The sequence below is a fragment of the Homarus americanus genome, unplaced genomic scaffold (assembly GCF_018991925.1).
Source record: "Homarus americanus isolate GMGI-L3 unplaced genomic scaffold, GMGI_Hamer_2.0 scaffold44060, whole genome shotgun sequence".
In the NCBI taxonomy this organism is placed as follows: Eukaryota; Metazoa; Arthropoda; class Malacostraca; order Decapoda; family Nephropidae; genus Homarus; species Homarus americanus.
This window is the reverse complement of record NW_024756871.1, coordinates 3,391,824-3,463,912: the sequence shown is the minus strand read 5'-3', so window position 1 is coordinate 3,463,912 and position 72,089 is coordinate 3,391,824. Positions and strand designations below refer to the sequence as shown.

The 72,089-nt window shown below is 41.7% G+C and overlaps 1 protein-coding gene across 1 annotated transcript; it reads right to left on the bottom strand.

The window, feature by feature from the left end:
* Positions 1–13,639: 13,639 nt before the first annotated feature.
* Positions 13,640–42,478, bottom strand: LOC121857014 (pyrokinin-1 receptor-like). The gene is made up of 5 exons (XM_042352822.1): positions 41,522–42,478; positions 37,781–37,986; positions 31,203–31,248; positions 19,397–19,712; positions 13,640–17,586 (listed from the first exon to the last, which is right to left on the bottom strand). The coding sequence occupies exons 1-4, from the start codon at positions 42,465–42,467 to the stop codon at positions 19,402–19,404; spliced, it is 1,509 nt and encodes a 502-aa protein (XP_042208756.1). The 5' UTR covers positions 42,468–42,478; the 3' UTR covers positions 13,640–17,586; positions 19,397–19,401.
* Between the last annotated feature and the right edge of the window lie 29,611 nt (positions 42,479–72,089).

Sequence of the window (72,089 nt, the reverse complement as noted above, 5' to 3'; positions counted from 1 at the left end):
AAGCCCCAGTGAGGACTGTCTGGTCCCCTTGATTAGGAAACACTGCTGGTGTCCTGAAGGGTAATGGTGGAAGGAGGGCAGGGAGGAGTGAAACAGTTGTGTGGTAGAATGAGGGAGAGTTAAGAAGGATTATGGAATAGAATAAAAGGTGGGTGTGATGTGGGATATTGTGTACAGTGAGTGAGGGAGGTGGAGGAAAGATTACTGTAGTGTGATGTGGGCTATTGTGTACAGTGAGTGAGGGAGGTGGAGGAAAGATTACTGTAGTGTGATGTGGGCTATTGTGTACAGTGAGTGAGGGAGGTGGAGGAAAGATTACTGTAGTGTGATGGGGCTATTGTGTACAGTGAGTGAGGGAGGTGGAGGAAAGATTACTGTAGTGTGATGTGGGCTATTGTGCACAGTGAGTGAGGGAGGTGAAGGAAAGATTACTGAAGTGTGATGTGGGCTATTGTGTACAGTGAGTGAGGGAGGTGGAGGAAAGATTACTGTAGTGTGATGTGGCCAGGTACAGTGAGTGAGGGAGGTGGAGGAAAGATTACTGTGTGATGTGGGCTATTGTGTACAGTGAGTGAGGGAGGTGGAGGAAAGATTACTGTAGTGTGATGTGGGCTATTGTGTACAGTGAGTGAGGGAGGTGGAGGAAAGATTACTGTAGTGTGATGTGGGCTATTGTGTACAGTGAGTGAGGGAGGGAGGAAAGATTACTGTAGTGTGATGTGGGTTGTGTACAGTGAGTGAGGGAGGTGGAGGAAAGATTACTGTAGTGTGATGTGGGCTATTGTGTACAGTGAGTGAGGGAGGTGGAGGAAAAGATTACTGTAGTGTGATGTGGGCTATTGTGTACAGTGAGTGAGGGAGGTGAAGGAAAGATTACTGTAGTGTGATGGGCTATTGTGTACAGTGAGTGAGGGAGGTGAAGGAAAGATTACTGTAGTGTGGTGGGCTATTGTGTACAGTGAGTGAGGGAGGTGAAGGAAAGATTACTGTGTGATGTGGGCTATCAGGCAGTGAGTGAGGAGGTGGAGGAAAGATTGTAGAGTGATGTGGGCTATTGTGTACAGTGAGTGAGGGAGGTGAAGGAAAGATTACTGTAGTGTGATGTGGGCTATTGTGTACAGTGAGTGAGGGAGGTGAAGAAAGATTACTGTAGTGTGATGTGGGCTATTGTGTACAGTGAGTGAGGGAGGTGGAGGAAAGATTACTGTAGTGTGATGTGGGCTATTGTGTACAGTGAGTGAGGGAGGTGAAGGAAAGATTACTGTAGTGTGATGTGGGCTATTGTTGTACAGTGAGTGAGGGAGGTGAAGGAAAGATTACTGTAGTGTGATGTGGGCTATTGTGTACAGTGAGAGTGAGGGAGGTGGAGGAAAGATTACTGTAGTGTGATGTGGGCTATTGTGTACAGGAGGAGGAGGTGGAGGAAAGATTACTGTAGTGTGATGGCTATTGTGTACAGTGAGTGAGGGAGGTGGAGGAAAGATTACTGTAGTGTGATGCAGTGTGTGGCAGTGGTGAGGGAGGTGGAGGAAGATTACTGTAGTGTGATGTGGGCTGTGTGGACTGATGGTGGGGAGAGTGAGGAAAGGATTACTGAGTGTGATGTGACTGTGTGTACAGTGGTGAGAGGAGGTGAGGAAAGATTACTGTAGTGTGATGTGGACTGTGTGTACAGTAGGAAGTGGGGAAAGGAAAGACTACTGTAGTGGACAGACCTGAACAACTCTCAGAAGCTCGTGAGTGACAGTGATGTATTCATAAGAGACGGAGGATTATGGATGACAGATGTAAGAGATTGATAAGATGGTGACTAGTAAAGGGGGGAGAGGATGATAAAGACTGGAGAGTGCAGACGACTTGAATACAGTACAAGAACAATGAGCAGGAGAGAGAAGGTGAGAGTACAGGTGAATAATTAAAGGCTTCAGTATAGTAACATGAGGCAGTGGAGTGTTGAAGCTACTGAGGTGAAGGTGATAAATATTGTGGAAGGAAGGACCAGGTGGAAAGATGGGACGAATGATAAGGTAGAAAAGAGAGAGTGAGGTTTGTGAAGGATGATGGTTTGTAAAGAGACAAGAGGTAAATATTTTGGGCCGTGTTGTGGAAGGAAGAACTTGAACAGAACATATCTAGTCCAGCAGTGTTGAATGATGACAAATGACTAATGAATGAGGTAAGCTCTTGCCACTCTGTATTTTACCTGGAATAAAACATTATTATGGCTAATTATTCATTATTTTGGTAGCATCAGAAACTACAAGATCAGGGGATGACGACCACAACTTGGTGTCCAGATGATGAAGCACCAAGACGCCGGAGAAGACGAACAAATATACTGAAGAAGTTGGATCTGCCAGACGTGACGGGAAGTTGTGTTGTGTAGAAGTAAGTGTTGGTTAGATACGTCCACATAAATTATATACTGAAGCAGATTATAACAGTGAAGTGACAGATTATTTAACAACGGGGAGTGAGGGAAGGACTTGGTGTGTGGTGTAGGAGTGAGGGAAGGACTTGGTGAGTGGTGTAGGAATGAAGGAAGGACTTGGTGTGTGGTGTAGGAGTGAGGGAAGGACTTGGTGTGTGGTGTGGGAGTGAGGGAAGGACTTGGTGTGTGTGGTGTAGGGGTGGGGAAGGACTTGGTGTGGTGTAGGGTGGGGAAGGACTTGGTGTGTGTGTGGGTGGGGAAGGACTTGGTGTGTGGTGTGGAGTGGGGGAAGGACTTGGTGTGTGGTGTAGGGTGGGGGAAGGACTTGGTGAGTGGTGTAGGTGAAGGAAGGACTTGGTGTAGGGTGGGGAGGATGGTGTGATGTGGGGTGGGGAAGGACTTGGTGTGTAGGGGAGTGTGGGAAGGACTTGGTGTGGTGTAGGAGTGTGGGAAGGACTTGGTGTGGTGTAGGAGTGAGGGAAGGACTTGGTGTGTGGTGTGGAGTGACTTGGTATGTGGTATAGGGTGGGGAAGGACTTGGTGTGTGGTGTAGGGTGGGGAAGGACTTGGTGAAGGAGTGGGGAAGGACTTGGTGTGGTGTAGGGTGTAGGAAGGACTTTGTGTGGTGTAGAAGTGTGGGAAGGACTTGTTGTGGTATAGAATGAGGACAGGTATGTGGTGTAGGGTGACAGTGTGTGGTATAGGGTGAGGAAGGACTTGGTGCAGGTGAGGAAGGACTTGGTGTAAGGAGTGGGGAAGGACTTGGTGTAGGGTGAGAGGTCTTGTGTGTTATAGGTGTGAGGAAGGATGTGTGTGGTGTAGGAATTGAGAGGACTTGGTGTGGTGTAGGAGTGGGGGAGGACTTGGTGTAGGGTGTGGGAAGGACTTGGTGTGGTGTAGAGGTAGGCAGGTGTGTGGTATAGGGTGGGGAAGGACTTGGTGTGTGGTGTAGGGTGGGGGGAAGGACTTGGTGTGGTGTAGGAGTGAGGGAAGGACTTGGTGTGTGGTGTAGGAGTGAGGGAAGGACTTAGTGTCGGTATGGGGTGAGGGAAGGACTTGGTGTGTGGTGTAGGGTGGGGAAGGACTTGGGTGTAGGAGTGAGGACTTGGTGTAGGAGTGGAAGGACTTGGTTGGGATGGGGAAGGACTTGGTGTGGGGTGGGGGGGAAGGACTTGGGTGTAGGGAGTGGGGAAGGACTTGGTGTGTGGTGTGGGGTGGGGAAGGACTTGGTGTGTGTGGGGTGGGGAAGGACTTGGTGTGTGTTGGGAGGGGAAGGACTTGGTGTGGTATGGGAATGGGGAAGGACTTGGTGTGGTGTAGGGGTGGGGAAGGACTTGGGTGGAGTGTAGGAGTGAGGGGAAGGACTGGTGTGTGGTGTAGGGTGAGGGAAGGACTTGGTGAGTGGTGTAGGAGTGAAGGATGGACTTGGTGTAGATGAGGAAGGACTTGGGTGTGATGTGGTGGGGACTTGGTGTGGGTGGGTGTGGGAGGACTTGGTGGGTGTGGGTGGGGAAGGACGTGTGGTATGGGGTGAGGGACTTGGTGTGTGGTGTAGGGTGGGAAGGACTTGGTGTGGGGTGGGGAAGGACTGGTGTGGTGTAGGAGTGAGGGAAGGACTTGGTGTGTGGTGTAGAGTGTGGGGAAGGACTTGGTGTGTGGTATGGAGTGGGGGAAGGACTTGTTGTATGGAGTGACGTGGTGGTATAGGGAGTGGGGAAGGACTGGTGCAGGAGTCTGGGGGAGGACTTGGTGTAGGAGTGAGGAAGGACTGGTGTAGGGTGGGGAGGATCTTGTGTGGTATAGGTGTGGGGAAGGACTTGGTGTGTGGTGTAGGGTGGGGAGGACTTGGTGTAGGGTGAGGGGAAGGACTTGGTGTAGGAGTGTGGGAGGACTTGGTGTGGTGTGGGGAATGACTTGGTGTGTGGGTATAGAATTGGGGAAGGACTTGGTGTGTGGTGTAGGGAGTGGGGAAGGACTTGGTGTGTGGTGGGGTGGGGAAGGACTTGGTGTGGTGTAGGGAGTGGAGGGAAGGACTTGGTGTGTGAGTATAGGGTGGGGGAAGGACTTGGTGTGTGGTGTAGGAGTGAGGAAGGACTTGGTGTGGGGTGGGGGGGAAGGACTTGGTGTAGGAGTGGGGAAGGACTTGGTGTAGGATGAGGGAAGGACTTGGTGTGGAGTGGGGAGGACTTGGTGTAGGAGTGAGGGAAGGACTGGTGTAGGAGTGGGGAAGGACTTGGTATAGAGTGGGGGAAGGACTTGGTGTGGTGTAGGATGACGTGTTGGTATAGGAGTGAGGAAGGACTTGGGTGTGGTGTAGGGTGAGGGAAGGACTTGGTGTGTAGTGTAGGGTGGGGAAGGACTTGGGTGGGAGTGAGGGAAGGACTTGGTGTGTGGTTGGGACTAATATGTGCCCCTATAGATGGTCTTGTAGGTTAGTTCTTTATAATTCACTGTTATAATCTTGTGTGGACGTTATCGCCAGGTTTCTCATGAACGAATAAGGTTATTCTGTTAAGTTTATTATTTGTCTTAATTCAACCATTGTAAAGTGAAGTGCTTCAGTCCCACCAATGGGGTACACTGCTGACGTCATTGTTTTGTAGTCTATTCCACCAATGGAGTAAACTGCTGGCGGTGACGTCACTGCTGTGTTCCACCAATAGTGATCCTCAGGTGACTTTAGCCCACTCAGAGAACATGTAACATTGGCTATAAGCAAGTTGTACAGATGTACTAATGTCAGCAATTCCTTGATATTTGGTACTTTAAAGCCTGGAAGAGGTCAATGATATATATTGTTATAGAGATTATTGTAATCTTTTTGAGCTGAGACAAGTGATGTATGTTTTATCTCGCTATCTTTACAACAACTAGCAGTTAAACACAAGATAAAACATTACAGGATACACCATTTGTCTCGGCTCAAAGATTGTGTAAGCTTTAACAATATATATCAATCTTCCAGGCATTAAAGTACCAAATAATCGTAAACAATTGCTACATTTATTAAGTCAATATTAGTACTCCTGCACAACTTGCTTATGTATATAACGAGTTTTTATATGGACAAGTTTTTATAACTGTATGAAAAATGTTGTATATGTTGAGAACCTTTTAAAAAAAATGTTGTTTTTGTAAAAAATAAATTTCTCTTTAGTATGTAAAGTGTTTTACTTAGATTTTAGGAAAAAAGTTCGACGTGTAAACTGGACACTTCAAACAAGGCAATCGAGATAGTCTATAAACGGGCAAAAAAAATGGACTTTTTTTTGAAGAAAATTTTGAAAATTTCTAAAAATTCAAGTTATTTTTTATAATTTAATTAAAATAAATTAGTTAATATATATTTATTATAAGTTAATCAAAATATAAAATAAATATTTTATAAATTAAATGTTATATTTAAGTTATTAAGAAATAAGTGTTTTAAATGCTTTTTAAAAACATTTGTTTTTGCTGGATTTTCGATTTTTAGTACTGAATATCGAAAAGTGTTTTCGATATTCAGCAAAAAGTGGTTTTCTATAGTGATTACTGAATATCGAAAACTGTTTTCGATGTTCAGTAAAAGTTATTCAAGTGTTGATCCATCACACTAGGAGTTACTAGAACGTCAGATGAGAGTGTTAAGTCAGGTCTATGAAAACTGTGCGACTTATTAACATTTATTATTGATATTAAATACAAAGTTATTATGTGGCTTGGAGAGTAGAGGTCACTGCTGGAGGTCACTCAATATATGCTTGGAGCCAGAGGTCAGGTCACAGTGCTGTAGGTCACACATGTTCTGAGACAATCCACCACACACACCGCCACATGTTGCTTGGAGAGGACAAGTCACTGCTGGAGGTCACTCAATATTGCTTGGAGCCAGAGGTCAGGTCACAGTGCTGTAGGTCACGCCACGTTGCTTGGAGAGGACAAGTCACTGCTGGAGGTCACTCAATATATGCTTAGAGCCAGAGGTCAGGTCACAGTGCTGTGGGTCACTCCACATGTTGTAGACAGGTCACAGTAATTGTTGAAGGCTTCAAGTCACTCTGGGACGACCGTCTCACCTGTAGGGAATAAAGAATAAGTTTATTTTATGGACAAGTCTGGGTCAAGATCTTACATGCCCACAAATAATTATTTTGATAATATATTAACAATTAGTTAACTTTAAAATGCCATTATTAAATTATCCACAAAACTCTACTAACAATATATGAATAAACTGCGTATATTTAACATTAATATCTACAATAAAACTTTGTCTAAAATGCCAGAAACTCTTGAAGAATGGATCTCTTAACAAAGTCCAATAACTTAGGACAATTATATTAAGGTAAAAACTAAAATACTTAAGAATACTACAAATTACCTCAATGGAAATAATTCTGTGAAATGGTTCCTTTGACCTCACCGAGTTTAATGTAATACAGTGTTACGGGTATGATGCCCTCCGGAGGTATATAGTGGTAGGTACTGAGGGTGAACCGTGGGTATGATGATGCCCTCGGAAGGTATGGTGGTACCGAGAGGTAGACCGAGGTGATGCCCTCCGGAGGGTAAAGGTGGTAGGGTCACTGAGGTAGACCGTGGGTATGATGCCCTGTGAAGGGTATATGGATTGACCGAAGAATAGAGTGGGTATGATGCCCTGTGAAGGGTATATAGGGTGTACCAAGGTATGATGCCTGTAAGTGTATATGGTGGTACGAGGTATGATGCCCTGTGAAGGTATATGGTGGTCCGAGGGTATGATGCCCTGAAAGGGTATATGGTGTACCGAGGTGTGATGCCTGAAGGGTATATGGTGGTACCGAGGGTGTGTAAATGGTAGGTCATCCCGAGGTGGGCATCAGTTCTCATACATCCTCCATTATAAACAAGGCGCCAGTAACGCTACGTTAACCCAAGATGGTGACTTAACCCAAGATGGTGACGTAACCTACACGATTATGACAGTTAATCCAAGATGGTGACGTAACCTACACTGAAAATGACAATTGAATGGTGAACGCATAACCTACACTGATTATAATAGTACTACGATGGTGACGTAACCTACACACGATTATGACAGTTAACCCAAGATGGTGACATAACCTACACTGAATTGCAGTTATTGCAAGATGGTGACGTAACCTACACTGATTATGACAGTTAATCCAAGATGGTGACGTAACCTACACTGATTATGACAGTTAACCCAAGATGGTGACGTAACCTACACTGATTATGACAGTTAATCCAAGATGGGCGACAACCTACACCGATTATGACAGTTAATCCAAGATGGTGACGTAACCTACACTGATTATAACAGTTACCAAGATGGTGACGTAACCTACACTGATTATGACAGTTTACTCAAGATAGGTGACGTAACCTACACTGATTATGACAGTTAGCAAGATGGTGACGTAACCTACACTGATTATGACAGATTACCCAAGATGGTGACGTAACCTACACGATTATGACAGTTAGCCAAGATGGTGACGTAACCTACAATTATGACAGTTAAAAGATGGTGACGTAACACCAGTTATGACAGTAAACCCAAGATGGTGACGTAACCTACACTGATTATGACAGTCTAACCAGATGGTGACGTAACCTACACTGATTATGACAGTTAATCCAAGATGGTGACGTAACCTACACTGATTATGACAGTTAACCCAAGATGGTGACGTAACCTACACTGATTATGACAGTTAATCCAAGATGGTGACGTAACCTACACTGATTATGACAGTTAATCCAAGATGGTGACGTACCTACTGATTATAACAGTTAACCCAAGATGGTGACGTAAACCTACACTGATTATGACAGTTACCAAGATGGTGACGTAACCTACACTGATTATGACAGTTAATCCAAGATGGTGACGTAACCTACACCATTATGACAGTTAACCCAAGATGGTAAACCTACACCAATTATGACAGTTAACCCAAGATGGTGACGTAACCTACACGATTATGACAGTTAACCCAAGATGGTGACGTAACCTACACTGATTATGACAGTTAACCCAAGATGGTGACGTAACCTACACTGATTATGACAGTTAACCCAAGATGGTGACGTAACCTACACTGATTATGACAGTTAACCCAAGATGGTGACGTAACCTACACTGATTATGACAGTTAATCCAAGATGGTGACGTAACCTACACTGATTATGACAGTTAATCCAAGATGGTGACGTAACCTACACTGATTATAACAGTTAACCCAAGATGGTGACGTAACCTACACTGATTATGACAGTTAACCCAAGATGGTGACGTAACCTACACTGATTATGACAGTTAACCCAAGATGGTGACGTAACCTACACTGATTATGACAGTTAACCCAAGATGGTGACGTAACCTACACTGATTATGACAGTTAACTCAAGATGGTGACGTAACCTACACTGATTATAACAGTTAACCCAAGATGGTGACGTAACCTACACTGAATATGACAGTTAACCGAAGATGGTGACGTAACCCATCTCTCAGGTTAAAGTATAATATAACATTCCTCGTTCCTTTAAGTGGTATAGATTATGTATTAAAAGTTTACCATAAAACCTCCCGTAAACCAGGTGCGCGGGGTGACAAGTTTACCCTTGGGGAGTAAACTACAAGTATTAAATTAATCAACAAACTCGTAGGTCAACTAACTCCGTCCTGGACACCTGTGTAACCTTCTACACAACTGATGACGTAACAGCAAGGTAAACTAACGCCCACTAAGTACACAGGTAATATACGGCAATACCTGTACACTAATGAGTAACACTACCACCCGTCACCCAGGGAACACCCGTCACCCAAGGAACAACACCACCCGTCACCCAGGGACCACCCGTCACCCAAGGACCACCCACCACCCAGGGAACACCCGTCACCCAGGGAACACCCGTCACCCAGGGAACACCCGTCACCCAGGGAACAACACCACCCGTCACCTGACAATAGCAGTAGCGTCTGTAAAAGCAGCGGTTCGTAATCAACAGCCGTCAGCAGGACACAGACACCAGGCGGGCAGCAGCACTCGGGCAGCAGTAAACAGCGGAAGCAGTACAGTGAAACTAACAGACGCTGGGTGTGTCAGGTCCACTGTCACCTCTATCACCAGTTCACTGTGAGTCTCGGAGACGTGTGAATGAAGCCTCGACTCTCCCAAACTGAACCATCAAACATCTGAATCCCAGTTTACTAACGAAGATATGAGCACTTTTACTAAACCACCGCAGAGAAAATAACCTTTAGTAAATAATAATAATGAATTAATTAACACAATAAAGCTTAATTACTCACATAATTACTTTAATCATTGAGGGAAGTGACTCAATGTTCGAGGACTGATTCGGTGTGTTGTGGTCCTGGCAATGACGTCATCAGTGGGCGGGGTTAGTAAACGAGGTGTTTGGACGATCTGTTAGTTGTTGCGCTGGTTTATAATTGTTGTTTACAGTATATGACAACAGACGAATATGATAAATAAACAATATATTCTTGACTTATCATCGTTTCTTGTAAAGTACACACACACACACACACACGCACACACACAGACGTGATCGACTGCTCAAGCGGCTAACAGACCGATCAGTGACGAACAGGTTAAGTAAAGTAAAGGATAACCCAAGAAAGACGTTAATAGCTTCTTATATCCACTTGTATTAACAGTATGTATTAACCTGTAATATCGTGCGTCACAGTTTAACAGTTCATGTGTGCATAAACTTGTAAGTGTGTAGGTTGTATAAATTAAAATAGTTTCCCCACCTCCAGCATCGTTTTCTCTGATTTGTAAATTATAAAGTCTACGGGAATTGCATGTATGTTTTCAGAAATTGTCAGCTGGAGATCGTAATAAAATTGACCTTAACTCTTCACCATAATCGTAAATTCCTTAGACAGTGAGTGTACCGAGCACAAGAGATCCCCAGTGACTTAAGATTAGCGTAGTGAGTAAAGTAGAGTATTATACACACACACGCACGCACATACACAGACGTGATCGACTGCTCAAGCGGCTAACAGACCGATCAGTGACGAACAGGTTAAGTAAAGTAAAGGATAACCCAAGAAAGACGTTAATAGCTTCTTATATCCACTTGTATTAACAGTATGTATTAACCTGTAATATCGGACGTCAGAATTTAACAGTTCATGTGTATAAAAATTTGTAGTTATGGAAGTCGTGTAAATTAGGATAGTTTCCCCACCACCATTATTGTTTTCTCTGGTTCCGTATATTTTAAAGTCTACGGGAACTGCATGTATTTTTTCGGGATTTGTTAACTGGAGATCGTAATAAAATTGACCTTAACTCTTCACCATGATCGTATATTCCTTAGACAATGAGTGTACCGAGCACAAAATATCCCCAGTGACTGGAGATTAGCGTAGTGAGTAAAGTAGAGTATTATACGCGATGACATGATGGAAAATCTACCACGGAACAACCTTGTGAAGGAATGCAAGCACGGATTTATACCTTGACGCTCCTAGTTGATACAGTTATTGGAGGCGCTGGATGTGTGGACACAAATGCTATAACATGGTGATAACATTAACAATATATTGTACACCCTGACGTTGCCAAATCATTTGACAGTGCACCTCACGAAAGGCTGGAAATGAAATTGGAAGAATACTTGATTTGGGGGAATGGCCTGGCATGGATTGGAGGATATTGCAGACGACGCTAAGCTATTTTGGGAAATTACTGACAAAACAGACTGTGAAACACTATTGCAAGATCTCCATCGACTTCAGGAGGGGTCAAAGGAATGGATTCAGAGATTCATCGTTGCGAGATGCAAGAAGATGCACCTTAGGTACCAACAGCAGGGAAGCGTATCACATGTCTTATTGGTGAATTGTCGCTGGGTTTGTGATCTCATCCTTAGTCCAGGACAAGAGAGTGAGAGGGGAGGGCGGGGAGTGAGGGCCATCAGTGTATCGTGGGGATTACTAACACTCAATATAAATTGCAAAATATTTATTACGTGTGACACTTATTTCCGTAGTCCATACATTAACACGACGCTCTTCTTCGTAAAAGCTACAGAATGCATTTTGAGGGTTAGTAGAGTAAATAACATATACATTTATAATTATTCACTTATAGTTATTACAACATTAGAGGATTTAAATCTTATTATCAGTAATGCCAACGTCAAAATGATCTTGTTGAAGGCAAAAGGCAAAGGTGAGGGGGACTATTTCGACATTGAAAAGTGTACAGGAATTGGTTATAGTTGCGTTTAGCATAGATTTGATCATACGCCTGGCAGTCCTTATTGGGTGGGAGGCGGGAAAAGGTTATCTTAGTGGGTCAGTCAGCTTAGGCGTTTATATGGTTGGCTAAACGCATCAATAAAACACACACAGAGGTGAGACGAAGGTGAGATCCATGGTTATGATACAGAGTAATGAGAGAAAAATGAGGGAGATGAGGGAGAAAATGAGAGAGGTGGTAGGGAAATGCGAGAGATGAGTAAGAATGAGAAATATGAAAGGATATGAGAAATAATCTAAGGCAAGTGGGATAGATTATTATAGATAATTAGTTAAAGGTCAAATTAATATCAACATAAGAGAGTATTTAACATCACATTAAACTTATCTGAAACAAAAAGTTACAAACACACGTCATTAACAGCTGACGTACTATCCTGGCAAAAAAAGTTGACCCAAAAAATCCTTGATTGTCAATACGTACATAATTATAGGTAAAAACAATGGTGTTTTTTTCACAGGATTTTGTTTTCATTAACTCCTATAATATCCTATGATTAAAAACCACTTAAATTGTTCTAAATAGCCGTGGTTTGTGTTTTTAGTTTATCATATTTCCTTATAAATACAGTATTACGGTCTACTGTTGGGGAAAATGGGGAAACTTGAAAGAAAGTCAATGTCACTGATTTGATTTTATACTACAGGAAAAAAAAGAAACTCCCTTGTGTTTTTTTCCCAGGTGTAGGGGGGAGGGAGGGCTTCTAATGACTGTTTAGTGACGCACAAGAGTAACACAGAGGAAGAGAGGTGGGATTAAGGGAAAGAGACAATGAGGAATGGTCCCGGTTAGGAATGTGCTGATTAATATATTGGGTATGATAAATAGTAATAATAATGAATATAACACAAGAGGAAGGGGAGTTAATTGTTACACTTCCGTTTATATAACACACTGTACTGTAGTGATGATCAAAGTATAAGATAACTTGTGTAGATAATAACGAAGATAATGCATTATATATGTTTTGGGGGTGTTGTAGAGAGACCCCACACTACACAAGTGTTGTAGGGAGACCCCACACTACACAGGTGTTGTAGGGAGACCCCACACTACACAGGTGTTGTAGGGAGACCCCACACTACACAGGTGTTGTAGGGAGACCCCACACTACACAGGTGTTGTAGGGAGACCCCACACTACACAGGTGGTGTAGGGAGACCCCACACTACACAGGTGTTGTGGGGACCCCACACTACACAGGTGTTGTAGGGAGACCCCACACTACACAGGTGTTGTAGGGAGACCCCACACTACACAGGTGTTGTAGGGACACACTACACAGGTGTTGTAGGGAGACCCCACACTACACAGGTGTTGTAGGGAGACCCCACACTACACAGGTGTTGTGGGGAGACCCCACACTACACAGGTGTTGTAGGGAGACCCCACACTACACAGGTGTTGTGGGGAGACCCCACACTACACAGGTGTTGTGGGGAGACCCCACACTACACAGGTGTTGTGGGGAGACCCCACACTACACAGGTGTTGTAGGGAGACCCCACACTACACAGGTGTTGTAGGGAGACCCCACACTACACAGGTGTTGTGGGGAGACCCCACACTATACAGGTGTTGTGGGGAGACCCCACACTACACAGGTGTTGTGGGAGACCCCACACTACACAGGTGTTGTTACACAGGTGTGGGGAGACCCCACACTACACAGGTTGTGGGGAGACCCCACACTACACAGGTGTTGGGGAGACCCCACACTACACAGGTGTTGTGGGGACATGTGGGGAGACCCACTACACAGGTGTTGTGTGGGGAGACCCCACTACACAGGTGTTGTGGGGAGACCCACACTACACGGTGTTGTGGGAGACCCCACACTACACAGGTGTTGTGGGGAGACCCCACACTACACCACACCCACTACACAGGTGTTGTACACAGGTGTTGTAGGGAGACCCCACACTACACAGGTGTTGTGGGGAGACCCCACACTACACAGGTGTTGTGGGGAGACCCCACACTACACAGGTGTTGTGGGGAGACCCCACACTACACAGGTGTTGTAGGGAGACCCCACACTACACAAGTGTTGTAGGGAGACCCCACACTACACAGGTGTTGTGGGGAGACCCCACACTATACAGGTGTTGTGGGGAGACCCCACACTACACAGATGTTGTAAGGAGACCACACACTATACAGGTGTTGTGGGGAGACCCCACACTACACAGTCAGACCTGTCATGTCAACACTCTTAATTTAAACAACTTTATTTACACGGATCGTGTGGAGGGTGACTGGGCCTCGGTCAGTATAAGGACACACTAGTAGAGGAGCCCTGTACTGGTCCGTAGTCCTAAGCGGCCTCACACCTATTGGACCTTAATCACTAGCAGCCCCAACCCTAATAGTTCACACTTCTATCTATCCCCAATCTTAGGACCCCAAGTCGTAATGGACCCCAGTCCCAAGGATTAAGTAATGTTAGGTTGGGGGCCTAGTAGGACTGAAACAAACCTATAACTGGGCCCTATTGATCTGCAACGGTTGCATTAGTAATTCAAGTTGCATGAAACACAAATTTAGTAAGGTGTGGACGAACCTGTGAGTGAGGGAGTAAATACTGTGGACTAAATAGAGAACCATGTGTTAGTTGTCCACTGGAGGCGACTGAATTATGTAAACAAAAATGGATTACGAGTCTAAAACATTATTATTATTGATATCTGGTTTAAATAAGGATTACAGGTCTAAAAATATTATTGTTTATGTTATTCTTAAACCACTATAATATAAGCTTAGTTAGTTCTTGTCGATTACTGAAGTGTTATGAAATATTTTAGCGCCTTATTCATCAGAGTATAAACATAAGCTGCGTAACACTACATTTATCGTGTGTGTGTGTGTGTGTGTCTATGTGTGTGTGTGTGTTTTATATTTAGGTAGAGAGGCCGTGTCACTTGGTTCTGTCATATGACATTCTTAGTCTAATTATTATAAGGATATTTACCGTCACCACTGTCATACTATCAACCCTATCACTTCCTCACTGTCAACTATCACTATCAACTCTGTCTCCTCTTCACTGTCACCTCGACTTACATTGTCTATCTATATGTAATGTTATCAACTTCCTGTCTAAACACTATCCTCTACACCCCTTCAACTCTAACATACTCTAACTTTATCAACTGTCTCAAATCAATATTACCGTCAATCGTATCACATCTATAACACTCTGTCTACCGTCAATCGTATCACATCTATAACACTCTGTCTACCGTCAATCTATCATCTCCTAATCCCACTAAACAAGACTTTATTGTTAATATTAAATCACGTTTGTGTATCTTATATATTTACTGAACGACACTTGAGCATTAAACTAATAAAGACAAAAATTGACTTCAGTTTATCTAAGCTATAAGGAGTCACAGATACGTTGAATTCCTTCTGGTTACCTTACGAGTTTGTGAATGGTCAACTATGGTGATTTACTTTGTGTAGTTATCTTAGCAGTAGTATAAAGTGTATATATATATATATATTCCCCTTTTTGGTTGATGCTTAATTGTTTGTTTTTAATGCATCAAGACATACAAGACAATACAGTATTATACAAAATGACAATATCTAGGCTAAGTAATTCCCCTATTTATCATTTTACGAACATGGGATCTGGATGACAGTTAAAGCATTACATGAACGTGAGTGGGTATTGACCTTAATGAGATCCAGGTGTTGTATAAACCTCATCTGTGGACATAGCAGTCACAAGGTATAGATACACAAGAGTGGGGGGGGGAGCTGAAAATGTCTACAGCGTGTGGAGATGTAACATACAGTGTGGGATAAACGTAGTACTTAACGAAAATCTGGATTATGTACAAGGAAACCGATTACTATACAAAATTCCATAGTAAACATTGAAATACTGGGTTGTGTATATATCTTAACTGGGAATTTGATACACATTTTGTCAGTTTTTTGTTAAGTTAAGCTAAAAGTCGGACTATATTAACATGTTGATGTACTTTTGACATGATACATAATTCACGTCTGGTAATGGTGAACTTGACACAGGTAAGGTGGGAAGGTAAGAGACGTGTAACATTTAATTAATAATACAATGTGGATAATATGGTGATACACGGTTATGATTACACATATGGCGTGTGTAAAGTGTGCGTGAAATACACTCAAGAATACACTCAAGAATACACTTAAGAATACACTCAAGCTTCATACATAGATGATAATCACCATACTTGTTTAAATGATGATTATTACACATTAATAAAATATCTAGGATTCTGTTAAGTTTTGGGGAAATTTTCCCATTTTGATTTTATTCATTTTTCCTAAGTACTTATTGTAAACTTTTTTATGATTCCACGCTTATATAAACCTCAATAGAATGTTTGTTTACATCTGAATATATAACGAGAACAGAAACATTAACTAGACCCCAAGATATATTGTTTTTCCTACTAGATTTTAATAGAATAGTCGTTCTCGTTCTCTCTCTCTCCCTCTCTCTCATTCTCCTTCACCTGATTTCACAGGTTTATGAGTTTTGAAACTAAAATTAAATGCTTCATGAGAGCTATGAGAGAGCCATCACATACAGGGGTCATGGGGCGGGGCGTTTCTGGTACATCTAGGCTATCTGATAAATATTTAAGTTTCCCTTACAATTTTATGTTAGTTTTTTCTTATTACGTTCGTTTTTTGTTACTAAAATGTGTGCATAACTATAATATTTATGGCTCACAAACTCCATGGATATGTTACTCAGGTTAGTCTGCCTTGTAAAATGAAGGTTTAGAGGTTATGTACTGTATTTAATCTGCTCTATTTTTAAATATCTTAAGCTCCATTAGGCAGATAATAAACCCTCCAAGACTGACGTCATTCGTCTTGGATTTTCATTATATAGAACACATGGCTACCTCACTATGAACTACCAAATCGTTGTTAAACACTTTTCATACCCAGAATAATCAGGGTATTCTTGGTGGTGTAGCCGGAGACAGTAACTTGATGTAGTATGTGAAGCTATAGTGGGTCTATATGTTGATTCACACACTCAAGAACAGCTATGTGAGTTTCGTGAGCTCAGGTACCACTCACATTGTTGTGGTTTTAGTGTATTTATGTCCTTTCGCTATTTAAGTCTATAAGTAAGTCTTATATATTATTGTTTACACTTAGGAGACAGATTTTAAGACTTAATGTGGCGTTGGTTTAATTATTACTGGAGTTGCTTTGTGATTCACGTTGTCTTTCTCATTATTTTTAAGTTACTCCTCCAAAAATTGGAACTAAGCGTTTTCTCTAGTGAAACAGTGCGTAAGAATGCAAATACTTCCGATATTTCAATTCCAATATAAATGAGAAACAATTTATAGTGTCTCCAGCACTACACATCACTCCTACACACTCCTACACTATACAAAACACTCCTACACACTCCTACACTATACACAACACTCCTACACACTCCTACACTATCAGTCCTGCTTGGTTCACACTTCACCAGCTGATTGGTCATCCTCAGAGTCCAAGTATCTGGGTGCTGGGAAGACTAAAGAAAAACTCGTTGATGAATGAGTACTAGAAGTCCCAAAGCAGTCCTCGAGTACACAAATGAGTCCTTGGGGTCCTACAGGGGGACTTAAGTCGTATCCTTTGTGCCTTGAAAACCCGGAAGGTGTCTTGGAGTGTGTAGGAAGGAGCGAAGGGATGCTAGGAATCCCAGGAGGTGTCTTGAGGTGTGTAGGAAATTGCAGGAGACTGGCCAAGAGTCCTTATCTGAGGTGACCTTAGTGACGGAGAGATCAGGGAGGTCCTTGGACTCACGGCTAGTAGCAAATCTGGTAAGTCCATCTGGAAATAATAAACAATCGTCACAAAATATAAAGAATACACATACAAACAAAGATTAAAATCCACCAATCATGAGGCAGGAGCTTGTGACGTCACCAGGTAGCGCCAATAATGTCACTTCTTAGTTAGAAATCAACACAAAGACGAAACCGCATCGAGTAGAAGAGGAGAGGAAGGGAGGTAGCCAGCCAGTCAGAGGAGGATCTCAAGTACACAGAAACAAAAGAAGTCACAATAATACCTCACTACTCTCGTCCCAGTGTAAATAAAACCCATATATAGTGTGTTTTTTTATTTATTTTAACCCGTCCCCCCTGTTCACCGCTAGACCCCCCATTTTCCTCCCCGCCTCTCTGTAGTCCCCTATTCACCCCTGCTTCCCTCTATTCCCCCTCCCCTGTTCACCCCTAAGCCCACCCTGCCCCCCCTATTCCCCCTACCTTCCTCTCCCCCCTTATTCTCCCTGTCCCTCCTGCTCCCCCGTTCCCCTGCCTCCCCTGTTCCCCTGCTCCCCGTTCCCCCTGAATGAAATATGAACCCATGGCGAAAAAAGAACAATTGAAATCATATCAAAGGAAAAAAAAAAGACCTTTTGGGAGAATTCGTGTGTACCGATGTGAGTTTTAACCTTTTTTCCGCCATGTTGTGAAGATAATTGGAACGAGTTTTTGTAGATGTTATTGTTACGAGAGATAGATGATACAGGGGGTCGATACAGGGGGTAGATACAGGGGGTAGATGACCATTATTATGACCATCATACAACCTGTCGATTACCATTAACTACAAGTCAATCAGTACAAGGCTATTCCCACGAGAGAACAATACTTGGCTCAAGCTGATTGGTCGTCCACACGCTGCCAAACCCAATATCTATGTCGCTTTTTCATTGATGTTTTTGGTAAAAGGAATGACGTGTAATGATCTGGGTCGGGGGGGGGGGGGTTTGGGTCGATATATATGTGTGTGTGTGTGTGTGTGTGTGTGTGTGTGTGTGTGTGTGTGTGTGTTAAAATATTTAATATCATGTAAACGAGAATATTTGGAATCTTTTTTTTACCATAATATCTTTACATATTTCCTTAATGTATTTCCTGGTTCATGTTTATAGATGTTATTTGAGGAATTTTCAAGAACGTTAGACTCACTTAAGTTTGTTGACAAATTGGGACATTAATTTATAAACGAATTCCTTGTGTTTAAGAGTCTATAAGGTTATGAGTCTCTGTTATAATCTTAAGAATATCGCCTCTTCTTCCTCCTCCTCCTCTTCCTCCTCCTCCTCTTCCTCTTCCTCCTCTTCCTCCCACCCTGAGACAGAATTATACCATTATCAAATATTATCTTTTTCATTACATTATTTTAAAAGTTGCTTCTAATAGTCACAAAACAGATGACCTATTTTAAGATTGAATTATATAAGATGATCTTTATAGAATAAGGACATAAGGGTATTTTTTCCTCGGGTTAAACTGGACTAATATAGTGAGATGAGTATACCAGCAGCTTTAATCCTGGGTTCAGTCCTCATACTATCCAATGGTTTAGTTATGAGTAGATTGTGACCTATCAAACCTTTACTGATAATTTATAAGTGTCTCCAACAATTCTATTTACTTACAAGTAATATATTTCTCACTTATACATTACTTATTAATCTACTTACAACTAAATTTATATCTAATTTACCTATTACTTATGGAATTACTTACAATTACTCTATCATTGTCTTGTATTACATATTATTCACTTACAACAATCACTTATTACTTAAAACATCCAGTAAGTATAAACACCAACATCACTTTACCTCAGTTAGACCCAAGTGTGACTGGTACCGTTCGTCTTCAGAGCCTCATCTGTTCTGGATGATCCGGTGGCCTTAGTCGACTGGTGATGGTGCAAGAGAGGCCTCTGGCGTTGATACTGGCTATGGTAAAGACGCTGGTTATTATGGTGGTGGAAACTGCCAGTGCTGGTAGTAGTGGTACTGGTGCTATTACGGAAGGGACCCCGGTGGTGTTGCATGGAGAGGGATCTTTGGTGTCTCCCGCCAGGTAGAGGGAAGTGGTGGCTACTAAGGCCGTTCTTGAAGTTGTCCAGAGTGGCGTCAGAATCTTGGAAACCTATTGAGTGATAGAAGGAAGGGTACTGCAGGGTGTTTGTGTTAAAACGTTTACTGACAACAAAGATTTTTTATGTGTGCTGGTTAAGTGGGGTTCTAGTCCTAATGGGTTCCACTCCTAATGGATCCTAAGCTTAATGGGTTCCAGTCTTAATGAGTTGTTACAGTTAGTTTACCTCCAATTAAAATACACTTTTGTTAGTCTCTCTATAATATGCATCTGACAACGTGAGAGAGACAGAGAGAGAGAGAGAGAGAGAGAGACTGATAGAAGTATTCAGGAGTTTAATATTCCCTCTTGTTGACATCACCTTAAGGAGTCATGCATAAATGCTTAAATAAGATTGAAAATAAATATTAAATTCCAGTAAGTATGAATGTAAAGTCAATAACAGACCCGTACCATAAAAACAGCGCCACAACGAGCAAACAACAACGCCTGTCAGATAAATTACACAGTTTTAAAGATGTTTCGCCAGGCGAGAGTTCGTTTATCTATTTTGTTGCTTGTTATGGCGATTTTTCATGGCACGAGCGTAAAAAAATATATATACCTAATTATTATGTTCGTGGTATTACACACAACATTGTAACAGGTGAGAATAATTAACACGTGCTAAAGACACATTACTGTATACAAACATCAATTAATTGTAACCATCATTAATATTATCATTAATTATTGTTTGTTTTTTTCTTGTTTTTTCTTACTTTCCCTTAATTGTCATCTTCTTCTTTGTCTTCACCTTCTTCTTCATTTCCTTCCACCTCCTCTTCTTCATCTATTCTTCTATTCCTCTTGTTCTTCTCTTATTAAACTTGTTATTCTTGTTTTTCTTTATTTTATTTTTATTTTTCTATTAATATTATTATCGTCACTGTTATCATTTTCTCTTAAGTGGCACTACTACTACTACTACTACTACTACTACTACTACTACTACTAGTAGTAGTCATCGTAGTAGTCGTTGTAGTAGTAGTAAGGAGGAGGAGGAGGAAGGCAAGGGGGAGGACAGAGGAGGAGGGGAAGGGAAGGAGAAGTAATGCAAGGAGGAGGAAGAAGGCAAGGTGGAGAAGAGGGAGAAGGAGGAAGGAGAAGGAGGAAGGAGAAGGAGGAAGGAGAAGGAGGAAGGAGAAGGAGGAAGGAAGGCCAACAGTGTGGTTGTTGTATTGGCGACAGTTTCAACACACAACAATGATTGCCTCTTGCGTTCAGGGCTGGCTAGTCCACGAACCACCTAGGCGTGAAATTTTCTAAAACGTAGAAGCTATCGCCAACACAACACCCGCACCCTAAAATACACGAACTCTACGACCCAGTGTCAAGGAATAACCCCAAAAGACGACCGGACAATTCACCAACTGCACTGACTAACCATTACCCCAGAACGGGATCCGAAAATCGATTAACATCAACGTCCCCCAATTACTGCTGGGTAGACAGAAGCAAATGGCGTAAACAACCTTGCCTCGGCTTTACCACACACACACACACAGAGCAAAATGCTTCTCGGGGTAATTAACGCAGGTAATTAAGTATATTGGGACTGTCACCCGTAATTATCATAAAAAATCAGGTTCGTCCTCAACCTCTGAAAATATAGCTAAATAATGTTGTAATTAATTAAGCAACACTAGTAAGCTTAATTACCCAGTTAGAGAGATACCTTAATTACCTCAGTAATTACAGGTAAGCTGTTTGTTGCAGGTGTCTGAGTCTTACAAACCGATGGAAGTACATTGTTGATGTAACTCATTTTATGGTATTTTCGAATAATATATCGGTTAAATTCGTTGATTTTCAGTATTCAAGTCGGTTAAATTCGTTATTTTTCAATATTCAGACCGTTGAATAATAAGACGGTTAAATTAGTCAAATGTGGTACTATTATAATATGAATTCGGTTAAACAGGTTAATTTTAAATAATAATTAGATAAATACGTTAATTTAAAATAAGTTTTCAAATAAACGTGTTATTTCTGATGACTTGGTGATGGAAGCTACACCAGACGAACTTACACCCACTTCTTACGCCAGACGAACTTAAGCTCACTTCCTACGCCCACTTCCTACGCCAGACGAACTTACAACCACTTCCTACGCCAGACGAACTTACAACCACTTCCTACGCCAGACGAACTTACACCCTCTTCCTACGCCAGGTGTACTTACGCCAACTTACGACGGACGAACGTACGCCCACCTTCTTTCTACATTGGCGATAATCTATATTAAAACTCAGTAGAAGGTAAAAATTCATAGAGACAGACAGACAGACAGAAAGAGAGACAGACAGACAGAGAGAGACAGACAGACAGAGAGAGACAGACAGACAGAGAGAGACAGACAGACAGAGAGAGACAGCATGGAACAATTTCACGCAAGTTGGTCATAATCAAAACGACTTGGAATAAATTCTTACGTCAAAATTACTTAAAATAAAAATAGATTAGAATAAGACCTGTAGACCAAGGGACCTGTAGACCTGGGGACCTGAAGACCTGGGGACCTGAGACCTGGGGACCTGAAGACCTGGGGACCTGAGACCTGGGGACCTGAAGACCTGGGGACCTGAAGACCTGGGGACCTGAAGACCTGGGGACCTGAAGGCCTGGACCCCTGGGGACCTGAAGACCTGAGACCTGGGGACCTGGACCCAAGGGACCTGGGGACCTGAAGACCTGGGGACCTGAAGACCTGGGGACCTGAAGACCCTCGGGACCTGAGACCTGGGGAAGACCTGGGGACCTGAAGACCTGGGGACCTGAAGACCTGGGGACCTGAAGACCTGGGGACCTGAAGACCTGGGGACCTGAAGACCTGGGGACCTGAAGACCTGGGGACCTGACAGGAAGATGCATGTCGTGAGTCATAGACAGATGAACACTAGAGGATTATCTTAAGTTAGGTGGAATAAGAGACTTCACTGAGAGAGAGAGAGAGAGAGAGAGAGAGAACAAACAAGTCCCTAAATCTCCAGGTCCCCCCCAGGTCCCCCACAAGCCCTCTCCACATCAGGTCCCCAAGGTGCCTCGAGCCACAGTTGGGTAAGTAAGCCCAGCCATCACACCCTAGGGAACCACCTCATATCCTCATCATAATTTCCTTAAATCACATCAGCAGAAAATAGAATCTTGGTTCACTTCATTCCTCTCCTCCGGCAGCTATGACATATAAACCTTTTATTCCCAGGATGTACACGACCTACACAGCAAGGAGTGGGAGTGTAGAGGTTTATCTCATATGTGTGTGTGTGTGTGTAACTTCTTAACGAGGCTTAGAGCAGCAGCAGCAGGGGCGAGGGGGGAGGGGGGGGTAAAGTTCTTGGTGTTTTTTTTTGTTTTTTAACCCCAGGATGAATAAGTTGGAAGCAGGAAACAAGAGATTTAAACATTGGTAAGTAATATGGGATAGATGATTAATAGTTACCTTTGAGTTGTTTTTAATTAATATATTGATAAACTTCGACTGCATAATGTTATATTCGTTTAAATGGATAAAATAAATTAATTCACTCCTACACCAGGTGGGTTCTACAACAGGTGGGCCCTATACCAGGTGGGCCCTATACCAGGTGGGCCCTATACCAGGTAGGCCCTATACCAGGTGGGCTCTATAACAGATGGGCCCTATACCAGGTGGGCCCTACAACAGGTAGATGGCTAATAAGAGTACCTTGTGTAAGCTACATGGAATTTATTACGCAAATATTACGATCATACATAAACTGACACACCTACAGTACCTACCACTACACGGTCTACATAAACACTTAAAATACCTAAATTAATTATCATATCAATGTCTCTAAAGTTATGGGACATTTTAATAACATCTTTATCACATGACAAATTACCCAGAGGAAGACAAAACAAAGTGAAAACATCGATACAATAAGGTAAGTCTCCATTAAGGGAACATTGAATTTATAGTTAGTTATGTTTTTTCCTATAATTTCCAAAAGCCATCGATCACTCTCAGCACACATCGTCCACAAGCGTTTCTGAACACCACTCACGACGAACAAATAATCCTAAGGAAATGGGGAGGGGGAGGAGAGAAAGGGGGAGGGGGAGAAGGGGTGAGGAAGAGGTGGATGAACATAAAGAACAAGAATAAGAACAAGAATAAGACCTAAAAATGGACAATAGACGACAGGAGATCAAGAAGGGATCACTATGTAAAAAAACAAAAACAAAAGAGGATCACGCGTCCATTCACAGAGGGATTCAAAACCACACAAGCGAAGGGCATTGAAGAACCGAACCAAAGATGAACGTCTAAAGAGGAGGAGGAAGAGGAGGAGGAGCAGGAAAAGGAGGAGGAGAAGGAAGAGGAGGAGGAGGAGGAGGATGAAGAGGATTCGATACTCTAAAGCTGGTTATTTTGGACGGATTTTGTTCATACGTCATTAGTGTTTAAAGTGAAGGAGGGAAGTAAATAAGGAAGAGAAGGAGTTTGAGGGAAGAGGAGGAGTAGGTTAAAGGAGGGAAGTAAATGAGGAAGATAAGGAGTTTGAAGGAAGAGAAGGAATTAAGGAGAAATTCATAAAACTCAAGAAGATTCATTTTCCGTTTTCAAGGAGGGAAAAAGTTTAAAGTTTCTTCAGTCAAAGGGAGGGGAGGTGGGGGAAGGAGGGAGGGGAGGTTGGGGTAGGAGGGAGGGTAGGTGGGGGTAAGAGGGGAGGTGGGGGAAGGAGGGAGGGGAGGTGGGGGAAGGAGGGAGGGGAGGTGGGGGAAGAGGGAAAGAGGCGGGGTAGAGCACTGTGGTGAGTATTGGGAATCAACAAACTAATCCACTAAATTAAAATAACTATAATACACAAGATATCTGACAGCGTATATCGGACATAAACAATAATATACCGGACTTCAGACATCAGAAATCATATATGGGATTTCTGACATCATATATTATACATCAAACATCACATACCGGACATCACACATATAACGGACATCATATACCGGATATCACATATAGCAGACATCAATTACCGAACATCAAAGACTATATAGAGGACATTATATAACTGACAACAAACATCCAGGAATATAGGAATGAGTTTATTATATAACCTGTGTGTAGCAGACGTCAGTAATATAGCTTATACTACATCAACTTTCAATATAATATTAATTTGTGTCATAGGGAATCCATTTTACGTTAAATTTGGTCGCCAGATTCAAAGCGTTTGTGGGTAAATCTAACATCCCATTAGTTCATTCATCCCCCCACTTACTGTACACTCTATGATGTGATGCTTAGATCAGCGGAAACTTTGTCAGCATCGTATGAGTGGTTGACGCTGCTTCCTCGGGCATCTTAAATCTAGAGCCTCTTCATAAGGTATAATTAGTGACAGATAAAAGATCTTCCCTCACTGTCACCTTCACCAGAGCTAAGGTCGTCTCCTGTCTCTAATTTCTGTCTGTTTATCCCGTTTGGTATAGATTTTCTTTATTTTTGTCTTTTTTTTTTTGGTGTATCGCCCTACTGGTAATGCAAAAAAGACAGACAGACAGACAGACAGACAGACAGACAGACAGACACACTCAATCAACATCACAAACACCTCCTTCCATAATAGTGATCAGGAGTATTAAATCAATCTGGCCATGAGAGTGATGAAGCCCCTGAGACCTGAAGACCTAATCTTACCCTGAACTTGTCAACAGATATATATATGAGGTTCCAATAGGGTTAAATGACCTCCTGTGGATATTAATTTGATATTGTATTTATGTTATGTCTAGATGGATCTCTGTTGCAGGCTATAAATGACTGAGTCTTGTTTATATTTAACCCTTTTGAGTATGATGGTTTAACCCTTTGAGTATGATGGTTTATCCCTTTTGAGTATGATGGTTTAACCCTTTGATGATGCTTTATAAGCCCCGATCAAAAAGACTTAAGTAAAATTATCACTCAACCAAAGTAACTCTTGCTCATAACTCTTTAACTCCTGCTCTAAACTCCTTAACTTTTGCTCAAAACTCCTTAACTCTTGTTCCAAACTCCTTAACTTTTGCTCAAAACTCCCTAACTCTCACTTAAAACCAGTAATTCCAGGTCAAAATATACCACAAAAAAATTCCATAATTCCAGTAAAAGAAAAAAGGTATTGCTCTCTATAAACTGTAACACCACCAACACTCCACTGAGACAGAAGTGAGCGATTAATAGATAAATTGTATTAATAACGAGTAAGCTTTTAACTGTCGTCCCCAGAAGGTAAGAGAAGGCAGAAAAACAGAAGATGAATTAAGCTTTTTACCTGAGATGAGCTCTTGGCTATGAAAACACCTTAAGAAAGATAAAAGCAATCTAGCTTTTAGGAGGTGCTTTCTTAAATGATAAAATGACACACACACACACACACACACACACACACACACACACACACACACACACACACACACACACACACACACATACAACGGGTAGAAACATACATACCTTAACAGACAAGAAACGTACATGCACATACATATACACACAGATACGCACTACTACTTTGCTGTCCTTCGGAATCGAGTATGACGACCATCCAGCTATGACACAATGATATGAGGTTTAAGTGATGTCACCTTCGTTTGTGAGCTCTGAGTGGTGACTCGAGAGGCCGAAACGGGACCGGCAGGGTCTTTCACAGATTTTGCATTTAGTGCGGGAGGGGAGGTAGCAGCGTCTTTCCGGCGTTGGCGCTTGTCAGCCTCGGTTTATAGTCGGGCTAACTGGAAAGTATTGAAACCTTCTCGTGTGGTGCTCCTCCAAACGTTACGGTGTGGAATAATCGTCTCCCAGATGAGGGGATCGAGTTGTCACTTTTTCAGGTTTGTCTTAAGACTATCCTAATACCTTTTCAGTTGCCCGCCAGCGTTACGTTTACTATTTGTTAGGTGACAGTAAAAAGTAGCTGCTTTGGCAGTCTACTGTCGACCATGCGGGTAACATGACCAGTACAGCGAAGTTGTTTATGGATAATAGCAGCCTCGATGCTCCTACAGTTGGTGTCAGCGAGAATAATGGCATATGTTCTCACCTTGTGATACGTGACGTCAAACCCACATGGCTGACACCTATGAGCCAACCCGTGAATATTCCAACCTCGAGCAATGACGTCAGCAGATCTTTGCCTACAGATCCTCTCCTCTCGTGGGGGAACCTCAAAGGAAACGGTGTCGAGGCTCTCAGATATACTCCTGACGGCGCGCCGGTATGGTGACGTTCAGGAGGGGGAGCCTTAAGGTCAAGGACTCATCTCCTACAGGATCTATATTTCCCGTACATCCTTCTCTCCTATAAACGATAACAGTAATTCGACAGTAGAGAACTTTGAACAGTGCTAATAATTAAACCAAGTTGTAAATATTATCACGGAATCTACCATATAAATTACACAGAAGAATTACACAATGACACACACTATTGTCGTAATTAGTTTTCAATTGACGTGATTAATTTTGTTTTAAGCTTGTGTATTTGATCTGAGTGAGAGTAATTAGTTTTTTTAAAAGAGCATAATTAATCACCTCTTACCTCCCCCTCCCACCACAGGCACACACACACTCACAAAAACCTGTACAAGTATTACTTCACTGAGTAAGTTACCCATCTAAACCCAAATGAAGCAAAGAGAGAGTACAAGTATTGCTTCACTGAGTAAGTTCAACCATCACGAGACAAATGAAGCAAAGGAACCGACCTAATCTCTCGTCACTAAGCCAAGTTACACTCCAATCCCTAATTAATTAAGACTCGAGAAGGGCAAAATGACCTCTCTGTTCCCTGGTCATAGAAGTAAGAGTCGTTTTAACCACACACACACACGATAAGTCTGCAGGATCCACTAGCAATTATAGATTCTCTCTCCTCGTGGCCATTACCAACAGAGATGTCTACTCTCAGTGTTTTCCAAAATGGTGAATTCATCATTGTCTTGTTATTGCCTCACCCAGAGAAGATCTTAGCAAGTGAGGTTTTGCTTTGATTCACTGATTCATTATCGTCTCTCTCTCTCTCTGCCATCTCAACTCTCCATCAATTCCTGTCTTCCATCACATATATTCATACTCCTTCCCTCCTTCCCTGTCCCTCACTCTCCCTCCCTTCCCCTCTCCATCCCTCCCTCCAGCCGTCCCTTCCTCCACCTTTCCATTTCTTCCTCCTTCCCTTTATCCATCCATCCTTTCCTCCATCCCCCCCTCTCCCTCCATCTCCCCATCCCTCCCTCTCTCCCTCGCCCTAATTTAAATCTTCAAACACAAAATATCAATCCCAATTTTCTCCATAACTACAAAAAATAAAAATTCAATACGAAACATCAAATCGCGAACGAAAAGGAGAAAAAATTTAATCATCTAGATATTATATCCATGCTAAGAAGGGAAGTCAGTTTTTAGCTAAGTCTTTATGAAATTTGAATGCTAATCAATTTAATGCCAATTTAGTTAATCTAATTTAACAATTGCAGTAACTTTAACACTCTAAAGGTAAGCATTAAGATACAGGTAAAATAACTAATAAACGAAAATACTGTACACCTTCACTAATCTATCACTAGCAAGTCTACGGACTTGGCGCACCCACATTCAACTACAACTAATGAGTCCTGCTGGTCTCTTTAATACAAGGGTGAGGGGGGATGGGGGAGAGGAGTGGGGGTGAGGGGATGGGGAGAGGAGGGGGAGGGGATGGGGGAGAGGAGTGGGGAAGAGGGGGGGAGGGGGGATGTGGGGAGAGATGGGGTGAGGGGGATGGGGAGAGGAGGGGGGTGAGGGGATGGGGGAGAGGAGGGGTGAGGGGATGGGGAGAGGAGTGGGGATGAGGGGGGATGGGGGAGAGAGAGAAATGGGGGGAAGGGGGGTAATTACCACGTGCTTAATACATCTCCACTCGGGTAATTACGGTCACAATCGTCAATTAGGGTCGTAACTGCTCCCACTGATGACGTTCTTACTGTCATTACCTTTGTCTACTGTCCTAATTATCCCTTATTGGGGCATTATAAATGTCTATGTACTGCCATAAGCATAATTTACTGTCCTAATTATCCATCATTGGTTTAATTAGTATCGAAGATGGATTATTTTATCTTTTAACTCGGTAATTAATTTTATAAGAGTTATCCAGTGACTTATAATTAGCCAATACTTAATTAATTAGTCTTCTAAGTTATAAATATCCACAATCTAGATAACGACCATTAGAAACCTTAATTAACATTGTGTTTTATCCAACATCTGGGTAATTATGGTCATTAGCGTTAAATTAGGTGGTTTTCTATCCAGGAAGTGAGTAGTTTGTGTTTTAAACGTTAGACTAATTAGTAACTTAATTACCTAGTACCTGGATTAATTAGTGTCATAGATAAAAATTAGTCATAATGATTAACTAGTTCCATGTACGTCAAGTCATGTCATAAGTTAATTGGTACCGTAAATAAGCTAATTAATGGCATGCTGATAATTAGGACCATTAAGTTTAGACCCGAGGAGGAGGAGGAGGAGGGGGAGAAGGAGGGGGAGGAGGGGGGAAGATGGAGAGGAGGAGGAGGAGTAGGAAGAGGAGGAGGAGTAGGGAGAGGAGGAGGAAGGAGGAGGCGGAGGAGGGAGAGGAGGAGGAAGGGGGAGGATGGGAGGAGGACAAATAGGAGGAGAAGGAGGAAGAGGAGGTAGCATATACGATACTTTGAGAATTCAAATTTTTTTATCATGAATACGATAATTTGTTACGATAATACGTCAGCTGTTCATTACTGATTACAAAAATATGTTAAGTAGATTAAATATAATCTTTAAAGCTAATATATTCTCATAAATAATCCATTAAATAAACATAAGTTATATAATTATTTCTTTAGTTATATACCATCTGGATTAATTAGCATCTGGTCCCCGACATTAGAAAAACGTAGTGGAGTCAGAGTCCTTTAAAGAATTTAATCCCAAGGGAAGGATTCAGGAGGATTCGCGTTACGCTCGTCATGTCTTGGCTTGAAGGATATCTTGAGTGTTGGTGAAGGATGATAAGGAGCGACCTCTGCTGTGGCCAGGATGGGAGACTTGTGTGGGGGGACAACTTCCACCAAGAAAACCCAAACTAATAAACAATCAACTGTCTCCTCAGTCTAACCAGAGTTAAGAGACAGTATCTCTCACCTGGACGGCCCTCATCCAGAGATACAAACAAACTAACCATAATACAGGCTGATGGAAAAGGTCCTGTACATCTGCCATTTACCTATTTTCTATTAACGGTAAATATTGGTCACAGAAAATGTTGGAAGTGAAAACTATTTCCAATATTTACTACAAGTTCGGAGAGAATGTACCCTGAGCACGGCGGCCGGCTAGGGGGAGTGTGACTGCACCGCTACTGCCCTCGACAGCTTTTACTTCCCCAACTTGTACAGTCAGGTACCAGTTCACAGCTGGGTGGACTGGTAGTGCCTCGGGATCGAAAGAGTGACCGTAAGGTGTGCAGTCAACACTCACCCTCAAACACAGTGGCATGAATAAATAACTTTAAAAAATAAACAATTACTTTCATTTTGTTTCTAAAACCGATCCACACTAACGTGCTCGGGGGTAACCGTTGACTGTACACCTTGGCGGAGGGATGGACCCAGCAAAGTTGACGGCTGGGAATTTCATGGCCGCCAGACTGTGAAACTATCAGACGAGACCATATTGATACAGCCCTCACCTGTAGGGTTGATTATCAGTTCAATTCTCCAAAAATAATGAAAGATCCTCAACAAGACAGTTGCTATGAATGATGACCCCCAAGACCCTACGATAACCATTTGTCAAAAAGGTCGATCAAACACATCATTAAGTGATATAATCCAGAAGGAAAAACCTGATGCCTTAATGGTTCAACGTCTCGTCCTCAGAGTTAGAAGGAGAGTCTACCTGAGTCTGTGAGAACTTGAGAGTCAACCCTGGCGACAAACACAACTTCATGTTCTCCAGAAGGAGAGGCGGCCAACACCTACACCTCCATGTTCTTCATCCTCCCCATCACCTCCGACAGCTCCTTCCTCGTGAACTCCTCCTCAATATTGGTCATGGAACAGTTACTGATCGACCCACCACTCAACAGACTGTCTGACTGGCTCCTCTTACGAGCTCCAGTTGACGCCGTCGTCGACACGTACAGATCGATCGGGTTCTCGATGATTTCCGCTTGACGAAACCGAGCCTTAAACAGTGGCCGCAACTTGTTCGTGGAGGGTCCCCCGCTCCTCCCATCCTTGGGCAGCGCCAGCTTATGTTTATTGGATCTATGCACGCCATTAAACGCCTGAATGAGGTGCTGCGTCTTCTTGTGGCCCTTGTCGGACCTGGAGGCCCTGGGGGCGTCCCTGGTGGAGGTGGAGGCTGTGAGGGCGGTGTTGGAATCGGAGTTAAAGGTTTGCTCTGTAAGTTCAAGGGTGTGGGTATGTTGAGAGCGAGAGGACTGGGTGCGGGAGCGCCACCTACCTCCGCCAGCGCCAGGGCTCCCGCCAAAACAGCTCTCCAGAGTCACCTGTAGACGCGAGAGAAAAATATCTGGTTATTCAGGTGACATAACAACAACCAAGTCTGTATTACTAATTCAAGTTCTCACAAGCACCAGTCCTAATGGGCCCCTAACTACGCTGACCTGACCTAATTTAACAATTAGGATTGAGGCCCAACAAGATTATCGATAACACAGGTTAGCATTCAATAGGATTGGGGCCTACTAGGACTAGGGCCCTAATCATAATGAGGACTGGGGCCTATTTATCTGAATACCATTACTACAAATTACACACACACACACACACACACACACACACACACACACACACTAGAGAAAGAAAGGAAGTAGAGAAAGTTTATTTGAACGATAATTAAAACCAATATATATGATCAGGGGAGCTTGATAAACAATGTAGGGAGCATAACAGGGAATAAATGAGAGAGAGAGAGAGAGAGAGAGAGACGTACTGTTAAAAGATGAGGGTGAAAGATAGACATATAAACAGACAGACACAAAACAGACAAATAGATGGAAAGACTAACCCATCCCCAACTTAAACTCATCCTAACCTAACCTAACCCACCACGAAAGTTCACCCAAGTCGAACACGCGGCATATACCCGAACGCCCTCAAAATCCCGGTTAAAAATAAATAAATAATCGAATCGTGCCTATATAGAATCTAATATTATAACGATTCCAATTACATCAGGTATTGTGTTCCTTATACCCGATAGTTACAAGATTATCCAGGAGTAAAATTAACTTACCAAAAAAGACATTAATGTATTTTTTCACGAATACATTTAACATATGATGAAACTCTATAGCGGTTAAGTCAGGATAATACAATAGCTTTAATATTTTGTCTTTACGGTTAATTCTACACCAAGGAAGTTAACAAAGTAGTACTATAGGAATTAATGAGCCGAGAATCTATTTATGCACCACCTAACAGTAAGTATTTGAGGTTGCTGAATACATACTACAGGAATTTCAGAGAACAATTTAACGTTATGTAGTGAGAGAGAGAGAGAGAGAGAGAGAGAGAGAGAGACGCACACAAGATATCACGTTTGAACCTAATTATTAAAACCTAAGTACTAACAATTCACACAAACTGACAAAGGTATAGAGTATAACTTTAAAACAAATAACAACAAAATCAAACAGTGAGGAATAATGACTCAGCTGGTAGACATCTTCCTCATCTCTCTCACTTAACTCTCTATCTTCCTCATCTCTCTCACTTAACTCTCTATCTTCCTCACCTCTCTCACTTAACTCTCTATCGTTAAGGAAAGGTTCGTAAATTATTCCTTTTAATAATTGTAATTCACGCGTGTGTGTGTGTGTGTGTGTGTGTGTGGCTGCTGATGTTTATGATTATGATGGTGAGGGGTTTGTGGCCTGCTTGAGGAGGAGGAGGAAGAGGAAAAGGAAGAGGAAGAGGAAGAGGAAGAAGGAAGAAGGAAAAAAGAGGAGGAGGAGGAGAAGAGAGGAGCAGGAAGAAGAGTAGGAGGCTAAGACGGTATTGAGTTGATATTGATGGACTAATAACCTGGTAATTCGATCCACTTTAATGACTCTTATCTGTAACCAATTAAAAACAGCCACGATTAAAGTATCTCACAGTGCACGACAAACTAGCAACACTATTATGAAGGCAGGGAGGTAATTTTTTCACGATAGGTTGTTTATAAAATATTTACCCCCAACAGACCGAAACAAAACGTTCATTTAGTCTTGCCACACATGTTGTCACACAGCTTACACGAGGGGGGTACAAACTGGCACTAACTGGCACAAACTCCCACATGACTTAGCTCACGTTTGTTCCATTAACTGGTACAAAGGAGGGAACTAGCCAATAAAAACCGGGCAATTTAGTGAGGCTGCCTATACCAGGTCGCTTGTACACAGACACAAAGACCCGTATATATGAAAGTTGACATTTATAATGGGGTTAAAGGTGAACTGGATATAGTGTACAATGTATAAGAGTGTGACTCGGTGCAGATAACCTAACCTAACCCGGTGAAGATAACGCCTGTGATTGGTGTAAATACGTAAGAAGCTTAGGTGAAGCATAATGATGTTAAAGAGGGAAGGAGACAAAGGAGAATAATGAGATAAGAGGGTGAATAAGGAAGATATTAGTGAGTTAAGTACATTAGCCTGTGATTCCCTGACACACACACACACACACACACACACACACACACACACACACACACACACACTCAAAAATCCCCGTGTATAAGACGTCTGCATGCATTTATTGGCTGGCAGAGGGGGTGAGGCGGGGGAAAGAGAGAGGGGTGGTGATAAAGAGAGGGGAGGGGGATGAGGGAGGGAGAGGGAAGGAGGAAGGAGACAGAGAGGGAGGAAGGGAAGGAGAGAGAGAGAGGATGAGTAGAAAGAAAGAGGAAAGAGCGAGAGGGATTGAGGAGATAGGAAAAACGGGAGAGAAGAGAAAGAAGAGAGAGAAAGCAGAGGATGTATTCTGAGAGTCATTAAAACATCTATATAAATAAACAATTATAGAAAATAAGATAAATAAAGCACCACTGAGGCTGAGAGTGGACGAGGATGTCTGCCAGTGGTGGTCAAAACTTTCTGAAAGCGTCCTCGAGAAACTAGTAACTTTCTCTTTACGGAGGAGGAATTTCAATTTGCGGCAATGACGTCACTCTACAAATCAGTTACTGCTTGTGGAATAAACAAGCTAGTCTCTCTCTCTCTCTCTCTCTCTCTCTCTCTCTCTCTCTCTCTCTCTCACGTTAGTTCTTCTACCTAAATCATATTTCTCAATTTACAAACTTCCTCGTGAATTTTTTTTATATGAGTCAACTAATTCCCTAAATGATATAGATTTACTCACCAGGTGAAATATATTTACTCGTATCTTTTAAAAACAATGTCGAGAATTTTTTTTTTAAATGCATTGTTATATTTTTGGTTTAATTTGGGGAAGAAAAAACGAGAAAATCCGAGAATATACGTGAAGTAGCGAGATCAGCTGGGGGAAGATGGCGGCTCTTTGTTTACTAAGCTGAGATTAAGGATTTTACCCAACACCTGCGTTACGTGGACTGAGGGGGGAGGGGTAATGAGACAGACAGAGGGGGGAGGGGTAATGAGACGGACTGAGGGGGGAGGGGTAATGAGACAGACAGAGTAGACAGAAGAAGGTAGGTAGAATGTAAGAAACAGACAGGAAAGGCTTGAAATAGATAGAATGACAGACATAAAGAGACAGATAGGCAGAAAGGAAGAGAGACAGAAAGAGAGAAAGAGACAGGTAAAGGTGAAGAGACAGACTGTAACACAGACAGTAATACCAGAACTAGACACAGACAGTCATACCAGAACAATTACTATCAATATTACCTACTCGACTGATTCCCTCCTCCTCCTCCTCTTCCTTTACCCCTTCCCCTTCCTCCTCCTCCTCTACCCCCCTCCTCCTCTTCCTTACTCCCTTCCTCCTCCTCCCACCCCACCTCCTCCTCCCGCCCCACCCTCCCTCCTCCCTTCCTACCCTAAATTTCTCCTCCTCCTCTTCTACTCCCCCACCAAGATCCACAGATTAAAACCCCACCATACAAATCATTCCCACCTGAGCTCACACCTGTATCAAAATTCACCAATCACTAAATGAAAGCATTAAAACAAATCTCATTAACCTGAAGAATACACAGGTATATCGGTAGGCCTATCACCTGAGTTAATAAGGTTACTTGATTGTGTTTTGTTATTTGCTTAGGTTTTCAGGGAGTGTTTCATTCCTGTAGATGATAGTTGGGCCTTAGGGGAACAGTTTCGGTCGTAAATTGAATCTAAGATCTAGCGATGCGTGTACTTAGTAGTGTGTTTAAGTGATTGGTGTTTGTTATTGAGAGTGTTATTGTTGTTATTGATAGTGTTATTAGTGTTATTGTTGTTATTATTGTTGTTTGATGTTATTGTTATACACATACTGTTCAAACAAGCCCCCTCCCTATTCCTTCTTCCACACCCTCACCCCCACACAAACACTCCCTCTCGTCACATACAATCCTTTCCGTCCTCTTTCCCATAAGCACACTCTATCCCATACCTTTCTTTCTGACATTACACCATCTGACACCCCAACAAGAGTTGCCGATAACTGGATCCAGAAAACAGGAAAATAAATTCGCCTTTAGACTTCACAAGACAACTAGCATTTTCCCCTCGACTCTCTGACTCTAACTTAACCTAACCTAACCCAACCCAACCTAATCTAACCCAAACCAAACCAACCTAACCTAACCCAACCTGACCTAACTTGAATAAACCAATCAACGACAAGTATTAAACAAAGTACACTCACAAAATACGTTAAATATGACTTCGTTCAACGGTATATGAACAAAAGTATATCGAACAAAAGAGAGTGAAACAATGAATTATGATCAGTGAACAAAAAAAAAATCCCACGGGTCACCTAATAAATGGCTCTCGTGGTATAGTTATTAATCGATTTATTTTTACCATGAAAGAACTCGAGTAATTATTTATTTGTTCGATAAAGGCAAGTCTATATATTTTGATGGATATAATAATGTAAGACAATAACATAGGTAGAGCAATTAACCCCAGTGAGGAGGGAGGTCAGGTCAGGTCAGAGCCAGATCAGTTTAGGTTAGGTCAGGTCAGGTCAGGTCAGGTCAGGTCAGGTCAGGTCAGAGCCAGATCAGTTTAGGTTAGATCAGGTCAAGTTGGTCAGTGCAAATCAGTTTAGGTTAAGATAGGTCAGGTCAGATCAGAGCCAGATCAGTTTAGGTTAGGTCAGGTCACGTATTTATCATATAAAATGCACAATAGGGGGAAGGGGGGGGGCGGTATGAGTCTCTACCCTCTCCTTCTTTTGTGAGGGAAAATTTATCTCAATTTGCTTTTAATCGTGGGAAAAATTTGCCTCATCTCCTGGTGGAGTAAAACCGATCAACCAGGACACAGAGAGACGATGAAAGCCACTTAAGGAGTCAAGTGCTTTTAGCGGAGGCCCTCAGTGTAGTGGTGGTGGGAGAGGAGGTGTGGGGTGGGTGTGGGGGGAAGGTGGGTGGTGGTGCGGTGGGGTTACTGGTAGTAGTGGTAGTAGTGGTGTGGGGTAGTAGTAGTGGTGGTGGTGGGGAGTAGTGGTGAAAAATTGGTGGTGGTGGGGTAAAGTAGTGGTGGTGGTGGGGGAGTAGTAGTAGTGGTGGTGGTGGGGGTAGTGGTGGTGGTGGGGAGTGGTAAAGTGGTGGTGGTGGGGAGTGAAGTGGTGGAGTGGTGGTGGTGGGGTGGTAAGTGGTGGTGGTGGTGGTGGTGTGAGTGGTGGTGGTGGTGGGGGTGTGGTTGGTGGTTGGTGGGGTTAGTGGTGGTTGGTTGGTTGGGGTGGTGTGGTGGGTTGGTGGTGGGGATGGTGTGGTGGTTGGTTGGGGATGGTGGGGTGTGGGGTGGTGGGGGGTTGGGGGTTGTGGTGGTAGTTATGATAGTAGTGGTGGCAGTGATAACAGTAATATGTGGTGTCATCGACCCACTGTGAAGGTTGATCGTAAAGTCCCTGTGCACCTGAGTATAAGAACATAGATAAATAACTATAGTGTTAATGAATCATAGGTGCACAGGGACTTCTCGATCACCCTGGTAATTATATGATTATTATCTTTCATGACGCTCTACAATGGTAATGTGAATCTCTCTCTCTCTCTCTCTCTCTCTCTCTCTCTCTCTCTCTCTCTCTCTCTCACACACACACACACAAAACATACATTACCAAGGCTTAGAGTTAAAAAAAAAAAAAACACTCCAGCTAACTAATGTAGGTGAATAACCCGGAACAGACATAATGAGCTAAAAAATATACATCAATAACTCGATCCGTAAACAAGGGAGAGGTGAAAGCCGCAAGAAGAGTTAAAAAACACACATTGGTTTCATTGGAGCTAAAAATTCTGTTGTTAATCAGAGTGTGGAGTTACGCAGTGATATTTTGGGGGTGATTAAGAAGAGCTAATTGGTTTATATATGTATACGCTGATGGATTATACATTCATACATATGGGTGAGTTATGTATTATGGAAGATATAAATGCTATACATAGAGATATATGTATACAATTATATGTGGATATAGGTGGGGTTACTTCGTTGGTACTAATACATGGATATACATAATATACTGTATACATATAGAAGTAATATATACATACAAATACACACACGTACACACACTCATAGAAACATACACATGCAAACAAAAACACACATGAACACATACATAAGAAGATAAGAATGGAGGAAACTGGGCAGTCCCGTTTAAACCCAACCCCTATCACTCATATATCCATCCAATCTAAGCCGACACAACATCCACACCCCACCCAACCATTATAACCACACACACGAGTATCTATTCCAACCAAAAAACAACCACAAACATTCGTATTATCATACCAACAATAACAACTATGACACCAACCACCACATCTAACCACACAACCTCAACCACACCTACACACACACACATACAACCAAGACCTACCTTAAGAGCCTGTCTGAAGCGGTTACTCATGATGTGGTAGAGTATTGGGTTGACACAAGTTGAGATGTAGTAGGAGATGCCAGAGATGTTGTGCAGAACGTTAAACAGCTTCTGGGTGAAGGGATTGGAAGGGTCGCCGTGTACCGCCACCAGACGCTGGGCCTGGTGTGGAGCAAAACACACGAAGAACGCGATCACCACCGCCACTGAGAGAGAGGGAGGGAGGGTTATTATTGCTATTGAGAGAAAGTGAGAGAGAGTGAGTGACAACGAACATATTATTAACTTGTATAAAATTCTTCTATTATCATTATACATCACACATCAAACAGAATACATGATATATAATGTATACATATCAAGAATACATATTACAGAGGTACACAAACACACTGAGATATCTGCTTGTTACGTGTACTGTCAGTCTGTATGTAGAGTCTTGTATAACCTGTCTTAAGTTTACTCTTTGACGTCTTACTCTCGTCTTTAAACTCTTACTCTAGTCTTTAAACTCTTACTCTAGTCTTTAAGGTCTTACTCTAGTCTTTAAACTCTTACTCTAGTCTTTAAACTCTTACTCTATTCTTTAAACTCTTACTCTAGTCTTTAAACTCTTACTCTAGTCTTTAAGCTCTTACTCTATTCTTTAAACTCTTACTCTATTCTTTAAACTCTTACTCTAGTCTTTAAGGTCTTACTCTAGTCTTTAAGCTCTTACTCTAGTCTTTAAGGTCTTAATCCTATTATTCAAGGTCTTAAAGCTCCAAAAATCTTACGTTTATCTTGGCACAAACGTCTTAAAATATAACCATACCAAAAAATAAATTCAATATTGACCAAATAAAAAAATCGGAAATTATCCCCCCAAATATAATAATGATTTACAACAATAACAAATAATAATACCAATAATAATAATAATAATAAGGTACATTTTTCCCCGTATATAAACTCACCTCTCAGACAAAGTGTTCGAAGCGTGGTGTTCGGGACGCGTGAAACAAACCCACAAAACTTCGACACTTTTTGCACATCTGGGTGAAGCCATAGTCAAAAGATTCACAGCAGTTTATAAATAGAGTTCCGTAAGCACTAGTGGTTCAGGGTTCACAAGCACTAACGGTTCATGGCTTAAAAACACCTTCAGATCACGGAACACACACAATGACTCCCAGGTTCACCACCACCACCACCACCGAAACACCTCTCCCTCCCACCGCTGCCTGGACACTAAACAAATACCCTCTCTCTTTGATCGTTTTGTTGACCTAGTTCGTATCTGGTAACTCTATTTCTTTGTTTATCGATCATTTTATTCTGTTTTATACATTGGAGACGTGAATTGTTCAATCTATTCATATTTAATATTTATCGTAAGTGTTGAGTTAATTATTTCTGAAACGATAATTTAGCAGAAAATAAAAAATCGATCTTTGCTTATGTTATTGTCGGTTTGCCTCAGATTGCATTATATTTTATCTTATTTGTTTTTTGTTTTGCTTTTTTATGATACGTCTGTCAGCTCTATGAATACCAATACTGATTGAATGATTGACTGATTTAAACAAAAATAAAGATAAATCAGTTATTTAATCACCGAAGAAAAAAATACTGAACACATCACGTTACTGCTAAGTGTACGATAATACCAACGATTTTTTTCTCCAATACAGAACACTTCCATCGTCAATAGGTTGGCGGAACTACCCAGAGGCTTGATGCCCTTTAGGACGGTGTAGGAGGCATCAACCACTCTAGGTGGGCTGAGCTCTACAGTGCACGGTGCCTGGTGGTGAAACACACTCTAGAGTAATTTGCACCTAGGCACCATTCACTCTACTGTCATTAGCTATGTCATTACCCTCTGTCATTACCTACTGTCATTAATTACTGTCATTACCCACTGCCATTAGCTTCTGTCGCTAAAATTTTCCAAAGGGTTTAAAGAAAACAATCATGATTTGCTATCATCCAAAATCTATGTACCAAAAACATGGAAAATTTCCTTTACAAATATCTCATATAAAAAAATAATACTCCTAAATTTGATAAAAAAAAAAGGATCCATTATTGCTCTTTCCATATACTATATATTTTTTTTTACTGTAACATATAATAGTGGGTATTTTACACAGATATTTATTGTGCTGTAAACCTGTTAATAAAAATAGCAACCGTGACACCTCTCTCTCTCTCTCTCTCTCTCTCTCTCTCTCTCTCTCTCTCTCTCTCTCTCTCTCTCTCTCTCTCTCTCTTTCTCTCGTCTTGGCCACTTCTGAGAGTGAGTGACGCCAGACTGTGCGGGAAAACTGGTGCCAGACTGTGCGGGGATAGTAGAGTCACCTTGATCTTGTGTTTTGTCATCAGGGGCATCTTCTGAAGTGTGACTCGCTTCACTGCTCTCAGAACCTTGACTCGTGTTGAAGATAATATCGTTTTCAGTAGAGTCGTCGCCGGCATCACCAGTGACCCACAATATATACCCAAGCCGGTACTGAACAAATCAAATACAACACAGAAAGAACGATGGAGGTTAAGGTCAGAGAGAGAGATGTCTGCCATGACCTCCTTGACGGGTCTGTAGGATTGAACGTCGTTTTCGGGGCTGTGGGATTGAACGTCGTTTTCGGGGCTGTGGGATTAGACGTTAATCACGGGACTGTGGGAGTAGACGTAATTTACTTGCCTGTGGGATTTTATATTATAGGTGGGTGTTGGTTCTTCCCGCTTGACGTTATAATAAATTTAGATTTGTGTATCAGATGATCTACAAACAAACAGTCTCCAGAGTTAACTACACCTTTTGTCTGTGCCTAGTTGGTGATTATTGACCCTTGTCTTTGTGGGGCCATTTCTTTAATATTAATTAACATTTGTATCCTTTCATCAGACCGATATTTATCATTTTCCTCTTCCTTACACGATTGTTTATTAACCGGCGATTATTCCATCTCTTCTTTACTCGACTCATCATCCTTACGTCTGATGTATCGTATGTATAATCCCCGACGTGAGCTTCTAGAGGACTTACTGACTATAACAATGCTTATCTTCGCACGGGTATCCATTCTGTACTTAAGTTTAATTCCAATATAGGGTGTGACTTGAGGCGGGAGGGCAACGGAGAAATGACATCGGGATCCAAATTATATTCCGTTTCGTGTTTTGACAATATTATCCATTAACTTTCTTCAGGGGCTGAGATTAATTAGGGATGTGGTATCGGACTTATTCCCGTGGTCTCTTCTTCTCCGTGTGAAAGGTTATCGACCCCTTAAAGTGGTGAAGGTTAAGGTGATTATTAGGGATGGTTTAATTTCCGCTGAGAGAGAGAGAGAGAGAAAGAGAGAGAGAGAAAGAGAGAGAGAGAGAGGTGGGGCCGTTTCTTTTTTATACTTAAGTTACGAGACACTTAAACTCTCCCGTAAGCTTTGGTAGAGGAAGTAGGAAGCATGGAAAGAGGAGGAGTAGGAGGAGTACAGGTAGAGAGGAAAAGGAGGGATAGAAGGAGCTTAGGAAGAGTAGACGAAGGCTAGCAGGTAGAATGGGGAAAGAAGATGAAAAAGAAAAAGGAAGAAGAGTAGGTGGAAGAGAAGGAAGAATAGGAGGAAGAGGAGAAGGAAGAGTAGGAGGAAGAATATAACAAAGGGAGGTGGAAGGGGAAGAGTGTGTGTGTGTGTATGTGTGTAGGTTACAGCGTCAGAACCAAGGTACTGCAGGTGAGGTAGGAGAGGTACTCACCTAGCATCTTGATCACCGCCTTGTTCCTGGAGCCGTCGTTGGTGGAGGAGTAGTTGTGGGAGCCGATGGAGGGCACAGAGCGGGCCATACGGGTCGACTTCTTGAGCTGCACGGCGATACACACGTACAGCACCATGATCAACAACATGGGCGCCACGAAGAACAACACCGATGATATTTCGAAGACGAGGGCAATCCGTTTCTTCATGAGGCAGGAGGCGGTGCTGGGGTCCTGTTTGCCGTCTGGCGTCTCCTCGTACACGATGCCGTACTGGATAGCGATGGGAACGGCGCAGGCTGTGGCCACCACCCAGATGACGGCGATGAAGCGGATGACCCGACCGAGTTGTGACATGGTGTGGGAGCGTAGTGGGTGACAGATACCAATGTAGCGCTCCACAGTGAACGCCGCGATGGTCAGGATGGTCGCGTTGGTGGAGATCTCGGCCGTGAAGCCTCTGATGAAGCAGAACTCCTCCCCGAATATGTACGGTTGGCCCCACCACAGCAGGTAGATATCGTCCGGCATACCGAAGGACAGCAGGAGGAGGTCGCTGATGGCCATACTGAAGAGGTAGTAGTTGGTGGCCGTGTGCATGATGCGGTTCCTGACGATGACGACACAGGTGGCCACGTTACCCACTACCCCCGTGATGGTGATGAGGATGTAGATCACCGTCATCACCACTATCATCGTCATGCTGTGGGGCTTCAGGTGGCCCCCGTCGTCACCACCTCCAGTAATGTTGGTGAGGTTAGACTCTGGTGTCAGGGCGTCTGTGGTGATGGTAGGGGTGAGGGTGCTGAGGAAGGTGGTGAAGAAGGCGACGTGTGTGGTGGTGAGGGAGGCGGCGGTGGTGGAGGGACTGGGGGTGGAGAGGGCGCTGATAGACTCCGCCGTTGTGGTCATCGTCATGTTCTGAGGCCCCACCACTGATGACGTCATGTTCACCTCCTCCATAGTTCTACCTGACGAAGGAAAAAACAAAACATCAGTATCACTAGTGTGCCAGGAGCCTCTTTTGGACACTTGTGTTGACAACATGGTGTTTACGACAGCTCGGTGGGGAAAACTTTTCAGATAATAAGTTTATACTTTACATTATTACTTTAGACTCCAACACCCCCCCACCCCCCACCACCTCTCTCCACCCCCACACCTACTCCCACCACCATCACCCCCACCCCCACCCACCACTCTACTCCCCATCCAACCCCACACCCCCACCCTCTAACACCCCTTACCCCTCCAACATCCCCACCCCTCCAACACCCCACCCTCCAACACCCCCACCCTCCACACCCCCACCCTCCAACACCTCCACCCCTCCAACACCCCCACAACACCTCCACCTCCAACACCCCACCCCTCCAACACCCCCTTACCTCCAACACCCCCCACCCCTCCACCCCCCCCCCCACCCCTCTGAACCAGTGAGTTAACAGGGACGGAAAATGAACACTTTTGATCCAACGTAATTGACTAGAATAATGACACGTTGAATCGAGAGACTGAACACCCCGACCAGGCATCACCCTCCTTCAGGTTATACTACGGCTCAGCTACACACACACACACACACACACACACACACACACACACACACACACACACACACACACACAGAGAGAGAGAGAGAGAGAGAGTCCCTGATTTTGAGATGCGATTAATTCTGACTGAGTTCGCCCATTCTCGAGCCTTTGATGCTGGACTCATTTGGGCGGAGGATAGTAATGGATCGATGAGGGGCGAGGGGAGGTGAGAGAGAGAGAGAGAGAAGAGAGAGAGAGAGAGAGAGAGAGAGAGAGAGAGAGAGAGAGAGAGAGAGAGAGAGAGAGAGATCTAGGGTCTGTTGTCTCCCCAGGCACCTCGTTGGCAGGAGTGAGGAGTTGAATCATCGGTTACCTTCGAACTCTAAGTGTGTGTGTGTGTGTGTGTGTGTGTGAAGAATCTCCACCACCACCCTCCATCTCCAACACCCCGTAAACATAAAGAGTTCTTAAGGGATACAGCACTTGATGGGTCATTCATAACGTCGAGCCCAGGTAAGGGATGCCATGGAGAATAACCCTTAATGCCATGAACCCTACTTTAAGGTTTTTAATTTCTTGTTCCTTTCAACAGGTTTCTCTAGCCAATGGAGAGGAGGAGGAGGAAACGGTAAGGAAGGGATAGATGGATGGGTTTAAGAAGGGAGGAAAGGAGGAGGGAATGAGGCATGGAGTGGGAAAGGGATAAAGGATGGGTGGAAGGAGAGAGAGAGAGAGAGAGAGAGAGAGAGGAAGCATTTAGTGATAAATTAAAGAGAATCAAGAAGTAAGGAGAAATGGTCTACTTTGTCTGGCCCTGAGTGATGTTATACCCTGGGAAGGAAACCCCCTCTTCTCTTCTCTTCTCTCTCTCTCTCTCTCTCTCTCTCCTCTCCTCCATACCCCCAACACAGACTGAAAGAGAAAGACACAAACATAAACAGAGAGAGAGAGAGAGAGAGAGAGAGAGAGAGAGAGAGAGAGAGAGAGAGAGAGAGAGAGAGAGAGAGAGAGAGACTTATACACACACACACACACTAGAGATAAGATGCTCTCCCTGACCTACCAAAGTCTCATATAAAGAAAACAAGAGAGATCGAGAACAGCCTCTTAGATCCTCTTATGGTATTCAACTCCCCGACAAACCAAAGACCTAAGGAGTTATAGACGCGAGGAACAATATTTCTTCCTTTAGGGTTCGTAAATTTGGAGAATATTTGACAGTTTATTTATGCAGGGAGTTTTCTTACCCGTTTTATTTTATTGAGATGTTACTTTAGTCATATATTTCCTGTAAGCTGTGCCCCTGAGAGGATTGTTTCAGTAAGCTTGTTCTATTAGAATATAAATGTGCCTTCGTTATTAAGTATGGAGCAATGATGATAATAATAATAATAATAATAATAATAATAATAATAATAACAATAATAATAACAATAATAATAATAATAATAATAATAATAATAATAATAATAATAATAACAATAATAATAATAATAAACCTCAGGACACAATAACACAAGCTACATAATAATAAACCTCAGGACACAATAACACAAGCTACATAACCTACACTGATCTCTCTTCTCTTTTAACTCTATATTTAACATAAGACAAAAACACAGAGCTATTGAACCGTACATAAAAACCTCGTCACACCCAAATACCTAAAACAAAACAAAAGTAACATTGATAAAATATATACATATGTTGTTAACTATAGACACAAACACAAAATACTTACAGCAGAAAAAGAATCAATAATATAAAAATAATATCAAACACTCACAACAACAGAGACTATTTAGAATAACCCCTTAAAACACACACACACACAGACACACACACACACACACACACACACACACACAGACACACACACACAGACACACACACACACACACACACACACACAGACACACACACACACACAGACACACACACACACACACACACACACACACACACACACACACACACACACACACACACACACACACACACACACACACACACATCAAGAGCTCTGACATCAAGCAAGAAAGAAATTTACGTCCCAGACTTCCAAAAAGTAAAGCTTGTTGACAGTAAAACTACAAAATTTGAAATTACAGCAACATTTAGCCTGAACCAATTTTCGATTTTTAGAGCGAGCAGAAAAACATTACCTCCCCCCCTCCCTCACCCCATACCCTACCTCCCTGCCCTACCTCCCACACTACCCCCACCCTACCCCTCACTCAACCCCCTACCTCATTCACCCAACCCAACACCCCTCCACCCTACCCCCACCCCTACCTCATCCGCCCTCCCTGCCACAATCACACTAATACCTGAGGTGAAATATAGCAGCGAAAATTAATAGAGAAAGATATATATAAATCTGAAATATATCTGAAAATATCTAGAGAGACTTTGAGTATTTATGAGGTAAAATATGTGAGGGGTTAATGTGTCTCGTTGTGAAGAGAAATACTACTTGAGATTACTGAGGTAAGATGGTAGTGGTGGTGGTAGTGGTAGTGGTTGGTGGTGATGATAGTGGTGGTTGTTAGTGGTGGTAGTGGTTGGTGGTGATGATAGTTGTTGGTTGTTGGTGGTGGTAGTATTGGTAGTGTTAATTCATCTTTCCCACACACACACACACACACACACACACACACACACACACACACACGCGCGCGCGCGCGCGCACACACACACACACACCTAATACCTTTACGATCCAATTATACCAATAGTGAATTAATTACCACAGGTAAAAAATCCAACAAGGGTACATCAGGTATTTTTTAGTAGGGGTTATCAATTATATCGAAGGTAAGTAGATTATAATATGCTAATGATTATCTAATTATCTCTGGGATTAACGAGGTGTTAGGGGAGAGAGAGAGAGTATAATATTGTCTGGTAATGGGTGAATTGGGATGGTGATGGATGTATGTATGTACTGTATGTATGTATGTATGTATGTATGTATGCATGTATGTATACACAAAAAACACAATACTAACCTTATTTGACCTTTTTTCTAGAGGTCCGGTCAAAGCATGTGGTTGACTGACCCCTCTGGTGACCTCAGCTCCCACGACACTGGAATTAAAGGAAAATTACATCGTTAGTGTGGAAGACATATTGGTATTTGTGTTTGCAAATTTATTTGTGATATATTTATTTTTTATAGTAAGGTTTGTATGATATTTAAAAGTTTGTATGTACGCGGACGCACATACCCATTTACACATACACAAGCACATACATACATACATACATACATACACACACACACAAAACCACAAACAAACATACACACACACACACACACACACACACACACACACACACACACAGGTAACGTTTTAGAATGTTGGTCTTTAGAATTATAATTTTAGAAGTCCACAGTCACATAAATATCACGACTTTGACCCCAAATACTGAGACTGACAGTTTGTGAGCGTGGCGTCTCGTCTCGTGTGGGCGGACAGTTTAATTTCCGCTTTCCTCTTCACAAATAACAATAATACTTGTTCTTACCTGCATAAAAAATAAATAAATAAATATTCTCGCATCTGTGAGTGGCAGCCTTGGTCAACATATCACCAAGGATAAAATAGAATTTCAGTCATCGTGTACGGATTTCTATAAGAGGAATTTTGGGAGGATCACATTTTGGAGACACACACACACACACACACACACACACACACACACACACACACACACACACACACACACACACACACACACGTCAACAGATAGCCAAAGACAGAAAAAAGTGTTAACTGAGTCAGGAAATTGATTAAACGCCTCGATAACTCTCACAGGTATTTTGTTATAGACATACCTTTAACAACTTACAAACGACAATTTTTTTTAATAGTTTATATGGGTTAACTTTTTCTTTTAATTATTGACAGACAATTTACCTCGATTTACTTTTCCTTTTAAATATTTACAATCAATTTACGTCAATTTACTGCCAATTTTACTCATTTACAAACAACTTACTTCGGTTAACTTTCCCTTTTACATCTTTTCAAGCAATTTACGTCAACTAACTGACTGTTGTACACATTTACAAGCAATTTATAAAGGATACTGTTATATTTTACAATTTTTATCCCTATTTCCTGCCAGGTGTAACTTAGAGTAAATTCAACCTCACATCTTACACAGTACGGGTTACGTTACGTTGGGATAGAGTGTTGAATCATAAGGTGAAATAAGCTTGGAACTATGCGAATTCCATTGTCGATAACTGTTCCTTTTCCTCTCTGCTAATATCCTTTTCTCGGTAAAAAATATACAAATGGAAGATTAAACCGAGCACCCGCGTGTTAGTGGACAGTTCTGCTTACTTAAAATTATGATCATTTTGGGGGGGGATATAAATTCCTCTTAAGTAGTTCAGAAATAGTCTTGAAACATTTAACTATCAGGTAAGATGGTGTTCTGTAGGCAACCAGGGTCCACTGTAAGATATTTTTAAGCGATACTGGGAAAGTCTTGTGGTGTTGCTGTAGAGTTTTAGGTATTTAGAGGAGCCATTTAGTGTTTTTACTCTATGTAGTGATTATTTTTTCCAACGTTAATGGGCTATCACCAACGTTAAGTAGATGGTCAGTGTTGCTGTATTGTATTTTCTTTTTCTCTTTCTCTTCGCTGTTTTCTTTCTCTGTCTGTCTTTCTCTTCCTGTCTGCCTCTCTCTCTCTCTCTCTCTCTCTCTCTCTCTCTCTCTCTATCACCCAGGAAGGTCCAGGGGTATTTCAGGACTCACACAGAATCCAGATTATAGATTTTCCAAGATACAGGATATGGATGCAAGCAGATTTCTGGGGATAGGAGGAAGATACGCTGGCTAGGAGGAGGAGGAGGAGGAAGAGATAGAGGAGAGGGAAGAGAAGGTATACGGTATAAGGTAGAAAGTGTAAGGGGTAAAATAAAAGAAAGATGTTTTATCTAAGAATCAGTGTGTGGGAGGCAGGGACGGCCGAGCGCATGGAGGACATAGTGAAACGTGGCTGGCTGGCACCGTAGAGTTTATCACCCCGGACACCAGATGACTACCACACACCGAGGCTCTCTTCTCTTACACTCCCTGGGATGATTTTAACTATTGACTAACAACTTTTATGTGAGGTTTAGATGATCTTTTGTACATTATAGAGATGGAAGATTTATATGTTACATACATATATACATATATACGTACATACTTACATGTACAGTATAGTATAATTTAACGGGATGGATATCAATTTCACGTCTTATTAAATCAAGCTGACGTCTTTGTCTACACAATAAAGACGTAACCAAGAACTATCTAGACGTTCTTAAATAAATAGACAACATTAAACCTAACCATTACAGCGTCTTGAAACTACTGCTGTCTGTAAAATATCAAGAAAGGTGGTACTTGGGGGATATATTTCAGGGTAATATTCAGTTTCCCCTCAAAGGTATTAACTTCCATTTTCTAACCCGCATCATTACCGCTTTGTTATTCTCTCATGCTACAAATATTCTGACTTTTGTTGTCGTTTTCGTCGTCTTTCGTAAATAATGACAATATAACGAAGATAAATAAAAGTCACGTTCTGTTTTATATCCGGTTTTCATGTGGTATTAAACTTAATTTACCATCGATAATTTCCTCATTTTTCCTTCCTTGTTCTCAGCGCCATGTAACTACCCCCAAAAAAAAGGGGGAAATTGGTTCTCATAAGCGTAAAATCCCATTAGAAACACAGATGCTATAACACTAAGACTCTTTTTGGTGCATATGGAGGCATTCTGGCTGGTACTGCACGTGACAGCCTTCACTTCCTCAACTGTAAGGCTAATTCCTGTACTAATTCGCAGCTGGGTCGACTATAGGTACCTCAAGAGGGAACCAGTTTACTCTTATGATATGAATAGGGCGTTGCTTCCACTCCTCCACCGCACCACTTTTTAACTTGTTCGTAATTATATGTGTAACACACACACACACACACACACACACACACACACACACACACACACAAAACCATCTAGTATATATTCAATAAACCTTGACAGTACTAATGTGATTTATTCATAAGAAAACCAAATTTATCTTGTACAGAATAATACATACCAACAAGCTTCATTATTTTACTTATTCCAATGTCAATAATATTTCATGAATACATTATTTTATAGCAATATGTAGACGACCATTTCAGGGAAAAATAGACCCCAGTCCTAATAGACCCTAGTTATAATAGGCCCTAGTCTAATTGAGTCACCCGTCATTATACTGTAAAGAAGGATCACGTGAAGATTAACCACCCTACCCTACCCTACCCTACCCTACCCTACCCTACCCTACCCTACCCTAGCCTACCCTACCCTACCCTACCCTACCCTGCCCTACCCTACCCTACCCTACCCGCAAATATAATTAGGGTAGTTAATCTTCAGGTGAAATACGCTGGGATGTCTATTCTTCAGGTGATCCCCCCAAAAAGGTGCATTATTTCTAACAACGTAATTAACTTTGTAATCTGAACAGCCTCTTTACACACAGAGCTGTAAGGGATCATTTTATTGGTGTAATTAAGTTAACTACAATAAGAATCGTTGGCATTCCATAACAAAAGGGGGGGAGGGTAGGGGATGGGAAATGGAGGTGTGTGAGGGTAAGGGGAAAGGGAGAGAAGGGATGGGGAGAAGGTTGAGGAGAGTGATGAAGAGAGGAGGGGAGGATGGTATGGGATGGGAAGTGAAGGGAATGTTGATAAGGGGATGGGAGGAAAGGAGAGGAGGGGAAGAGAGGAAGGAGGAAGAGAAGGGAGTGAGAGGATAGGAGAAGGGGAGGAGAGGTGGCAATTTCATGAACTATTGTTACCTGATTAACACACTCTGGGGCAAAACTAAGTGTGTGTGTGTGTGTGTGGGGTGTGTGTGTGTGTGTGTGTGTGTGTGTGTGTGTGTGTGTGTGTGTGTGTGTGTGTGTGTGTGTGTGTGTGTGTGTGTGTGTGTGTGTGTGAGTCTTTTTATCTATCTATCTATCTATAAACTGAATCACCTGAAGATTAAACAACCCAGGTAAGATAGTATTAGGATTAAGGATTATACAAGCTAGTGAAATAAGCTTTAGAGTGCTTTAATCCTCACGTAATCGAAATAATCTCTCATTCAGACCTGTTTATGTTTATACCCTGACTGATGTAATGCTTATAATTCTGTTTATGCATTGAATAACCCTAACCTAACTTAACCTAACCTAACCTAACTTAACCAAATCTAACCTAACCTAACTTAACCTAACCTAACCTAACTTAACCTAATCTCACCTAACCTGACTTAACCTCGCTGTATCCCCTTCCTCTCCTCTTTTCTTTCTTCCTTCTCCTTTTCCCCTTCTTCCGCTTTCTCATCCTTCTCATCATCCTCCTCTCTCTCTCTCTCTCTCTCTCACACACACACACACACACACACACACTAAAACTCCATTACACGCTCGTTTAAACCTAATAATATCATCAACAAAGGCACTCAGCGGAAAACCAGACCACCCACCATCTTACCTGTATAGCACACACAAACAAACCCCAACTCAGGTGTGTCGTCTCCAGAACAGGTAAGATAAATAACACACTATCTTCCCTATCTGGTAAATAAATCGCTCTTTTATTACGATATAGTACTGAAATATCACCGTAGATTTGATAATGAATAAAATTTGTTGAAAAAAAAATCTTGTTTAAGTTAAGAGAGAAAGATAGTTGTCTGTGTATAATAAATATCATTGTTAAGGAGGAAGATTGTGTGTATTTCCAGGTAACTTATATGAACTAGAGAAAGAACATAATACTGAAAAGGTTAGGTTAGGTTAGAGAGAGCGGGAGACAGAGAGACACAGAGAGAGATGAAGGAGTGGATTAGTGGGTACATGAGGGTGGATTAAGTACTTGGAGGTGATGGATTAGGATAAGTAAGGAGAGGAATGAGGTGGAGGACGTAGATACCTAAGAGAGAGAGAGACAGACAGGGACAGAGAGAGAGAGAGAGAGAGAGAGAGAGAGAGAGAGAGAGAGAGAGAGAGAGAGAGAGACAGACAGAGAGAGAGAAAACACCCCTCAGAAAATAAACAAAACTGGGGTGCCAAATCTTCACATGATCTCGGTCTCCATCTCTAAACACCAAATAAACCCAATTACGTTCATCCCAATAAGCTCCTTCCTGTGTAACAAGTTTCTAAGTATAGTTAATCTCCTCTAACTCCCCCCAACAAGTTATTGAGACACGGTACTTCCTCTTACCGTCTTGGTTAAGTTAGTGAAATGTGCTGGTGCGGTAAAGTGAGCGTAGGGGGAAACGGAAATTGAGTATATGTAGGATTTGTGGGGTATATGTCGGGTTTTTGGGTGTTTCTGTCGGGTTTTTGTGTTTCTGTCGGGTTTTTGTTTTCTATCGGGTTTTTTGTGTTTTGTCGTTATTGTGTTTCTTTTGGGGGTTTTGTTTTCTGTCGGGTTTTTTGGTGTTTCTGTCGTTATATGTTTCTGACGGGTTTTTGTTTTCCTGTCGGGTTGTTTTGCGTATCACTCTATCTTCCTACACACCCTTCAGTCTGTGTGTCTGTGTCTTTCTCCTCCCTCTTCCTCTATCCTCCCATCCTTCTTCGCCTTCCCTCTACCACCCATTCCCCACCTTCTCTCCCCCTCTTTCCCCAACCCCCATCCCTACTCTCACCATCCACCCAACCCACCCCACTCCTATCCCAACCTACTACCCATCATCCCTACCCCTCCCACCACCTCTCTCCCTCCCTCATCCCATAAAATGACCTGAGCTTTTCTGGACGTGGAAGGAAGACAAAAAAAATGTCTCTTTCTCAACTGGGAGTGACTCGACGTCTTCCCACAGCCAATCTCAGAGAGTGGTGACCAGAGTAAAGGTATAATTCGCACTCTGACTCCCTATTGGGTAAAAGTACTCTGATGGGAAGAATAAATGGTGATTGGGAGATATTTTACCTATATTTATGGTGTTAATTGTGTTTTGTCTATCTTTTTAATTGGGTTTTGTAATGTAGTAGGTGGTTGAGAGAGAGAGAGATAGAGAGAGAGAGAGAGAGAGAGAGAGAGAGAGAGAGAGAGAGAGAGAGAGCTGGTAGGAGGTCACGAGGTCAGGCAGTTAAGATGTTCACAAAGTCAGTAAATTATAACATCACAAGGTCAAAGGTCATAATACTACAAGGTCAAAGGTCATAATACAACCAATGGGAAAGGTAATGGCATGATTATTCTGCCTCAATGTATGCAAATTTATTCATTAATGTCTACTAACACCGCATTCATATACATACGTACACACACTCTTGAAATGAACACAGAACCCCGATCATAAAGTGGAATTAATATACCATACACCAATACACCCGGGTTATAGCATACTCACATACAAACGACTTAATATAACGAATATACTTGTATAATCCCTAAGACCATTGTAATAGTCTTGCCATTCTCATTGTCAGTTTCATGGGGTGTGGTGGTCAAGTGGGTATAACACTCACTCACTTTTTGGATGGGCGCTGGTTCGATTCCATAATGCAGGTTCGATTATGATAACTAAACCTGACAGTGATTTAGTGTATTTAAAATCGTTATTCATAATTTATTTCATTTGTGTGTTTTTGCTCTTTCATTTGTTTCGATTTTCTTGTCAAACTTTTGTATTTCTTTGTTAAATTACTATTACTATTATTATTATTACTTCTATTATTGTTATTACTATTACTATTATTATTATTACTATTACTATTATTATTATTACTATTATTAACCCTTCAAAGTGCTCGAATCAAAACCCAAACTACATTACTCTTACAATACTAACCTGATAACAGTATGCAAATGAGATGATACAGCAATCATAATTTATAATAACCACTAATATGCTTTCATGTCGCTCAGATCCGTTCTTGGTCGTAAAACATGTATTATAATGAGCCATGGGTGATTTAATATGGCTTTGGTGATGTTTAGTGATGCCTGCGTTATTTACAGCGTGATTGAACAGCCGGGCAAGAAGCAGATAGGTGGAAGGTAATTTTTTTTTATCAGTGTTTTTGTGGGGATAATGGTTTAATGCCCCCCCTCTTTTTTTATCCTAATCTAATGTAATTGTTAGGAGTGGGTTGTGGGTTGTGGGGTGTGGGTTGTGTCTTGGGAACTATGAGGTGTGGGGCTTGGAGTGTAGCCAGCACAAAAAAAAATAACACCATAAAAAACAATAACAATTACAAAATAAATAACAAATAAAATTAAACACGAGAGAAATTTTCAACTACTTGGCAATTTGTCTGAGGTGGCGGGGAGTAATTTCTCAACGGTGGGAGTCAGTGGAGGATGAAACACGGCGCCATCAGTCATAAGTCCCACAAATTTTACCTAAACTTGTCACCCACCACCACCCACCATCTCGATGTCTCTCCCACCATCACCACCACTCACCACCACCCACCATCTCTACGTTACTCCTACCATCACCACCACCACCCACCACCTCGACGTCACTACCACCACCACTACCACCATCACCTCTACCACCATCACCACTTCTTGACGTCACTACGCTCGTTCTTCACACGGTCTTAACGATAAGAGCTCTCGTTAATTATCCTAATTTGGATAAATGAATGGCTTGTTGCTTTTCCTAATGACTATAGTTGTTTGTGTTGAGGTACTGCACGTCGGGAGGAAAACCTGAATATGAGTCGTGGAAATTAGCATCTTGAAATTTTCCTTAACTCTGTATCGCGGTTTTCGAGGATATTATTATTTTTTCCTTGTTTTATATTAGAAAAAAAAATACTGCTTTATTCTTGTTACTTTATATGGAACAGGTACACATTATCTACAATGGTTATTAAGGTGTGGTAATTAGCCTCGTCGCACAGGTAAGACAAAAGACATCGAAACCCGAGCTTACACCTAAGCCTGACACTGTGACGTCACCTTGTTTACATAATCGTCATCAGGGATATCCTTGGCGTGGCACCGCTAATTACCTCTCATTATCTCTAACAGTATACTAATTACTTAATGGTAGACTACTTAATCGAGTTTGTGGGTTTAATTAGCTCTCTCAACTGTATAATTTCTTTCGTTTGATGAAGTTTTCTTCTTAATGAAAATGATTACGTCTTCTGTTCTCGGTAAGTGTTTGAATCCACTTAGTTATGGCTAGAGCTTCGTCCAACAAGAGGAAGATGGATGATGTTATGGTGTAGTGATCTCTGGTTCATTTCGGTATTAAGGGTGATGGTGATAGTGGTGATAGTGGTGGTGATGGTGATGATGGTGGTGATGGTGATGATGGTGATGATACAATTAGTGAAAGTAATGTTAGACGGTGTAAGTCATGTTTTGAGGAGGGTAGTGTAACCCCTTGAGGACGATGGGTTAACCCTTTGATGACGATGGTGTAACCCTTTGAGATCGATGGTTTAACCCCTTGAGGATGACGATACAGTGGACAAACATGTGACTCATATGTAGTCAGTATAAACACAACGACAATACCAACTTCTATTTCTCCCTCAAGTCATCAATCATAACCTTGAGATGTTTTCAGTCTAAGAAAGACCTCTCTCTCTCTCTCTCTCTCTTAACTCCCCCGGGATTCTTCATTCTTATTAACCTGAATCATAATCTTTTCTCCCTCTTGCTCTGACCCTATGACTCTGACCCCCTGACGTGACCGTATGACCTTGACCCCTAAAATGACCCTATGACCTTGACCCCTGGCGTGACCCTTTGACCCTGACCCTGACCCTATGACCATCTAACAACAAATGGTAGCCTTTACTTTAAGACGTTGAGTTAAGTAGAGAGGGAATAAAGAGAGACTAATATACAGAAATTTGGTTGAATGTTTACGTCTAAGTGGGAAAAAAATATGAAAAGTAGAGCCCATAGTTGTGAAGGTCTGTTAAGAGCTGTGTGGACATTAAATACTCGGAACACAAGAAAAGGAGTGTGGCGGTCACTATACCTGTCTCTCTCTCTCTCTCTCTCTCTCTCTCTCTCTCTCTCTCCAACCCCAAGTTCAAAGTTCGGTCCGCATCTACAGCTGAGTGTGAGTATTTCCTGGGATCAAACGAACGAAACTTAGAACAAAAGGCAATTGTTGTATTCACTTGGCCACGACACCGCTGCACACACACACACACACACACACACACACACACACACACACACACAAACCAATTTAGACCAGCCAGAGGGACTCGTGAATGACCGACTGATCCAATTTTTTGCTTAATAGGCACCGAGCTGGTTACTGGCTAAACACAAGTGCTCTGTAATTGGTTTATGAAATGTATCTATGAAATAATATATATATATATTAAATCATTCGTAATAAAATATAATTTAAACAAATATTTTTTTTCTATATCAATTTTAATTGTTGAAAAAAATTTACCAATAATCGGTAGATTTTCCTGGCAACTGTGAACTTCAGCTGCCGTGTTCCCGCTATAACATTAATAACACTGAACAACTACGACCATCACTACACCAGCTATTTAAGGAACTTGTTCATGAACTAACTATTACTATCTTCAACTAGCCAAATATACTATAAGATTATTATGTTAGGGCTCTGTTCTTTGCATTAGGTGAGGTGTCATCATGTAGTCTAGATAATAAGTGACTTACCTGTCCACCTTGTCATACCTGCCCACTAATAAACGTCTGGTGTCTCGCGTATGTCGTTATGCTTAACCACAACAACAAATACAGCTAATTAATACCACAATCTTCTGGCCACACACACTGCAACACGTCAGGGTATTTTCCTCCAAGTTTCCTCTGTCAAAAATTTAGCTAATTCCAACTTAAATGACGACGACATCAAGAATTAAACTTATCAGAGCTTGGATGACATTCTGACTAAAGTTGGGTTAGGAATGGGCAAGAAGGTATGTGTGTGTGTGTGTGTGTGTGAGTGTGTGTGTGTGTGTGTGTGTGTGTGTGTGTGTGTGTGTGTGTGTGTGTGTGTGTGTGTGTGTGTGTGTGTGTGTGTGTGTGTGTGTGTGTGACGAATGAGAGGAAGCCAGAGAAATTGGAATAAAAACATCGAAAATATAGAATTAAAACAAAGACCAGTATTCTCCAGTCAGTTGCTCGAAATACGAGACTCCCTGAGGTGTTGTATTGTCTCAAGGTTTCTGTGGCAAGGAAACAAGGCTAGTGGATTATAGGTACACACACACACACACACACACACACACACACACACACATGGAAATCAGTTCATATGTATAGTAAAATATTTCTATTTTAATTCAATGCATCTTTCACTACCATATCACAAGTATATATAAAGTAAAAAGTTAAGGTGAGATATATTTAGTGATTAATTAAATGCAGGCAGGTGAGATAGTATTATTCACATTTGATTTATCTTTCAATAAAATACCTGAAGTACACCTCAAGCCCTATAGCTTATTGTAGTGATTTATTACAGGTAAAAATATTGTTACCTGACGGGGAGATCACTTTGATGTTACTTAGTAAATTGGTATAGGAGAAATAGATAGCAGTGGCATAAAATAATTCCAATATGGCTTCGCACTCCCCTATTCTCGCCTGTTACATTGTTAAATATAATATGTCAGGGAAGCCAACACATGCAACAGTATATGCAATCTGCCCTTTAGTTTTATAGCCGGAGGAGGAGAGTTGGTTACTGGGGCATTCCTGTGGGTGTAGAGACTCTAACATACATACATACATACATACATACATACATACATACATACATACATACATACATACATACACACACATACACATACACATACACACATACATACATACATACATACATACATACATACATACATACATACATACATACATACATACATACATACATACGGTGATATTCAAATGAGCCATCAGGGGAACTGTGAACCTGAGCCCTTACATGATAATGAGGAGGATGTGAAGGGTGAGGGAGTGAGGGAGTGAGGGAGTTGGGGGGGAGAGGAAGGGGAGGTGAGGAGGGTGGAGGGGGGGTTAAACCATCATCCTTAAAGACTTAAGTTTGGGTCTAGGCTGAGAGAGAGAGAGAGAGAGGGGGAGAGAGAGAGAGAGAGAGAGAGAGAGAGAGAGAGAGAGGACACAGACGGGAATAAAACGCAGATGGTTTAGTAAGATGAGAGGAATGTGGTGGTGGAGGGAAGAGAGGGAAGAGAGGGAGAGAGGGGAGAGAGGGAGGGAAGAGAGGGAGACGTTACTAAGAGGATCATGGGTTGAATCTCGTGAGTAAATATAGAACCTGGAAAAGCCCGCTTTATCTCCGGGTTGTGGCAGCGGCTGTTATGAGATGAGGGGGAGGGAGAGGTAGGGAGAGGGGGGAGAGGGAGGGAGTGTACAGGGCTAAGAGGAATTGCTACATAGAGAATTAATTAATGTACAAACAGAATTCTATACCATATGTGAGTTCAGATTAAAAGGAATTTGTGTGTTTTGAATGGAAGGTTTTTATTTTGTTGATATTGTAGTTATCATTAGTTGTAGTAGTAGAGTGTGTGTGTGTGTGTGTGTGTGTGTGTGTGTGTGTGTATCTCGTATGTTTGCTGAATTTAACGTAAGTCTCTTGAATGTCACCTGGATTTAGTTTGTGTGTGTGTGTGTGTGTGTGTGTGTGTGTGTGTGTGTGTTCAGGAGACTTGTATTCAGTTCCCCTTCGTCAGGAAATTATTTAACCATGGTGTGAATCGAGGTGTTATCAGAATATAGTGAAGGATAAAGATTGCCACTTGAAGATGGTGCTGGAGTGCTGTCAGCAAACGTGGTTGGATTCGTGTTGAAGTGTGAGATGGAGTGAGTGTAAATTTATCCTCATATCATTTCACTCAAATCCATCTCTCTCTCTCTCTCTCTCTCTCTCTCTCTCTCTCTCTCTCTCTCTCTCACACCCAGGAAGGCCCCGGGGTATTTCAGGACTCACACAGAATCAAGATAGTGGATTTTTCAAGATGCAGGATATTGATGCAGGAAGATCTCCGGGGCTAGGAGGAAGACACGCTGGCTAGGACGAGGAGGAGGAGGAAGAGATGGATGAGGGGGAAGAGAAGGTATAAGGTATAAGGTAGAAAGTGTAAGGAGGAAAATAAAAGAAATAAGAATATATAAGAAAAAATAGGAATTAGAGTGTGTGTGTGTGTGTGTGTGTGTGTGTGTGTGGTGAGTCATTTGTGGTGGAAGCTGGGGGATGATGAAGGGATTCTGTGACAGTCATTAAAGTAAAACTAGAGAGATAGGAGGCATATGCAGTGTCTTCTTCCCGTCTGTCTGTCTGTCTGTCTGCCTATATCTGTCTCTCTGTCCGCTTATTCGTGTTTCAGGTTTTCTTTGTCTGTGTGTAGTTTTCAGTGTCTCTTTAAATGTCCCTTGTTTCTTTCTGTCAAATTATCTGTCTAAAAACCTTCCTCTCATTATCTTCGTGTCTGTCTATCTCTTCCTGACGTCATCACAACAATATCACTTTCTCAAAACAACCTCATCCTATATCATTAAAAAGACATCCCTCAAATTCTCCAATATATCTTCACAACAAACTATATATTCACAATACAAAAAAAAACACCATTAAAACACCAATAAAATGCCGTAAACATAAAATAAAACAAAGGAAAGAAGTTTGATCTAAGAATCAGTGTGTGGGAGGAAGGGACGGCCAAGCGCGGGGAGGAGATAGTGAAACGTGGCTGGCTGGCACCGTAGAGTTTATCACCCCGGACACCAGATGACTACCACACACCGAGGCTCTTCTCTTACACTCCCTGGGATGATTTTAACTATTGACTAACAACTTTTATGTGAGGTTTAGATGATCTTTTATACATTATAGAGATGGAAGATTTATATGTTACATACATATATACATATATACGTACATACTTACATGTACAGTATAGTATAATTTAACGGGATGGATATCAATTTCACGTCTTATTCGAGTGGATGTCTTTCACTACACAATACAGACATTACAATGAATACTCTGGACATTACTTCCTTCACATCTCGTAATTAGTGACTAGGAGGCCTTCATTCCGGGTCTTATTAATAATTTAATAACTGCCTTTAACAATCATGAAATACAATGTATCTCCCATCTTCAGTAAGTAATTAAACAGTCCTATTAACGTGTGTTTTTATTAAGGTTTATCTTATCCACGTTACCACTGTGTATCTGAAATATCCTGGATAAATGGATACACACATAATACCTGTTGCAATCCATCATGTTTATCATATGTACATCCTTCAAACACACACACACACACACGAGCACGTTCTGACACACATAAGAGAAATAGTGTTTCATAACAATACAATTTTCTCCCGTCTGTTTCCATTGTGTTGCACCGAAATATAATCCTGTCAGTCATTTCTCAGAGCGAAACCAAACACCTGTGAAATTCTTGTTATAAACACCTGTTGGACACCTGGTATAAATATATAGTATATATTCTTGCATCACAAAAGACGCATCGCATTTCGCCTATGATAAATTCTTGGTTAAAAATGAACATCAATCATATCAAGGACTTGTCACGTACTTGCCAAGCTAGATATCTAATAACTGTCAGGCGCGTGTCAGCCCTTCGTCATGCTATGAATCACACTTAGCTTGGAGATACGGTTCCTGACAACCTGTCTTAGCTGTTTGTGCTTATTGTCTGTCAGCTTACTTGTGTTTATGTCACGTGAACCCCCTCCGTCAACATGCAGAAAAATAAGTCTATTTTCTTTTTTATAAACATAAAGTCGTCAGATATCAAAGTGGTAAAAATTACAACACTAGATATTTTCAGTCTGTTTTTGTTCTTTTTTCCCCACCGTGTGATCTGGCCGCCACTGACACACGATTCATGACAGAGAAACTTTTACACGACCTTCCACTAACAGCTGAGCCACATGTGTGTGTACAATTTTGTTCAAGTTGAGATAAAAAAAAATAAACACTAGAAATTCAGGCAAATATACATATACTGAACTCTTGTTTAGTCTCTCTCTCTCTCTCTCTCTCTCTCTCTCTGTCACCCTACCCACCCCATAATTCACCTCCGTTCCCCTCCACACACGTTCACACATATTTCATTTTTTCCCCCTCTTCCATTTCTGTTTTTCTCATACATTTTTCATTATCCTCGTCATCTTTATCCTCTCCTTCTCTTTCTCTCTTCTTCTTTCCTTCACTCACATGATCTTGATAAGCTTCTCCTACAACATCAGTCTCGATTATCTAAAAGGAATTATTATATTGCAAGAATTTTATCTGTTAATTGCTGATGATTATGCAGGTATTAGGGGAAGAACCTGCATTGTATAATAATAATAATAATAATAATAATAATAATAATAATAATAATAATAATAATAATAATAATAATAATAAAAACATTCTCCTCTTCTTCCCCTTTACTCCCATCACCTTTATCATGGTCCCTCTCACCCTTCTTCCTAGAACCACTCCAGTTATCACTCCCCCTCCATTGTTCCACCTCTTCCATCATCTCTATCCCTTCCTCTCACCTGTCTCTATCACCTCCTTCGTCTCGTAACGTTTCCTTCCCTCTTTCTTTCTCTGTTAATCCACTTCCTCCTTTTCTTTCTCCTCGTTCACCTCTTCTTCCTTCCCATCCTCTTCCCCTTTTCTTTTATTTCCGGTTTCTTCTTTTCCTCCCTCTCCCTATTCCTCTTTCTCTTCCTGTTATTGCTCTTCCTTCTTCTATTTCTTTTATTGTTCCATCTCTTCTTCGCAGGGGGAGGGGGGCGGAGAGAGGAATCTTTCACTACAGCTACAGCAAGTTACAGTCACTCCCGTCACTCATAGCACCCCCCCCCCCCCTAAATGACGCCCATAATAATTAAGCTCAGTGTTAACGAGCCAAGTGAGGTGATTACAGATGTGAAAATATGGTTTAACGACCATTGGGGCATTCACTGTTAAGCCGTGGATTATAACTTCATATTATCCTCATCATTAATATCATCGTCATCATCTTCGTCATCGTCATTATCATCATCCTCAACACACTCACACACACAATATATATTCTCTCTAAATATATATATTCTACCTGCAGGCAGCATTAAGGTTTGCACAGGTGTAGCCAATACGCCCCGGATATTGCAGCAGCCTTGTTGTGAAATCAGAACAATATAGTGGTGGCAGGTCACAGCGTTGGAGAGGGGGTGGAGGACCGAACCCCCCTTCGGTCCACAGCCTGGCGTGCTACGGTCTATTCTTCTCACGACTAAACTATCCCCGGATTTGTGTGGAATAGTCTTGGATATAAGGAGGATCAGTGTGAATCCTTTTCTGTATTTTGCGTCCGAGATTTTTACAGATTTCGAAGGGGATTTTGTTTATCTATGTACTATATATATGTGTGTGTGTGTGTGTGTGTGTGTGTGTGTGTGTGTGTGTGTGTGTGTGTGTGTGTGTGTGTGTGTGTGTGTGTGTGTGAGTGTATGTGTGTGTGTGTGTGTGTGTGTGTGTGTGTGTGTGTGTGTGTGTGTGTGTGTGTGTGTGTGTGTGTGTGTGTGTGTGTGTGTGTGTGTGTGTGTGTGTGTGTATGTGTGTGTGTGTGTGTGTGTGTGTGTGTGTCTGGACAATGAGTGACAGATTTTCAGACATGTTGTAATGCAATAATTCCAGTAAACTATTGTGTAGAGTTACTGTCTGTTATGGAATGTCGGGGGACGTGACAGAGAGGAATATTTTTCTCAACATTACAGAGCGGACGGTGTGTGGTGGAGGTCAGGAGAGGCGTAGTACCAGTATTAGTAATTCGTTAGTGTTAAGGGTGACCGTGTGCTGCTGTCGTGCCGTATGTAATGCAGGTCACTTTAATTCAACAGAGAGAGAGAGAGAGAGAGAGAGAGAGAGAGAGAGAGAGAGAGAGAGAGAGAGAGAGAGAGAGAGAGAGAGAGAGAGAGAGACAGAGAGAGCACCATAAAAAACAAAGCACCATTTTAGAGCACATCTGCGTTCATTAGTGTTCATTCACAGAGAGAGAGAAAAAATATATTCGCTAACTTTCCATAAAATATCTCTCCTATCTATCAGAGTAAAAGCAAAATTATTAAAAAACAATTGGCATTTTTCATATAATTTCTATTTAGCTTCATCAGAAAAAAATTCATTATTTTTTGGGGGGGGGTTGGCTCACACAGCAACATAGCGACTGAGGCACCACTACCTAGAGACTGACGCACCACTACCTAGAGACTGACGCACCACTACCTAGAGACTGAGGCACCACTACCTAGAGACTGAGGCACCACTACCTAGAGACTGAGGCACCACTACCTAGAGACTGACGCACCACTACCTAGAGACTGACGCACCACTACCTAGAGACTGACGCACCACTACCTAGAGACTGACGCACCACTACCTAGAGACTGACGCACCACTACCTAGAGACTGACGCACCACTACCTCCTGTAGACTGTCGCTTATTACCAACACACACACACTTCTCTCTCCTGGGAACTGAAGACTCATGTAATTTCTCCATCAAGTGACTTAATCTGTTTAAAGACACGCAACGTATTCTCAATCTTGCTATTAATGAAGACAATTATTTTGTTCTTTACGGCTGTCATTGTTCACTGTCTAAAAATAAATTCCTCCAATCTGAAATTAATTGTTTCGGATATCTTTCTGTGTAGTAGAAATTTATCTTGTAAATATTTCATTTTATTATACCTGCTTACTCCAAATACACACAAACATGCACGTAGACACATACACTACCTACACGTACACACATACACACAACACCATCCTTATATACTGACAAACAAAATAAAACTATAAATATCATCACAAAAAGGTTGAATAAAAAGAATTTATGTTAAGTATTCGTTTTCAGGAGTTAAAACTACAATGCATTAACAAAATAGAAAAAATTTAAAGTGTTGCGTCACGATGAGTCAGCATTATTGAACTCGATCCAAAATATGAGGGAAAACATTATTAAGGGCGGGGCGTCGGGGTGATTATTGTACTGAGTTGGGAGCTTATTGGTAACGGACTTAGATCTTCAGGAAGGAGGCAACATAAGTGGTTGATAGGCAAGGATGATGACCAATTACAATTAAGATAAAAGCAAGAGGTTTGAAGGCAGTGGTGACCCAGATCAAGAGAGTAACACACGAGGCAACCATCAGTGAAACAGCTCCTTCACACACACACACACACACACACACACACACACACACACACACACACACCCATAAAACTCTCTCTGGATACAATAACACACGAGGGTTTGTTTCACCAATACGAGATGAGATTGAGAGGCCAGCTGGTATTGGCGGCTCGACACACTAATGGCCCCCAGCAGTATTTTGTGTATAGATTACTGGGGGATAATAATGAAATAGCCAGAGCGTTGTAATGTACCAGAGACCAGAGCTACCAGTAAATTTTCCCGATCATGTGAAGATTAGGCACCCCAGTTTATTTCACCTGATGATTAAACAATTGAACCTAAACCAAACCTAATCTAACTAAGGAGTGTGTGTGTGTGTGTGTGTGTGTGTGTGTGTGTGTGTGTGTGTGTCTGTGTGTGTGTGTCTAAAACTCAGGTGTAAGACTGATCACCACCTGTTAAGGTAAACAAAGAAAAAAAAAATTAAGTGTTTAAAACATAATCAGTCAGGTCAGGTACGGCTGTGAAATATTACCAAGATTATTTTCCTGTATCATAAGTCCTCTGTAGCCTGACGGAGGTGAAGGAGGGCGCCCCTGGCATACTTAAAGTCCTGAGTCCTTCGTCCCCCCGCTTCCCTACATAACCTCTGCCTCCCTACCTCACCTTTACCTCCCTACCTCACCCCAGGCCTCCTTTCTTACCTCCCCCAAGCCTTCCTACTCCCTCTTTTCCTTTATCCTCCCTCCTTTCTCCCTCTCCATCTACTCCTCCACCCCATCCCTACTCCCTATCATCACCCCCATCCTCCACCTCCCCCCCCACTCTCCATCTTCACTCTTTCCCCTCCACCACTCCCAAATAATCACCCCTTCTCCTTCATCCTATCCTCACCCCCTCCCCACTCCCCATACTAACCTCTTTCACCCCCCCATACTAATCCTCTGTTTCACCCCCCCTCCGCCTCGTCTTCCGGCGCCACAGAGTAAAATTCATCCATAACTCCTGTTGACTTTAATCGTCTCAAAGGAGTTTCCAGAAGTCAGCTGTCATAATGAGATGGAAGAGACGGGGGGGGGGAGAGGATGGGTGTAGGGGAGGGTGGAATGGGTGTGTGGGGAGAGGGTGGAATAGGTGTGGTGGACTGGAGGGTACGCTAGATCCCTCCTTCCCTCTTTTTCATCTTCCCTTCCCCTTCCCTTCTTCATCCAGGTCAACAAGACTCTAGAACACCGCTACACAACAACAACAACAACTCCTTCTTCACCGTAAAACAACAAGACGTGACAAATGTATTCCCAAAACTTAAAGAATGTAAGAAAGTGGCAATGGGCGAGGTTGTTGAGGCGGAGTAATACATGGGTTTCCATTAGCGTACCCTGAGGAATGGTTATTTCAATGGCTTTCTGTTTATTTAAAGTAGAACCTATAGAGGAGTGAGGAAGGATCTGTAATATGTAGCTAAAATATTCATCTTTTGCTACAGTTTGAGACTACAGAGAAAGTAAACCATGTAGGGTAACAGAGGATTATAACTATAGCTAAAAAAAAAACTCATCTCTTACTACACTTGGAGACGACAGGGAAACTAAAAATACACACAGATTAAAAACTACATCAAAATACCACAAAAAAAAACAGACATTTAAAAATATATCCAGGAGCCTCACTAAATATCCCTATCCATCTTGTTATCCATCCATATCCTTCCTCTTCACTGATACAAGATAAGATTAAGGAAAATATATATGAAAAAATAAGTATCTCGTGTCATCAAAGTATTTCCACGTGATATTTTACATAAGGAAGCCATCACAGAAGTCGGCTATTGGATTATCATTATTGTTGGTAAGGTCATTAGTTATATGTATTGAGATATGGAACGGGTTATAGTTGACACACTTTATACAGGATTATAGAACTGGAATTAATTGGCTAGGTGATATTCACTTTTAAATTCATATACTAAGTACTACTCGTATACACGCTATACATACTACATCCACACAAACACTTACACCATGCTCTATCTACACACACACACACACACACACACACACACACACATTACCTCTTCACCCCACACACCACACACACAAGTCCTCCCCAACACACTTCCTCCCTCTCACACACACTTCCCCCTTCCTCACCCCCCACACACTCCCTCCCTCCTCCCCCTCCCCCTCACACCCCCACACACACACACAAATTTCCGATATCGACCAACTAACTCACTCTCCCACGTTACTTCTTATCAGTATAACTTTCCCCAGCCACTGAGGTACTTTCTTCCTCGCTATCTTCCCGAAACAATGAAGTAAGAATTAAAAAAGTTCATTCCTGGGGTTCAAAGTTTCCACAATACTGTTATTATTATTATTATTATTATTGTTATTATTATTATTATTATTATTATTATTATTATTATTATTATTATTATTATTATTATTATTATTATTATTATTATTATTATTATTGTTATTATTATTATTATTATTATTATTATTATTATTATTATTATTATTATTATTGTTATTATCACCACACTGACACGACACGTCACCATGGCAACACAGGACCCCTTCAACACACGAAACACAATAGAGAGAAACACCTCAACACGCAACACACACCAAACACCTCTGCAACACAAACTTTCCTACACTTACGTAACATAAATCTGGTCATTAATTACCACAACACCAGATAGGACTCCACTATTGACCTGTTTTTCAGCAATTAATTGGAAACTGGTGACGTGCTGACCTGTGATAACCTCTGTTGACTACTTATGAACCCTGAAGACCCTTCTTGACCTCTGTTGACTTATGTTGATCCCTTTTGACCTCTACTAACCCTGCTCACACTTGTTGATCCCGACCCCTGATGACTTCTGCTGACCCTTACTGAACTCTACTGACCTCTGATGACCCCTACTGACCTCTGCTGACCCCTGCTGACCTCTAAGACTGGAAAAAAATGTCAAGTCTTCTTCCCTTGGTAAAATTAATACATTTATGGATGTTGGGATAAATCACACATAACACTTCACACACACACACACACACACACACACACACACACAACATATACTGAGTGTTATTCCCTGACCCTCCACCATAACAAGTATCATGTAACATTGGCCGCAGTAAGACTCCATCAGGATATATATATATACACACTACACCAAGAACCCCCACATACCTCCACAGGCTGTCGTGGTGAGTGATGCTTTAATTAATAGTGTATCCTCAGCCATCGATCTTACAGCTTTAATCACTATCATCACTATCATCACTACAGCTCACCATTCATCACAAATAGTATAATAGTGATGATCAATAACACAGCCTTGGATCTGTGTATATTAAGTAATGAGAGATTGAGTAATATAGCACTTCTGGGTCATGAAATATATGATAGTATTTCTATATCGGTTGTGGTGATTCTATATTTTCGATGATGGTAGTTAGTTAATAATGTAGTGTGATGGCCGCTGCAACACTGACGTAGGTAAGGGAGGGATGACTGCAGTACTGAGGGGTAATATGGGATGTTAGTGGCGTTTCTTCGTCTTTTCATACAATTAAGACCATCAGCCACAGGTTCAGACACGGTCACTGACGAGCATCAACGGCGGGAGAGCAATATCCTGACGACAGCGACCACCAGACTATCTGAAGAAGCGAAGGAACCCAATGGACCATGGTGGGGCATAGTTGAGTACAATTAAGAACTTTTAGGAGACAAAAACATATTTATCCTCGCCAAGAGACATACTTCATCACTGCCTTTGAGTGGGGAAAACTTTCAGGTCAAAGGAGGGAGGAGTACACCCCCTACCCCCCATCCCCCCATCCCCCCATCCCCCATAGTGGTCTCTATAAAGAGGTCTTCTACAGGAGGAAATGCCCCCTTACATGTCATCAAAGGTAGAAAACTTTTGATATAAATTGTCTTTCATGACACGATAATGTATAATATTTTTTTAACCAGCATTATTAAGGCCACCAGAGAGACAGCTGGGGCAACCTTCACACTGCTTTCTAACTAGACTACAACTGCTGACTCCCTCCTCCAAAGTTTTGTTAATATGTGGCGACTGTTTGGAGGATCTTGGCGACTGTTTGGAGGATCTTGGCGACTGTTTGGAGGATCTTGGCGACTGTTTGGAGGGTCTAAGTAGGCAACAGAAACTGACATATTTACTCAAGTGTTATGCTGTGTTTTGTCTGTATTTTAATATGGCACTGGCACTGAGGCGCATCTACACACATCCACGCATGAAAACATATATCCTGGACAAAAACAAACAAGAAACAAGTAAAACTCCTCATCCAACCATCAAAGGAGCGGGTGAGACTAACAGACTTACACACTCACACATACATATACACACACACATATATACATACATACATACATACATACATACATACATACATACATACATACATACATACATACGGTTAGGTTAGACTAGAGACGAAATACATAGAGAGACAGTATATATTTCTGGATAATAAGAGAGAGAGAGAGAGACCAAGTGTGTGTGTGTGTGTGTGTGTGTGTGTGTGTGTGTGTGTGTGTGTGTGTGACCGTCTTCCTTGGTGGTATCGCTGTCATGTTTATGTATACATGTATCTAACAACATCGGCCAGCGTATTATGGATCAGCAAAGTCTCGGGGAGGAAGAGGGTTGTAGATGACACTTAAAAGATTTTATTATCATTAAATATTTACGCTATTTTTCCTCCCTCCTTCCCTCCCTCTCTCTCTCTCTCTGGGTTTTCTCAGTCTTTGTCTTCTCCCCCCTTCTTTTCTTCCTTCCTCCTGCTCCTCCTCCTCCTCCTCCATCATTTAATACCTCACCGTTCTCTAGTAAATTCATCTGTGTATATCGCTACCTACTGTCGCTATCAGACTCTCAGATTACAGCGGTTCGTTGGACGTGGTGACGGGTGATTGGGTGTGTGGGTGGTTGTATCTAGTAGAGGTCAAACGTTATAGGTAAAGGTCAAGTGTTATGGTGTAAAGGAGAATTTCAAACATACACAAATTCTCGACCGTAACATAGAATTATATGACCACAGTATATCTTTCTTCTCTGTATATTGTAAAAGTCTTTCTCTTGATTTTTTGTTCTAACCTTATTTACTTCATTAATAGTTTTCCTGTCTGTGGAACTTATTTATTTAACATTCTCCTATAACCTATTTCTGGTATCTGGTGAAAGTATCCACGCTTCTGACCTATAAAACAGTCCTGACCACATGTGTATAATGACCATGTAAATATATATGGGATGTATATTTACTCCTTTATATATGGAGTACAGTTATCTAAATTTACAACAACATTATAGATAGTTTTAAGTCATCGTCGATAATTGACTTAGGTTTTACGTTTGGTTAAATTAGTCGGGGGAGCTGGAGGGGGGGGGAGGTGAGAGGGGGGTGGGCAGGGGAGGTGGGGGGGAATCAGGTAAAACTCAGGTGTAAGAATCTGTATCAAAAATCAAAATCATTCTTCCCTATAATATTATAATTTACAAATTATATTACATCATATAATTCCACCATAAAAATCAAAACTCATATCAAGTTATTAAAAAAAATCGAATGTGTTTACCTGTTACTAGAGTGAAGGAACTACACCGTGTCATTAATTATTGTGAGCCGCCGTGAAAGGTGTTGTTGGGAGTCCCTGGGGTAATCACATCTCACGTTCACTTTTCTCTCGCTCTCTCAGTTCTCTCAAATATATATATTTTTATACAAGTTTTTTTTTCGCTAAACTATCACTCGTGTTTTTCTTTTCCCGTTTTTATGGTGTTTTAATGACTTGTGGTTGAATGTGGGTGCGCCAAATCCGTAGACTTGCTAGTGATAGATTTTGTGTGAAATGTAGCGATATTGATATGGGTAACTTATCAGAATAGAGGTGACCTTTATGATGTTAATGCTCTTGATTGGTATTGGTGGGGAGGGTGTAGAGTTTTAACCCTTTGATGATGATTTAACTCTTTGATGACGATGGTTTAACCTTTTTTTCCCGATGGTTTAACCCTTTGACAACTATGATTTAACCCATTGACGACTGATTTAACCCATTGACGACTGATTTAACCCCTTGACATCTATGATTTAACCCTTTAACGACGATCATTTTAACCCTCCAAGACTCAAAGGGAAGAGAAGAAAATATCCCCATATTTATTTCTGCCTTATCAAATTCTTACACAATCTCTCTGGTCGTATTTCTGCCCGGCGTGTCACAGCTCCGGGGCCAGACTGACTGTGGAGAGTTTGGGATTAGTCGACGAGATGGATTCTGAGTGTAGGAAAGCTTAGTAACATGAATGGGTTAAAGTTTAGGGGCATTTGTAAACATGGAGGGGGATGATGGATAGATGTAGGGAAGGAGGGTGGATAGATGGAGGGAAGGAGGGTGGATAGATGGAGGGAAGGAGGGTGGATAGATGGAGGGAAGGAGGGTGGATAGATGGAGGAAAGGAGGGTGGATAGATGGAGGGAAGGAGAGTGGATAGATGGAGGAGAGGAGAGTGGATAGATGGAGGGAAGGAGAAGAGAGAGTGAATGAATAGATAGAGGAGAGAGATATTGGATATTTGGATGGAAGGGGTTGAAGCTGTTGAGAGGAACAGCTGATAATAGGAACAGTTGGTAAGCGGAACAGCTGATGAGAGAAACAGCTGGTGAGAGAAACAGCTGGTGAGAGAAACAGCTGATTGAAGATAATAACAGAATCAACAGAGGGAAGCGTCTAGCTGAGGGAAGAGGAGTGGGTGAGGAGAAGAGAAGAGGGAGGATAGATTAGGTCAGGTTAGGTTAGGGAGGATAGATTAGGTCAGGTCAGGTCAGGTTAGATTAGATTAAAGATTTATTAAAGTAAACGACATATTATGGTATGTTAGTAATGTTACTTAATCTACGTATCTTAATTTCTAGTGTAAGGAAGAAAAGTATTGTAGAATAATAATAACAACAGCTTAAGAGGTCTACCTGGCCGATGATCAGGTGACACAACACTGATGACTCTCACGCCTTCCCACACCTGTAAGAGAAGGGGAATATGCGTTAATTAATACATACATACATACATACATACATACATACATACATACATACATACATACATACATACATACAGTACATACATACATACATACATACATACATACATACATACATACATACATACATACATACATACATACATTTTTTTTCCTCACCACATAAAAAATTCCATCATGTATATAAGATCTTACAGTTATTTACAGTCACACCAGTTATTTACAGTCACACCAGTTATTTACAGTTACACCAGTCATTTGGTAAAGCACCCCGTCTATTCAGCCATTAGTCTTGTAGTGGCTTCTCGGATAATTGCCTCGATAATGATGTAGTGTCAGTAGTAGTTCCGGGTATCGTAGCCAGTAATTGTTCCGGGTATCGTAACCTCTAATGACCTCCACGAATATTGTGAACGATCCTTGGGGCTATCGTCTGTATGAACGTATGTGGCAGTGTTTATCCTATGGGCTTTCGTCTGTATGAACGTATGTGGCAGTTTTTATCCTATGGGCTATCGTCTGTATGAACGTATGTGGCAGTGTTTATCCTATGGGCTTTCGTCTGTATGAACGTATGTGGCAGTTTTTATCCTATGGGCTATCGTCTGTATGAACGTATGTGGCGTTTATCCTATGGGCTTTCGTCTGTATGAACGTATGTGGCAGTTTTTATCCTATGGGCTATCGTCTGTATGAACGTATGTGGCAGTTTTTATCCTATGGGCTATCGTCTGTATGAACGTATGTGGCAGTTCTTATCCTATGGGCTATCGTCTGTATGAACGTATGTGGCAGTGTTTATCCTATGGGCTTTCGTCTGTATGAACGTATGTGGCAGTTTTTATCCTATGGGCTATCGTCTGTATGAACGTATGTGGCAGTTTTTATCCTATGGGCTATCGTCTGTATGAACGTATGTGGCAGTGTTTATCCTATGGGCTATCGTCTGTATGAACGTATGCCTCACTCTTCACCCTAGTAAGTGATATTGTAGCATCTCTCGAGTTGCATCTCTTGATCTCTTAGTCACGATCAAAAACATTTCAACAAAGGGAGAATGTTTTAAGTCGAGAGATGAACGCCAGATAATGAAATGAACGTCAAAGAAAGTTTAATAACACCGCAGAAGGATTATTCACTTATAAGATAACTGGGAATACCATGAATGATCGAGTAATATATTTGTCCATCTGTGGTAATACTCTCAAGAAAAGGAACAAATTGCTATTCAAAATGGCCGCCAGATACTACGAAATGGATGTGTCTAAGAAACTTTAACTAATATTATCGTTCATTCAAGATATCCTCTATTAAAAATGGGAAAATTCATTGAAGATTTTCGTAATGTTTAGTTCACTCAGGAAATGATCACAAAATATGAAAAATAAAAACATCTCAAAATTCAAAATGGCCGGCAACTGAGGGACTTCAACCAATAACCTCGCTTGTACAGAATCATATTACCAAAAATACAAAACTCCTTAATAAATCATGTCATGTTCTCTTACAGAAAATGTACTTGAGTATAAAGAAAAGTATAAATTAAAGATCCTTCGTTTCAAGATGGTCGCTGGATCAAAAAATCGTCAGGAGACTCAACCTTCTTATCCCTCCATCAAGGTCAGATAACTCAATAATAGATCCGAGTTGCTCCTTCCTCTTTCTTTTTCCAATTTTCAAGTAGAGGAAAATGTCTCAGCTGGGTAGTGTAGCAGAG

Bases quoted from the DNA above. Each gene is read 5' to 3' on its own strand.
- LOC121857014 (XM_042352822.1), bottom strand. From the start codon at position 42,467: ATGACGTCATCAGTGGTGGGGCCTCAGAACATGACGATGACCACAACG. The intron at 31,249-37,780 runs GTAGGTCTTGGT...TCGCGTCTACAG, and splicing joins GCTTCAGACAGGCTCTTAAG to GTGACTCTGGAGAGCTGTTT. The intron at 19,713-31,202 runs GTAGGTGGCGCT...ATCACTCAATAG, and splicing joins GAGCCCTGGCGCTGGCGGAG to GTTTCCAAGATTCTGACGCC.